The sequence below is a fragment of the Triticum aestivum genome, chromosome 5D (genome assembly GCF_018294505.1).
Source record: "Triticum aestivum cultivar Chinese Spring chromosome 5D, IWGSC CS RefSeq v2.1, whole genome shotgun sequence".
Taxonomy (NCBI): Eukaryota; Viridiplantae; Streptophyta; class Magnoliopsida; order Poales; family Poaceae; genus Triticum; species Triticum aestivum.
The window spans coordinates 516,608,505-516,680,593 of NC_057808.1; the positions used below are offsets into that span (position 1 = coordinate 516,608,505).

The 72,089-nt window shown below is 45.9% G+C and overlaps 1 protein-coding gene across 2 annotated transcripts; it reads left to right on the forward strand.

Annotated features, from left to right (window-relative positions):
- Positions 1-17,901: 17,901 nt before the first annotated feature.
- On the forward strand, positions 17,902-20,911 carry LOC123123380 (uncharacterized). Of its 2 annotated transcripts, none has more exons than XM_044543884.1 (2): positions 17,902-19,218; positions 20,563-20,911. In XM_044543884.1, the coding sequence occupies exon 1, from the start codon at positions 18,169-18,171 to the stop codon at positions 19,120-19,122; it is 954 nt and encodes a 317-aa protein (XP_044399819.1). In that variant the 5' UTR covers positions 17,902-18,168; the 3' UTR covers positions 19,123-19,218; positions 20,563-20,911. The 2 variants fall into 2 exon arrangements, with proteins under 2 accessions (XP_044399819.1, XP_044399820.1); XM_044543885.1 differs by having other exon boundaries at positions 20,566-20,911.
- The last annotated feature ends 51,178 nt before the right edge of the window (positions 20,912-72,089 follow it).

Consider the following 72,089-nt stretch of genomic DNA (forward strand, 5'->3'; position numbering starts at 1 on the left):
TGTCGAGATACGATGAATTGTGGGTTTATGATCAAGATTATCTATGAACAATATGTAGGGGAACGCAGCAGAAAACAAAAATTTTCTGACCTACGCACCAGCTCAGGACCACTATGGAGACTGCATACACGGTTTGATCTTTTTCGTTACCGACTCGTAGCGCAGCGGGAAGTAGAGTCGATGACGATCGGCGGTGCAGATCCCCGCAGCTAGGATTTACAACCTCCCAACCGCGAGGATGTATACCCTCATCTGCTCCTCAGACAGCCCTCCAGGAGGCGGTCGAACAGCCCCCCGGACGGTGTCGCGGACAGCCCTTCGGGAGGACCTTCGAAACTCGAACGGTCACTCGGACAGCCCTTCGGGAGGACCTTCGAAACTCGGACGGTCACACGGACAGCCCTTCGGGAGTCACTCATGAACTAAGACCGAAACTACAATCTCTCTACAGAGTTGCACACATACGGTGTCATCTATCCGGCAGGTCTTCGCCATCCAGAACTAGTTCCTGCCGGAACCCAGACAGCCTTACGGCTCTACGAAACTCTTTTCGTGGGAGGGAGAGAAGAAGCCAGATAATGCATGGCATGTGTATGAGAGCAAGGGATGAGTGTGGAGGGCTGCCCCTCCACCTCTATTTATAGGAAATCCCAAGGGGGTAGGGTATTTTCACAAAAAACCCAAAATGCACATGAATGAAGTCCTTCCACAAGGACCTAGGAGTGAAACCAAGGAACAAGAGGGTCCCCAAGGGGGGATACCCCATGTGGCCGGCCACACCCCCATGAGGGGCCCAAAAAATGGCTCCTATCCATCCATGTCATCTCCAAGATCTTTTGGAGCAAAGCCCCAAAAGGTGGCTTTCCATAAAGTAACCATAAAGCTGATTTTCACTATTCACGACGACATTTTTCAGCGTCTGATCGAACTGAAAATATTTATGTGGGCTAAGAACATTTCCAGTACCCACTAAAATGATTTTCAACGCGTTCCGAAACAATTCCGGTTTTAGTGATTTTCATCTGCGAAACGCATCTGAAGTGGCTCCGGCAGCTCCGGAACATTTCCGGTTTTTATCTCCGAAAATTCCAAAAAGCTTCCAGAATGATTCTGGCATCCTCCAAGAATTATCAGGCATGTGCCGAAACCAATTTGACTTAATGGTGTATCCCGAAACAACTTTTCGGTATCATCAAAACTTATCCGATGACCTCTCTCTGCGGTACGATTCCGCTGTCCGAAACTTTTCGGTGTCCGAAACTTTTTCGGTGATTTTCTCTCAGACTCCCCATCTAGTATTCAGCAGATAGATGACCCTTAAGCGTGTGACCCTATAGGTTCGGTGAAGTATAGACATGACCCGGAACCCCTTCCGATCAATGATCAACATCGGAGCCGTGGACACCCATATTGACCCCTATACCCACACGAATAAATATTCGAGTGAACCTCCAGTTGCCATGTGCTATTCCTGTTGCTTCGCGATATGTTACAAATACCCGAGGTGAGACATGTTGGCATTCCCGTGGATCAACAACTTGTCCACTATGCTAGTTACCTCGTTACCGGTATTGTTCTCTTTTCTCGTTATCGTGTTCCGCTATCCCCGTGATCAAATCACAAAGTGTCTGGCCAGACGATGATGGATACCGTAACACCGAGAGGGCCCAGAGATATCTCTCCATCGTCGGAGGAGCAAATCCCAATCTTGAGCTATCAAGTTACTTGACACACTTTTCCATGAACCCGTAAGCCGCCGTAATAGCCACCCATTTACGGATGACATTTAACAAACCCCAAAGTTCATGAAGCAAGCATGAAGAAACTCGATACTCTCATGGTCTAAGGAATCATGCAAACGTTAACCATCTCTGTGTTATGTACCAATAAACTTGTGACGAATGAATCTCATAGCATAACATCATGTCGGGTCGATTCAACACAAATGTTCTCTTAACATTATGCCCTCAAGGTTGCTGACATAGACATGCCCATGATCAGGAAAACATAACCATCATGCAACACTTGAGCTAGTCTTAGAGGCCCGACTAGGAATACATTTTACCGTTTATTATTCCACACGTGCATATGAGTCTTCCTCCGAGCCTCGTGGTTATTGCAGACTCGAGAACCATAGCAGTTATAGCATGGAACATAAACATAATTATGAACTCGGAGATAAATAATATCATTTATTATTGCCTCTAGGGCATATCTCCTACAGACTCCCACTTGCACTAGAGTCAATAATCTAGTTAATGCTAATGCACTTTACACCTGTGGCACACCGGTGTAAATATGCTTCGCTTGTGGTATAGCCTGATGTCCAACGGATCTGACGACTTCAGTTCCGTGTGTATCTTTGCATGTCCTCGCGTTTTCACGTTTTCACAAAACTCATATTTTGTGTGGACTTGGCTTTGTATGTATGTGAATCACAGTTCGAACCTGGATTCCTCAGACTGAGTTATGGAGCAACTACCTGCAGTAGTGTCCCATTGTCAAAAGCCATCTTGGAACTATACTAAGTTCATGAATGAACTATATGATTCAACATCTTCTTTGTCGCTTCTAAAGCGTCAACATACTTAGCCCTTGTTATAGAATTCGCCACCGTAACTAGTTTGAACAAATTCGAACTAACTGTGCCACCACATTGTGTGTTACACAAAACCCTTAACTTAAATCGAAAATCGCACGGTGAAAAGATGAAGACTATCGATGTAACATTTTACAACGAACTCTTCATGATCTCCGCTTGCAAGAAAACATATCATCAGTACTTACTCTAGTACTCAATGACATCTTTCACTGTTGTCCCACGATCAGTACTTTGATCACTTTAGTATCCATACTCGCAACACCTTGGGAGTATCGGACATATCTGGTTGTTTTACATACCATGGAATACATGATTAATCCAAACACAAAAGTGTGTGGAATCTGCATCATGTATTTTACTCATCAGTGTTTTGGGACACCGAGTCTTGCAAAAACTCCTTCCATGTGACTTTGGCAAGAATCACTCCTTGGCGTTTTAAATGCTAAAAGGTTTTAGCATCTTGTCAATATGTATTCATTGCTTAGCCCCATTAGGTAAATCTATCTCCATAGATCATCATGCCTAATATTGAGGCTATTTAGCCTAAGCACTTCATCGAAAAACTATTTTCAAATGAAGTCCTAATTCGTGTCAAGAAATTTATTTCCAATTACCAATGTGCCAAGCACATAAGGTTTTTAGAAATATTATTGCGCTCCCACTTACTTTCTTGAATTACAAGCATCTTCGTTACCCATTGATGAAGTCAAAACCCCTTTGACCATTTCATCAAAACACGAAGATTCCAACTCCATTTTGCTCTCTTCTGTCCATTGCTGGAACTCTGAAGTTTGCATACCTACTAGCATCCTCTGGATCGACAAATTACTTTGGACTGTATCATATACAAGTCCTAGCTTTCATTTCCATCAGATGGAAATCCTTTTATCATCCATGTTTCATATCTCATGATTGAAATATGTATTAATTGCTAGTTCAACCCGAACCGACTTTAAGCATCGCTACGATGAAAACAACCTCATCGTAGTCAACTCTTGAACTTGTTATTTCAACAAGTCGAGCTTTATGGATAAAACATTTTTATCCATATCAGTTTTAAGTTCCATAAATATTCGTTAGACTCTAAGTCTTTCGAAAGGTGTATCAAGGTTTTAATCTTGAATCACTTATATGGAAACTAACTTGGGTTGTATTGGCATTTAGCCAATTCCGGAGTCAGGGCCCATCAACGCTTCCTTGTGTATCGTAGGTATAATGTTGTCTAACAACAATATCTCGTTTGCGCACCTGAGAGGTTTGCACGAGCCTTGCCTACGTGGTTCAGCTGCAAGTTCGACCGAAGTTCATACATTTTATTGTAGAGACTTCCGTATCAGTCGCAGTAGGAAACTCTGGAATTACTTCCAAGGTCTCTTTCCTTTGATCTGATGACTTAGATACTGTTTATCTCATCGAGTTGCACTATTATCCCACTCACCTTTTTGAAAGAACCATTCTCTTTAAAAGCACACCATTTCGCGGCAAAACTATTTGCCTCGGTATAGTGAGGGAGGAATACCCAACATTTTGGTATAACCTACAAAGTAGCACTTGTCTGATTTGGAATAGGTTTGTAACCTTTTACACAAGCCCCATATTCCAAATGTTAAGAAAAGATATAACATGGTTGGGCGTACCATACCATGGCTTCATTTCAACAGACCCGATGTAGCTCTTTTCAGTGTAAAAGCCGCAGTCTCTAAAGCATCACTTTAAAAAGGATAATGGCAAATTTATTTATGTCATCTTTGACCTTACCATGTCATGAATGGTTTGATTACATCTCCACGGACTTTCCACTTGCAGTGGTGTTCCGGGAGGTGCAAGTTATGAAACCCCTTTCACAACTCATCAGACATTCGCTAAACATGTAACTCAAATATTCCTTTGTGCAATCAAATTGCAGAAACATAATTTTCTTGTTACAATAACTTCTACTTCATTTTTGAGAACCTTTCGAATGATTTCAAAAGATCCAGACTTACGTCTCATCAAGTAAATATCCATATATCTACTTGAGTCATTTATGAAGATAAATAAATCCACCACTAACAACACTTATCGGACTACACACATCAAATGTATGATCACTAATAAGTTTGTTGTTCGTTCCTTATGGCCTGTGAACGGTATTTTAGTCACTTCACTTTTCGGAGGAAAGTTGCAAGTGTCAGATGATTCAAAATCAAAAAGACTTCAAAATCCATCATAATGGAATTTTCCATGCGGGTTTCTCCAATGTGACCAAATGTAGTGCCACACTTGTGTGGTATTCTTTTAGTCTTGCGACATTTAGCGTTAGTGTTATGGATGTATCATATTACCCTCAATATTCATAACATACGTCCCATCGATGATGGAAGTATGGCCCTTATGTTATTCATAATACTTAACAACAATTGTTGTTTTTATGAACAACTCTTTTGCAACAAACATTGTGCAATGGGCTAGAGTGTATGAAACTCTAAAATGAATTATGAAAGTAAACCCAGAGGTATTGTATTATTATCAATATTCATAACATACATCTCATTCATAATGAAAGTATGGCCCTTGTGTTATTCATAACATCGAACATAAAAAGTTCTCTTATGAACAACCTTCTTGCAAGATACCTTATGCAATGGGATAGAGTTTGTAAAACTCTAAATGAATTATGAAAATAAATACAGACGGCAATACACCGATGGAAGGTATAGTAACATTTACTATGTTCCCTGTGTATCCCTTAACCTCATTTCTAGCTAGTCTTTCAGGCCATAGTAGTTCTTACATCGAGTTGCAACAGAATGCAATCGAGCGGGCAATTTTGTGATGAACTCACAATACCCAAGAATTAGTGATTAACATGTTTAACCATAATTCGTAAGAACTATATCTTTGACCAGCCTTCTATACATCAAAAACTTGATGACATTCATACATGAGCTGGATATTCCAGTTTTCTTTCCTTTTGCCTTTATACTGCTAACAGTTTAACTTTTAGTATTTCTCCTACTCTCAGAAGAAGCACCCAACTTAAGAGTGGCATTAGCCCCGGACTTCCTAGGCGTGTAAGTCATACTAACACCCTTTAGACACTTCCTTTCTCTTTAAGTTGTTGTTTTATTCACCTTTCATTATATGACAGGCGTTCTTCTGGATCCCTTTCCCAACAGTCAAATGCATAGTAAACACTTTTACTAATACTTGCAAACAAACATTGCTTTGTTTGTATCTGAAAATAATTTTCAGTTCCATGAATATCATATAACTATCCCAACTTTCGAAGTTTGGGTTTCATGGAAGCAAACATATTCCACTTGACCGTAACAGAATTCTAGCTTTTGGATCGAAGGACGAGAGTCACATGATCCATAGCATTAGCGGGAGGATACGGAAAGCATGCGATAGGACAAAGTCCTTCTCGGCACTTTTGAGGACAATCCTCATATTACGTTACCAATCGTAAAGTTTTAACCAGATATTTAACAGCTATTCAATTTTAATAGGGAAGGTGGAAATGCGAGCCATTATTCTACAACTATTAGGCAAGAAACACTTAGACAGTGTTCATAATTAATTGCACTGAGAATTAAACATGTTAATTCAACAGTGCGCTCCCACTCAAATCAATATCTCTCACAATTAATTTTGAGTGATACAAGATCCAGACTTCAATTCATCGCCATAGAATCATCATCTCATAACGGGAATTTTAATCGGTAGGCCAACTTGCCGATCACATCTCTATGTGACTCTTGCTCATCTTTCGATGCGTGTGTTCCGAGCTCAGGACGATCCTGCCATGAACGTCAAGACAACCAAGTGATCTTGCTGCGAGGTCTGACCTCACCCGCCTCACACTTCTCTAATCGTTCGTACCCATGCATCCATGGCGCACCCCGAAAAGATAGGTGCCGTGACGGTGCTACACTTGGGAGAACACTAACTACTTGATATTTTAAGTGAGAGATCACCCTAATAAAAGCGACTACCGCGCAATCAAGAAGGGTGCATCATAAGGGATAAACATCTCAGGCAATTCATAATAGCATGATATGGTATAGCCCTTTCTGACGGAGAAGTATTTCATTTCTTCGTCTTCGGCATTCGCGTCGGTGGTCACCTTCACGAAGATTGCCACCACCTTGTCGATGCACCAGATAATATTGCTATCTCTATAGCTAACAAAATAATGCATTACAACAACGTTGACACGCAGGTCATTAAAATGCAATCATATGGCTCCAGCCATCATGCCGAATCATGACACGTAGGTCATGTTAATCAAATTACATCATATAGTCATCTCATACATAATCGAATTAGTATGAGCACTGCTATACCACATCACATGCACATCCTGCAAAACCAAGTTAGACGCCTCTAATAGGTTTATGCAAAAATTTATTTTACGTGGCTTCTAAGGTTTTGACTTAAACCGCAGCTACCAACGTTTTATCATCAAGTATGATTATTCAGGTTGCTAGATTAACATCTCGGGGTGTATGAAACACGGGATAATTAAATCTCGAGCCCCATACTAAACTTCGTCATACGCATGACCCCCGTGCAGATCATATCTGCAATGCCCTTTCATCTGCGAATTTCATCTTTCTTTTGACTACGGCAGAACCCAAAGAACTGATAGCACTTCCATGATCAATCAGGATCACGGATTGCCAGAACTTTGTCAAATTCCACCATGCTGTCTCGAGATTGAGCAAACGCAAATTCTAGGGAAGCAACAAGAACCTCGGGTAACAGATTTCATCTGTCACCCGCATAAATAATTTTCAGCAATAGATCTCATCTACTACCTAATTATATTATGCAATACCCATACATCTCCATGTATTCTAGATCGAAACATGCATCTACGCATAGCACGGCTCTTGATGCCACTGTAGGGACCGCAGCAGAAAACAAAAATTTTCCGACCTACGCACCAGCCCAGGACCACTATGGAGACTGCATACATGGTTTGATCTTTTTCGTTACCGACTCGTAGCGCAGCGGGAAGTAGAGTCGATGACGATCGGCGGTGCAGATCCCCGCAGCTAGGATTTACAACCTCCCAACCGCGAGGATGTATACCCTCATCTGCTCCTCAGACAGCCCTCCAGGAGGCGGTTGAACAGCCCCCCGGACGGTGTCGCGGACAGCCCTTCGGGAGGACCTTCGAAACTCGAACGGTCACTCGGACAGCCCTTCGGGAGGACCTTCGAAACTCGGACGGTCACACGGACAGCCCTTCGGGAGGCACTCACGAACTAAGACCGAAACTACGATCTCTCTACAGAGTTGCACACATACGGTGTCATCTATCCGGCAGGGCTTCGCCGTCCAGAACTAGTTCCTGCCGGAAACCAGACAGCCTTACGGCTCTACGAAACTCTTTTCGTGGGAGGGAGAGAAGAAGCCAGATAATGCATGGCATGTGTATGAGAGCAAGGGATGAGTGTGGAGGGCTGCCCCTCCACCTCTATTTATAGGAAATCCCAAGGGGGTAGGGTAGTTTCACAAAAAACCCAAAATGCACATGAATGAAGTCCTTCCACAAGGACCTAGGAGTGAAACCAAGGAACAAGAGGGTCCCCAAGGGGGGATACCCCATGTGGCCGGCCACACCCCCATGAGGGGCCCAAAAATGGCTCCTATCCATCCATGTCATCCCCAAGATCTTTTGGAGCAAAGCCCCAAAAGGTGGCTTTCCATAAAGTAACCATAAAGCTGATTTTCACTATTCACGACGACATTTTTCAGCGTCCGATCGAACTGAAAATATTTATGTGGGCTAAGAACATTTCCAGTACCCACTAAAATGATTTTCAACGCGTTCCGAAACAATTCCGGTTTTAGTGATTTTCATCTGCGAAACGCATCTGAAGTGGCTCCGGCAGCTCCGGAACATTTCCGGTTTTTATCTCAGAAAATTCCAAAAAGCTTCCAGAATGATTCTGGCATCCTCCAAGAATTATCAGGCATGTGCCGAAACCAATTTGACTTAATGGTGTATCCCGAAACAACTTTTCGGTATCATCGAAACTTATCCGATGACCTCTCTCTGCGGTACGATTCCGCTGTCCGAAACTTTTTTGGTGATTTTCTCTCAGACTCCCTGTCTAGTATTCAGCAGATAGATGACCCTTAAGCGTGTGACCCTATAGGTTCGGTGAAGTATAGACATGACCCGGAACCCCTTCCGATCAATGATCAACATCGGAGCCGTGGACACCCATATTGACCCCTATACCCACACGAATAAATATTCGAGTGAACCTCCAGTTGCCGTGTGCTATTCCTGTTGCTTCGCGATATGTTACAAATACCCGAGGTGAGACATGTTGGCATTCCCGTGGATCAACAACTTGTCCACTATGCTAGTTACCTCGTTACCGGTATTGTTCTCTTTTCTCGTTATCGTGTTCCGGCATCCCCGTGATCAAATCACAAAGTGTCTGGCCAGACGATGATGGATACCGTAACACCGAGAGGGCCCAGAGATATCTCTCAATCGTCGGAGGAGCAAATCCCAATCTTGAGCTATCAAGTTACTTGACACACTTTTCCATGAACCCGTAAGCCGCCGTAATAGCCACCCATTTACGGATGACGTTTAACAAACCCCAAAGTTCATGAAGCAAGCATGAAGAAACTCGATACTCTCATGGTCTAACGAATCATGCAAACGTTAACCATCTCTGTGTTATGTACCAATAAACTTGTGACGAATGAATTTCATAGCATAACATCATGCCGGGTCGATTCAACACAAATGTTCTCTTAACATTATGCCCTCAAGGTTGCTGACATAGACATGCCCATGATCAGGAAAACATAACCATCATGCAACACTTGAGCTAGTCTTAGAGGCCAGACTAGGAATACATTTTACCGTTTATTATTCCACACGTGCATATGAGTCTTCCTCCGAGCCTCGTGGTTATTGCAGACTCGAGAACCATAGCAGTTATAGCATGGAACATAAACATAATTATGAACTCGGAGATAAATAATATCATTTATTATTGCCTCTAGGGCATATCTCCTACACAATATTTGAATCTTCTCTGAATTCTTTTATGTATGATTGGTTATCTTTGCAAGTCTCTTCGAATTATCAGTTTGGTTTGGCCTACTAGATTGATCTTTCTTGTAATGGGAGAAGTGCTTAGCTTTGGGTTCAATCATGCGGTGCTCAATCCCAGTGACAGTAGGGGAAATGACACGTATTGTATTGTTGCCATCGAGGTTAAAAGATGGGGTTTATATCATATTGCTTGAGTTTATCCCTCTACATCATGTCATCTTGCCTAATGTGTTACTCTGTTCTTATGAACTTAATACTCTAGATGCATGCTGAATAGCGGTCGATGTGTGGAGTAATAGTAGTACATGCAGGCAGGAGTCGGTCTACTTGTCACGGACGTGATGCCTATATACATGATCATGCCTAGATATTCTCATAATTATGCACTTTTCTATCAATTGCTCAACAGTAATTTGTTCACCCACCGTAATACTTATGCTATCTTGAGAGAAGCCACTAGTGAAACCTATGGCCCCCGGGTCTATTCTCCGTCATATAAGTTTACATCTATTTTACTTTGCGTTCTTTAGTTTCACTCTTTATCATAAAAATACCAAAAATATTATCTTATCATCTCTATCAGATCTCACTTTTGCAAGTGGCCGTGAAGGGATTGACAACCCCTTTATCGCGTTGGTTGCAAGGTTCTTATTTGTTTGTGTAGGTACGAGGGACTTGCATGTGGCCTCCTACTGGATTGATACCTTGGTTCTCAAAAACTGAGGGAAATACTTACGCTACTTTGCTGCATCACCCTTTCCTCTTCAAGGGAAAAACCAACGCATGCTCAAGAGGTAGCAAGAAGGATTTCTGGCGCCGTTGCCGGGGAGTCTACGCACAAGTCAAGACATACCAAGTACCCATCACAAACTCTTATCCCTCGCATTAGAGCAACTCTAGCAGACCCCGCAAAACGCCCCGGCCCGCAAAATAACCGCCAAATTGTGGGTCAGGGCCGAAAATCTGCACGAGTAGACCCCGCAAAACGCCCCGGCCCGCAAAAATTTTTGCGGGGCGCGGCAAATCTTCTCCCCCAACCTCTATCTTCACGGGCTGGGAGGCCGACCCGAGCTCAACCCCCATCCGGCGCGAGATTTGGCGGGAGGGACATTTCCGCGCCCCCTTTCCCGCTTCCCGCACCCTCCGCCACCATTGCCCCCCCTCCGAAAGCTCTGGCTGCTCCTCCCCGGCCGTCCCTCGCCGCCATGGACGACCCCATGCTGCCCCCGTCACCGTCGAAGTCACGCATGCCCCTTCCCCTCGGGCGGATCTCGTCGTCGGCTATCTAGGCCCCGCCGGCGTCGCCCAAGCACACGCTACGCCTGCCCACAAGCGGCAGGGCAATGTGCTTGTGCAAGGCGGGAATCCGGCTGCCCCCGCCGCGATGGCCCGCGCTCTGGGCGGCAATGCCGCTGTGCGATCCCGGCGGGCGGCGGAGAAGGCCGGCAAGGCCGCGGGCGCAAAGCAGAGGAAGGTTCCGACTTCAAGGAACAAATCTTCTTCAACCTCTCACTCCATCCCCCCGCAAGGAGGTGCTTTGGCGATGCCATTCAACGGTGTCGCTCCGCCCACGAGCGAGGTGTTCGACGAAATGGCCGGAAGGTATATCTCTTCGGATTTTGGTGATTCTCTTTCATTTCGAAGGTATATCTCTTCGAAATGGCCGGAAGGTTCCGACTTTAACGAACGCGGTTGACATTGATCAAGCCCCCTTCGAACCTTTCGACTACAATGAAACAGAGTGCGGCATGGACGATCATGGTTGTGCGGACGACTTGGCGGAGATCGAAGCGGAAGCGTTTGAGAATTCACAAGCAAAAGCTGGGAAAAGCCAAAGATCGAAGAACTACACCATCTTGGAAGATCAAGCTTTGATCAAAGCATGGAGTGCGGTGTGTCTTGATGCATGCACGGGTACTAATCAAACCGCCAAGAGATATTGGTAAAGGATCGAAGATCAATACTTCTGCATTATGAAAAACTACCCCAACAAGACTCCACGCACATTTCGGTCGCTTCATTGGGAGAACATCAAGCCTATGTGCAGCTTGCTTGGAGCAAGTACGCAGTGCACCTCCAAGTGGCACCGTGGAGTCCGACTATGTGAGTTTGCTTTGCCTTTGTTCAAGTTGTGCATCATCATTATGTATCATGAAAAATGATTGCAACATCTTGTTCGCATTGTGTAGGACAAGATTTCTCAACATAGATACAAGGACATGGAAGCTTCAGAAGGCAGATTCTTCAAATTAGAGCATTGTTGGGAGTTGCTCCAAAAGTGCGACAAGTGGAAGTTGATCGACAAAGAGTCCCCACCAAAGAGAGGCTCACTTACAAACATGGATGAAGATGAGGATGACGATGGCCCAAGAAATTTGAACAAGCCCGATGGCGACAAGAAGACTAGAGAGAAGATAAAGAGAGAGCAAGAAGCATCAAGCTTGAGGGAGAAGATTGATGCCATGGTGCAATCAAACGAGTTAATGTTGTTGAAGTCGTTGGAGATCAAGAAAGAGTTGGACGAAAAGAAGGCAAAAGAGAAGCAAGAAAAATGGCAAATGCTCAAGGAAGAGGGGCTGTGCAGAGCTGCCATTGAGGAGAGAAAAGTACGCGCCTCTGAAAACAAATCGCTGTCATTGTTGCTCGCCGAAGAGAACAAGATCATGTCAATGAACCGCAATGACATGGATGACGTCACCAAAACATGGCATGATATGGCAAGGAAAGAGATCTTGAAGAGGAGAATGGTTGCCTTGGCCGATCCGTCTGCCAGTTCCGATGGTGTTTTCTCTGCTCCATACGGTGGCAATGTGGATGATTTCGGTGCGGGAGTTGGAACAAGCGACGGAGGTGGCTACGGTGGCGCCGATGAACTTCAAGATGGACTCCATGGTGCCGAGTGAAGATCGACCCCCAAGATGATGCCGGACATGGGCGCATACCTTTGCATGCCCTCTTTTGTGTAATGAACTTCGCTTTTATTCGCGAGCAAACTGTTTATGTCATTTGAATTTGAACTTGTTTGTGAAGCCCTATGACAAATTTCAGATTTGCAGTTTTTCTGTTTGCGGGTCGTTGCGCTGTTGCGTGAAGGTTGAAAAAAATTTGAGATTACTAAAGTATGAAACAATTGCTTGGCTTGTCATCGGGGTTGTGCATGATGAGAGCATTCTTGTGTGACGAAAATGGATCATGACTAAACTATATGATTTTGTAGGGATGAACTTTCTTTGGCCATGTTATTTTGAGAGGACATAATTGCTTAGTTAGTATGCTTGAAGTATTATTACTTTTATGTCAACATGAACTTTTATCTTGAATCTTTCGGATCTGAATATTCATACAACAATTAAGAAGAATTACATTGAAATTATGCCAAGTAGCATTCCACATCAAAAAATTTGTTTTTATCATTTACCTACTCGAGGACGAGCATGAATTAAGCTTGGGGATGCTGATACGTCTCCAACGTATCTATAATTTTTGATTGTTCCATGCTATTATATTATCCATCTTGGATGGTTTATGGGCTTTATTAAACACTTTTATATTATTTTTGGGACTAACCTATTGACCCAGAGCCCAGTGCCAATTCCTGTTTTTTCCCTTGTTTCAGTGTTTCGAAGAAAAGGAATATCAAACGGAGTCGAAACGGAATGAAACCTTCTGGAGAAGTTATTTTTGGAAAGAAAGCAACCCGGGAGACTTGGAGTCCACGTCAAGAAAGCAACGAGGAAGGCACGAGGCAGGGGGCGCGCCCACCCCCCTGGGCGTGCCCTCCACCCTCATGGGCCCCTCGTGGCTCCCCTGACGTATTTCTTCCTCCTATATATACCAATATACCCTAAAACCTTCGGGGAACAGAATAGATCGGGAGTTCCGCCGCCGCAAGCCTCTATAGCCACCAAAAACCAATCGGGACCCTGTTCCGGCACCCTGCCGGAGAGGGGAACCCTCACCGGTGGCCATCTTCACCATCCCGGCGCTCTCCATGACGAGGAGGGAGTAGTTCACCCTCGGGGCTGAGGGTATGTACCAGTAGCTATGTGTTTGATCTCTCTCTCTCGTGTTCTTGATTTGGCACGATCTTGATGTATCGCGAGCTTTGCTATTATAGTTGGATCTTATGATGTTTCTCCCTCTCTACTCTCTTGTAATGGATTGATTTTTCCCTTTGAAGTTATCTTATCGGATTGAGTCTTTAATGATTTGAGAACACTTGATGTATGTCTTGCGTGGGATAACCGTGGTGACAATGGGTTATTCTATTGATTCACTTGATGTATGTTTTGGTGATCAACTTGCTGGTTCCGCCCATGAACCTATGCATAGGGGTTGGCACACGTTTTCGTCTTGACTCTCCGGTAGAACCTGGCGAATATAATCTATGGTAAGGTCCCCCGGTAGGAGTTCAAAATAATTTCTGAGAGATGCAGATCTAGGCATTCGATGTGATTGTTATATTGTATCACATATTTTCCACCACCGGGCCTAATCTTATCTGCAAAAGAAGAAAACATGTTAGTACCTACATGCAGTTTTAAACACTACTGCAGACCTATTTAGTTCGCAGGATTTGTAAAATGCACTAATGTGCCATCTTCGATCCGACATTATTAACATGGGCATTTGATTACAATTTAAAAAAATGTAGTCTTCTTCACAAGAGGTTGCAGTGGATGAAAAGTTATCTCAGAAAACTAATACAGATGAATCCAAAGGAGAAATGCTTATGGATTGTAACCATATGGATCAAGCAACCAATATGGGGGGGGCATGTATGTACTAAAATCCTCAAAAAATCCTTCAGAAATCGTAGTACATTATCATTGTAAACTTGAAAAAAGGTGTCAAAAATTAAACTCCCTTATAGTTAACATTTAACAGGAAAGGAACATCACCTCGATATATAGCTTCTCCAGGCACAAAAAGCATCTCAGGAAACTGACAACTTGGTCCAGGTTGGGCCCGATAGATTCTAGTGCCAAGACCTTCACCGTGCGCAGTTTTGGGGTCAAGCTTGTCAGAATCATTTTCTGGATGACAGACGAACATACATCTTCAAAATTAGAAATAATGTTAATTTCTAGAAGGAGAGATAGAAGGCGACTATTGTACCTGAACGAGTGTGGATCCAGTAACAAGTTCGGAGTATTTGTCAAACGAGTAGCCACCACTATCAATTTCGGCGCAGAAATGACATTGATTCTTGTTGGAACTTCTTGATCAACTACAAGTAATCTCTCAAGTGAAGGTGTGCCCTCAATGACCATACCATGGTACACATTTTGTGATGTCTTCTTGCAGCACCAGCAACACACATAAATAGTCTAGAGAGTCATGGAGATGATGTGGAACCTACTCAACCCATTGATCGCCTGAAGACGAAGGTACCTGAGTGCAGTACAGCCACGGAGCAGGCGCTCCATGTCACCGTTTGGGAGGCAGACAGTGATGAGCTCGAGGTGCTTCAGTCGTGGTAGAATTAGAGCGGGCGTGTCATTAAGGGGGGTGGCAGTTCATGAACTTGGGGACGCGCAGCGTGGGCGCGAGGCGGAGCGCGGACATTGGCAGTGAGCGCATGTGCCCATCATCAAAAGTGAGCTCCTCGAGCTGATCTAGGGCGGGGGATCGGAACCAGTCGTCAAGCTTGGCTCGATCCTTGCCGTTGGAACGGAACTTGCCCATGCTAAGGCCTCTGGTTGGGCCATGGTGACTGCCGAGGGTCTTGGAGAATGCATCCAAGCTTTTGCGATAGCCATGGCAAAGCTCGTGGGTGTCGATGAAGTCAAGAGGGGTGGAGTGCCATAGGGGGCGCCACCGCCGGGAAAGGACGGTTGTCCGCGCCCCATATTTGATTGGGAGAAGGGAGATGATGACTATCAACATATCATCGGGGAGGCTGCTGATGAAGTCTAGGCCTGCTGGAGTCGCTTGCAGTTCTTGCTCGACCCGCCTCCGCTTGTTGGCAGCCCTATTCTCCGCCTTCAGACACAGTGTAGTAACCTCTACAAAGTGTATAACCTATCGATAGCCGTGTCCTCGGTTATGGACACAGTTTGTAGTAGGTCACACTATGGGTCAATAGAAATAATTAACTTGCACACTTAAGAACACTGAGTCTGTGCATGCAGAAGTTGGTGATCGTGTGAGGAAAACTACAGTTGATGTTGGTGTGATCGAGTGATGATCACGATGGTAAGATGCCAATGGTGGTTATGAGGTAACCCCGAGATGGGTAAGTTAGTCGAAGAGGATCGTGATGGTAATCCACGTGCACATTAAGAATGAAATCATCAGGTTCATGCTCATGATTTAATCTGTTAAATGCCTTGTTATTGTTTGTCGTGTTTGCTTTGTTTGCTGTGAGCTTGCGAGTACATTCAAAATACTCACCTCGCGTGTCATGCTTGATGCAGGAGGAGCCGTGCAAGGAGTTGGCGTCGACCGGTACTTCGCGTTCTAGGCCGTGTCCTAGCAGTGTCCTTGTGGAGTGGAGTTCCTGTACCTCGTCCTTCCGCTGTCGAGTAGATGTTCCCCTTACCGCCGAGGCCCCTGACTTGTCTATTAAATAATGTACATAAGTGCAGTCGCACCGTGTGTGCCGCTTGGCCTCGCTTTCTTATGTAATCATTGAACCTATGTATTCGCAAGAGATTAATAAAACGGTTATTTCTGTATCAAGTTTTTGTGTGTTGCTAGACGAGTTGATCTCCGGGCTGGCAATGCAAGGTAAACCGCTCTAAGCCGGGGTGCCACCAAAAAAGACTTGGAGCATGGATGACGATGAAGATTTAGACTGGGTTTACTTCCGGGCATTTTTATTTAATGAAATATGTCGAAAATGTCATGAATATGATCCGGTTTAAGTGAAAAATATTAGATTTGCATGAAAATCACCTAGTATGTCAAGTTCCATTTTGAATGTGTGTGGACATACCTCCCGTATCCATATCCATGGACGTGTTCCTACTCAATCATGAACGGATATTTTATCTGTTTTAGAGGTCCACGATTGAAGATGCGCCTTGGAGCATCTACAACCGAAAGTACCAAAATTCGTCCCTCAAACGCCCGCGGACGCACCCGGGCGCGTCCACGGATATTGATCAGGCAACACATAAAAATCATCTACCACATTCGTGAACCTTGAACTTCATACCTCAAATTCATACTGGCCATGCAGATAAAAAACCTACGTACTATGTACATATTTAAAACTACTCATTCTTGGAGATGTGAACGATCTTTGTGCCCGGCTTCAGGTAGACAGGCAACAACGGAACTCTGCCTCGTGATCGCCTGAAATAGAGGTGACGAGCTCGTCGCTCTCCGCCCTCTACTGCAGGATGAAGCGTCTGTCCTCTCCTTGGATGGACTCGAGGATGGCGGACTGCTACGCCATCTCTGCCACTTGCGCGACCTCGCACTCTGCCATGGCGAAGCCCGCAGCCGGCTCTGCCTCCTCCTCTGACTCCACCGCCTCCTCCTCCATGGGCTGGGGCTCTGTTTTCGGCGACTGCTTTGCCTGGTGTTGTTCCCCCTCATCATCATCTCCCGCCTGCTGCTTGTCATCCTCTTCCTCCTCCTCCCGCTCCGGCGAATCCAGAGGCAGGCCAACAGCGAAACGAGCCGCGTGCCTGGCCCGGATCTCCTCCAGGAGTTGCAACCGGCGTTCCGCTGTCAGCATCAAGTACATGGTGATCGACACCTCGACATGGCAAGTGGGCGACAGATTGGAACTGGCGGCGACGTAGAGAAGAAATGTAACGGATAGGGTTCGGCTAAGGACGTCCGGCTTAAATAGACGGAGTTGCTCCCTCGGGCAGCACGTGAAGTGGGGCCATATGGCATGGAGAGAAGGAGGCGCCCGTCAGAATAGTGGTTCCTCTGTGTTCCAGTGTGGGTTGTATCGGTCAATCTGACGTGGCGCCCGTATCCTGGCGCATCCGAATATCCCTATATCCATTTCAGACATGAGCTACGAATAGGAAGTGTCGGTTAGTCCGAAAGTTTGGGTCTGCTATGAAGAGCGCGATTGGTGGTGTTTTCTCGTTCGTCGGGCAAACCTGCCCGGTTGCACTTGCTCTTGCTCTTATAAGATTTCTTTCAACGAAAATATCCGAAGGCGTTGTTAAAAAACAATAAAATCAAATCGAGAAAGGCACGAAGCCGAGGCAGGCGGGCACGTGACGCGCCCTGGATTTTGTGGCTGAAAACATCCGCCGGGGCTATCCACTCCCCTTCCCAATCCCCAAGAGCTCTCTCCCCTCGCCCGTCTCTGCTGTGCTGTGCTGTGACTCTCCATAGCTCGCCGCCGCCGCAGATCTGCTCTGCCATGGAGATGGAGGCTGATCTTCCCCGATGTCGCCCCATCCGCTGGCTTCCTCCGCATACCCCGCACCACGGCGAACACCTACTGTCGGAGTCCGCCCTCGTTGACACGCTGGTCTACGTCGACGGCCGCACCAGCGCCTCAACCAGCTAGTGCATGTGCACCACCGAGAGCGGCGACGTCCTCTGCCTCACCTTCTGGGCCGCGCGCCCGCCGCTCCTCTCCTACTTCACCGTCCACCTCCCCGGCCTCCTCCCTGCCACCCCGCTCGACCGTCTGCCCCGCGTCCTCCGCACCCACGGCGATGTCGCCCTCCTCCGCATCCCCGTCGGCCCGAAAGGCAACGACTACTTTCTCTACAGCGCCAGCGCCCGCTTCAGCATGGTCATGCCCCTCCCCACCTGCCCGCTCACGGACGGTTCTATCGGCCTTCTGCGCTGCCCGGGCCAAGACAGGCTCTTTGTCGCCGTTCTCCACAAGACCTTGGCCCGGGGGTACTACGCCGTCGACCTGTTGGAGTTCGACCACGGGTCGTGGACCTGGAGCACTCGTCTGATGCATGCCGAGTCGCCTCAGGAATGTGACTTTGGCATCCCGACCAAGTCCTTCGCCCTCCCGGGCTCGATCTGCTGGGTCGACCATGTGAAAGGCATCCTTATCTGTGATCTGCTAGATGGTGATGATGAAGTCCATCGTTTCATACGGTTCCCTGTGCTGGCGCCGCCCAAGAAGAAGAGAATTGCAGGCTATGATCGGGATGTTGCTGTCGGCTCGGATGGCTGCATCAGATACATGGAGGTGTGGGCTCATCCCGTGCCTGGATCAGACAATGGCGTCACCTACACTCTGCAGGACTGGGGCGCCGCCATAGAAAGATGGCTGGAGCCCGATAAGAAGTGGATAATCAGCCATGAGCTCAAGGCATCACAGATTGCGGTGGACGACAGCCACTCTGGGTTGCTTCCTCGTGTCGAGGCTGCAATGGAGAGTCCAATCTTGAGTAGACTCCACGCAGGGCATCCTTCTCTCAGCTTGCATGACGATGATGTTGTTTACATCATGGCCAAGGTTGACCACAGGGACGAACAGTCGTGGATGCTCTTGACATGAGGAGCAAGACTCTGAAGGGGGTAGCTGCTCTAAGAACGGGAAGATCCTTTGGTTACATCTTCTTCCCAAGTGAAATCTTCAAGCTCCTCGAAAAAGGTAATTCTGAATAATGTTGCACATGAATGACAGTATATATAGAAATTAAAATACTATAGCTGGTTCCTCTTTTGGTCAGTTAGTACTATTGTGTTACTGGTTCCCTGGATCATTAATATCTATCATGCAATTATATGATTGGCCTGATGTAGTTTCAAGGTTACAAGCAGTACTTGCTTCGTGCCCAAAAGGGGATTTTAATATGATGATGATGGTGTAGTTTATTCTAATTAGTTACAACTTCACTTCTCTCATCATGTCCTTGAATCACTACATTAATTAAACACATGAAAAAGATAGATTCCACAAAGGTGTTTGTTTTGTGGTTTACTTTACCTCCTAACACGATTGATTGGCTGTTTAGATAATCTACTTTGTTGTGCTATGGGCTTGCTTAGAAATTCACTTGGTGTAGCGTTGAATGCGAGTAGACAAGGATGTGTCAAACTCTAATTCCTTGAACATACTTCTGCCACCTGGAGTTCGTCCAATTCCAGTCCGCACGCCGCGCCAGACGGGAGGCCTGGGCGAGCCCATTGTTGGCTAAATTGCAGGTTATTCTGCTGGTGCTTGTAAACCATGTCCTTTTAGGCCACAGCTAAATGCACTCCAGCAGATGACTTGATTCATCATGGAGATAGAAAAATAAGTTAGCATGGATGGCAAAAGTTTGAAGGATTGCAGAAATAGAATGGTCTAGTCTGTTTCATCGGTGGAATAATGAAATGTCTTGCCAAGGAGAAAACATAGCCAAACAGAATAGGGAAAGATGGTGGCCAAACAACAGAAGCAGCTAGTTCCGATTTAAACAAAATGGGCACCACTGCAATCCAAAGAGCATATTGGTTCAAAGGAGCACACAAACTTAAACTACTTAGTTTAACGGACATGGAAACATGCCGATCGGTTCACATCTACAACGATTTAACCAAAAGGACACCACTGCCACTTGAACAACGTATTTTTCTAAAGAAGCACACAAACATAGGCTACCTAGTTTAACGAACATGCACACATGCCCACAAGACGGTTCATGTTTACAGGACAAAGAGAAACTTTCACGACTATTGGGTAACAACACGTCTGAAATGTAGTCTAGTTGTCTTGAACAACAGCTTCCTCTGTTTTTGCAGGGAGCGATTCTTTTGCGGCATATTATATTGGCTGCCCGTGTTTTCTTGCCATCTGAACTTATTATCTCATTCAATGGCTGGAAAACAATTAGCATACTGTATTAGTAAACGGGAGCATTGATGAATTTAATCTATAGAAATTTAAATCTGTTTTGCATACCTCAGTTTTGTTTTGCTTCTGATGATGAATTCTTCTGTTGGTCATGTTCAGAAGAAGATGGAGCTGCAAGAGGATCCTCGGTTGCTGTGTGACCTTCTGCTGACATAGAAGACGAAGAGCCTAAACGTCTAAAACAACTGTTGTATTAATCACTGGGAGCGATTCAAGTGGCGCTTCATTTTCTAGATGCTCCGTTGCTTGCACTTTAAAATAGAAGAACTCAGCATTTAAGGTCTGGTCATTTCGGTAACTGACAATGAATTTCTTGCCATGAAGCCTCTCTATGGCGGGTAATTTGCTCTTACCTTTGCATGAGCTGTAGTGCAGTCTGCATCAGCGGATGTTGGGTTTGTTTGATCCTCTGCTTCTATGTCTATTGGAAGGAATGAAATTTTGAATCTATCAAAGCAAATCTATATGTGTGCACACCATATGGGCAGAAAATCACACATGATGCATCTACAGAATACCTTGGCCATGGTTCAGTGTCAACACAGGTGGGACAACTATATATGCCATCTCAGTAATTTTTACTATACATGTGCAACTGTGCATCAGTTTATCTATTTTTACTGAATAATTGTTCGAATTAACATAAATTTAAAGTTATATAAATAAGTTGGATTATGTTTTTTATGCGGGAAGGCCTTCACTCGGTGTAAACATGGAAACTCAAGCGTGGGTCGTTGGATTTGAAACTTGGGTTGTTGACCAAACATTTTTCATACAAGCGCCCACATGACTGGTTATTACTTCGCACAAAGATCCTAGGCCTTTTTTTGGTAAAGTGCATGGAGTGAGGTTGGTGGGAGAAGAAGCCCTTGGATCATAGATGCAATGGCTCACGTCTTGGTTTCCATGTTCCCACTGAAACACAGGTTTCTAAGAGATACTTCCTCCATGAGCAATTACTCCCTCCGTTTCTTTTTAGTCCGCATATAAGGTTTGGTCAAAGTCAAGTTTTGTAAAGTTTGACTAACTTTATATTAAAAAATATAAACATTCACAATATGAAATCAATATTATTAGATGCATCATGAAACGTATTTTCATACTATAAAATTTTAGTATTGTAGATGCTTATATTTTTTATATAATTTTGGTCAAATTTTGTGTAGTTTGACTTTGACCAAATTTTATATGCGGAGTAAAAAGAAACGGAGGGAGTACATTTGACTCTATTATAATGCTCAATAGTAACCTTATACGCAATTAACTCCAACAAGTGCCAGACACTTGACTAAACAGATTCTGGCCAACAAGGCAGAGAGCCCCACACATAGTACAAACAAGCAAAACATCGGCTTGTTTAGTGCTGAACTGAAAGCAACAAATTATCTCTGAATCTGAGGTGGTAGTAATGAATCACTTAGTTGCGTTCATGAAAATGCTCCGGATACGCGGCACACACCAAAGCTCCCTGCCACTGTGGCCATCAACAACCTACCATACAAATTACCAAGAAAAAAAAGATCACAAATGTCAGGCTCTATCGCAGCGACTCCGAAACGGATGCAACATCGGAGGAACCTACATTGTGCAAAAGAAGCGAAAAACAATGCCCTTGCCGTTTAACCCGCGTTTAACCCGCGACTCACGCAGAGGGACATGAAAGAGTGAAAGCCGAAGAAGACTGCTAATTCCTCTTGCTGCCACCTACATACATACAGGAGTTTAGAGTTGTGCTTAGTTGGCATCAGCAGGGAAAAAATTCAGACGTTGTAGTGAGATGAAATCTTCTGAGTTTGTCAGGGAGGGATAGACCTAGGGGTGTGGCATTCAGGAAAGCCTCGTCTGATCATTATGCCCATCATCAGTGTTGCATTTAATTCTTTCCAGAAGATCCCATTTGAATTTAATAGTTTTCTTCATAAAGGAACCAGTTGAAGAAGAATCGAGCATGGTCTGATCATTATGAGAAAGCCGAGCATAAAAATTCTATAAGATAATTCCTCTTGAGAGCTCATGATTGGGGCATGTGTACATCATGTGCTTAAGCCTCCCCCAAGCTTGAGCGATGCTTTCTCCTTCACGAGGCCAAATTTTTTATATATAATTTCGATCATGATGAACCAGATGCACAGGATAAAACTTTTGATGAAATTCAATCTCAATCGGTTCCAATCTCAAGCTCCAATATCATCACATAGCCTATACCATGTCAATGCCTTTCCCTTCAAAGATAAAGTGAAAACCTTCTTCTTAACTTCATCTCCGGGTAAACATGAAAGCTTAAATAATCCAAAAACTTCATCCACATAAATTAAGTGCATATCAGGATGTATCGTTCCATTTCCTGCATAAGGATTAGCTAGCAGTTGCTCTATCATACCCGAAGGAATCTCATAATAAATATTTTCAGTAGGTGCAGTAGGTTGAGGAGCAACTCTTTGTGCTTCCGGTCGAGGTGAAGATACCCCGACCAAACAACTCAGAGGATTGTTTTCCATAGTAACAAGTGATAATAAATTTCAGCACATAATATAAAATGTTTCCTTACCAAATTCCACTCACCAAAGGCGCTTCACTCCCCGACAACGGCGCCAGAAAAGAACCTTGATGAACCACAAGTATAGGGGGTCAATTGTAGTCCTTTCGATAAGTAAGAGTGTCGAACCCAACGAGGAGTAGAAGAAAATGACAAGCAATTTCCAGCAAGGTATTTTCTACAGGCACTGAAATTTTTGGTAACAGATAGTTTGATAGCAAGGTAATTTGTAATGAGAAAATAATAGTAATGGTAACAAAGGTGCAGCAAGGTAGCCCAATCCTTTTTGTAGCAAAGGACATGCCGGAACAACCTCTTATAATAAGCAAAGTGTTCTTGAGGACACGCGGGAATTTCATCTAGCCACTTTCATCATGTTTATTTGATTCACGTTCGTTACTTTGATAATTTGATATGTGGGTGGACCGGTGCTTGTGTGCTATTCTTACTTGAACAAGCCTCCCACTTATGATTAGCCCCTCTCGCAAGCATCCGCAACTACGGAAGAAGAATTAAGATAAATCTAACCATAGTATGAAACATATGGATCCAAATCAGCCCCTTGCGGAATAGAGCATAAACTAGGGTTTAAGCTTCTGTCACTCTAGCAACCCATCATCTAATAACTACTCCACAATGCTTTCCCTTAGGCACAAAGATGGTGAAGTGTCGTGTAGTCGACGTTCACATAACACCACTAAGGGAAACAACAACATACATATCATCAAATTATCGAACGAATATCAAATTCACATGATTACTTATGACAAGATTTCTCTCATGTACTCAAGAACAAACGTAACTACTCGCAAAACATATTCATGCTCAAGATCAGAGGGGTATTGAATAGCATTAATGATCTGAACATATGATCTTCCCGAAGGAAATATGCCCTAGAAGCAATAATAAAATGGTAATTATTAGATTTCCTTAATCATGATAAAGGTTTATTATTCATGCTAGAATTGCATTGATCGGAAACTTAAATACATGTGTGAATACATAAACAAATACCGTGTCCCTAGTAAGCCTCTACTAGACTAGCTTGTTGATCAAAGATGGTTAAGGTTTCCTAACCATAGACATGTGTTGTCATTTGATAACGAGATCATATCATTAGGAGAATGATGTGATGGACAAGACCCATCCATTAGCTTAGCATATCTATCATTCAGTTTATTGCTATTGCTTTCTTCATGTCAAATTCATATTCCTTTGACTATGAGATTATGCAACTCCTGGATACCGGAGGAATACCTTGTGTGCTATCAAACGCCACAGCATAAATGGGTGATCACAAAGATGCTCTACAGGTATCTCCCAAGGTGTTTGTTGAGTTGGCATAGATCGAGATTATGATTTGTCACTCCGAGTATCGGAGAGGTATCTTTGGGCCCTCTCGGTAATACACATCATAAGCTTGCAAGCAAATGACTAAGGATTTAGTTACGAGGTGATGTATTACGGAACAAGTAAAGAGACTTGCCGGTAACGAGATTGAACTAGGTATGAACATTGGAGCTAATTAGTTAACCAATTAAATTTTCCTTAAGACACTAATCAAACCATAAAACTCTCAATATAAGTCCACTAATTACTTAAATTAGCATAAGGGTTTAAAAAAATCTCACCTATTGACTCCGGCACACGTTGGAAACGCGGAAAGATCAACACACTTGTTGGGTAGATCGATCTTGCCGCAGTTGGTCCACTAAGAAAACCATAATGCTGCACTTGGTGTAAACTGCAGGGGGGGATATTTCAGCTAGAACCAATATTTTTGACCTGATGCACTGATAAGAGAACACGCAGGAAGCCGTTTAAGAAAAACTAAACCACATGCATTTTATACAGACCGTGCACACACTATTGATACAGAGCCGACCCATCCGTCTTGAATATTTCTGAACTTACAATCTAGTTAAATATATAAAACCTAGTATGGTACTACATATCCAACTATGTGGATTTCTCTACAAACAATCTCAACTTGGAACCAGCACTAGTACAAAACAGGGCTTTCGTCACAGGGCAATATTGACATTAGTCCCGGTTCAGTCACGAACCGGGACAGATGTGAGCATTGGTCCCGGTTCGTGCGGCTAAGGCATTAGTCCCGGTTCACCTGGGCCCTTTAGTCCCGGTTGGTGCCACTAACCGGGACTAAAGGGTGCGATGCCCATTAGTACCAGTTGGTGGCACCAACCGGGACTAAAGGTTAGTCCTTTGGTCCCGGTTGGTGCCACCAACATGGGCTTTGAGGCATTAGTACCGGTTCATGGCACGAACCGGTACTAAAGGCCCCATCAAACTCTACCCCCCCCCCCCCCCCGTGGACCGCCTTTTCAGTTTTAGAAAAAACAAAAGAAAATGATGGAAATGTCAATAAAATAAAATAAAATAAGTTTCCCATGTGATATGTGGTCTAGTTGTTGGGAAAATTAACAAATATGAATTTCGACTTTATTTGCAAAATCTCTCTGGAATTTCTTAAAATGGGCATAACTTTTGCATACGAACTCGGATGAAATAGTTTTTTATATGAAAAATCATCTAATCGAAAAGTTACATCAGCCCAGGCAAGAGACAACAACTTGTTTCACCAGTTAATTAACATAAATTCCTACAGGCACTAAGGTGGCTACATGATCCAATGCTTTCACTGGACCTCAAAATGTCATTTCGTGGACTGCTGTGAAAGACGGGTTCATTCAGAATGTCGATCATCCAATTGTGGAACCAACTTGGAAGTTCATGCAGCAGCAACCTATCAATGGTCGTCTTCTTCCTCTGCTTCCCTAGTGAGGCCAACCAGCGCCAGCATATTTTGCACGTCCATATTCGAGAGCTCAAACCCACTGTTCTTGTACAATTGCCAGACAGCCTTCAGCCTGTAAAACATCAACCATCAAACGGAGTTAGTACAACAGAGCATAAATTGATTTCAATAAGGTACAAACAGAAGTACACCGGTACCTACTTTCCAGTCATAGCAGATTGATCAAGCAGCTCAGAGATCATCAGAGGCATGATCTCCTCTGAAACAGACACAACCATAAGCTCCATGACCTCGAATGTGTCCAGCTTCTGTTTTCTCGGCCTATTGCTGTCCCACTGGTTACCCTCCACCTTCCAATATTGAACCCCATCATTATCTGCTGCCTCTTTGTAGTCCTTATCCTCCTTTGAATAGTCTGGGTCGTGGACAATAAGATGCCTCTCGGTGTCAATATAGGATAGACAGTTATTTGCAGTAACATTCACATTATCCGTCAGCAGGTAGCGCCTGAAGGCAGCTTTGTTCTCCCAAATCCAAAACGTGCCATCTGGGCGAAGTATTCTGACCTGACGCGCTCCATCTTTATCAGCATTTCTGGATGCCTGCCACTTCTGGTAATCAAGAACCTCTTGGAGAATATCTATCCCAGAGTTGGCTATCGGATCTACCAGGTTGAAACCAGGGATTGCTAACCTTTTGAGGACCTGCTTGTACCCTGCGTCAGGGTCATAGATGTCGTGCGCCCTGCACGCTTGCTGACCACCACATATAAATATGGCACGCACTAGAGGGTGCTTAATTGCTGCATGATGCAGAAACTTATCATACAGATCTGAGGCAAAGGCTTGAAGGAATGTGTCATCTGTTGTGTTCATCAGAGCTCCTCTAAACTGGACAAAATATACAGGTAGGTGGCCATTCGTGCGGCTAAGGCATTAGTGCCGGTTCACCTGGGCCCTTTAGTCCCGGTTGGTGCCACGAACCGGGACTAAAGGGTGCGATGCCCATTAGTACCGGTTGGTGGCACCAACCGGGACTAAAGGTTAGTCCTTTGGTCCCGGTTGGTGCCACCAACCGGTACTAATGGGCTTTGAGGCATTAGTACCGGTTCATGGCACGAACCGGTACTAAAGGGCCCATCAAACTCTACCCCCCTGGTGGACCGCCTTTTCAGTTTTAGAAAAAACAAAAGAAAATGATGGAAATGTCAAAAAAAATAAGTTTCCCATGTGATATGTGGTCTAGTTGTTGGGACAATTAACAAATATGAATTTTGACTTTATTTGCAAAATCTCTCTGGAATTTCTTAAAATGGGCATAACTTTTGCATACGAACTCGGATGAAAAAAAAATTATATGAAAAATCATCTACTCGAAAAGTTACATCAGCCCAGGCAAGAGACAACAGCTTGTTTCACCAGTTAATTAACATAAATTCCTACAGGCACTAAGGTGGCTACATGATCCAATGCTTTCACTGGACCTCAAAATGTCATTTCGTGGACTGCTGTGAAAGACGGGTTCATTCAGAATGTCGATCATCCAATTGTGGAACCAACTTGGAAGTTCATGTAGCAGCAACCTATCAATGGTCGTCTTCTTCCTCTGCTTCCCTACTGAGGCCAACCAGCGCCAGCATATTTTGCACGTCCATATTCGAGAGCTCAAACCCACTGTTCTTGTACAATTGCCAGACAGCCTTCAGCCTGTAAAACATCAACCATCATACGGAGTTAGTACAACAGAGCATAAATTGATTTCAATAAGGTACAAACAGAAGTACACCGGTACCTACTTTCCAGTCATAGCAGATTGATCAAGCAGCTCAGAGATCATCAGAGGCATGATCTCCTCTAAAACAGACTCAATCATAAGCTCCATGACCTCGAATGTGTCCAGCTTCTGTTTTCTCGGCCTATTGCTGTCCCACTTGTTACCCTCCACCTTCCAGTATTGAACCCCATCATTATCTGACACCCCTTTGTAGTCCTTATCCTCCTTTGAATAGTTTGGGCCGTGGACAATAAGATGCCTCTCGGTGTCAATATAGGATAGACAGTTATTTGCAGTAACATTCACATTATCTGTCAGCAGGTAGCGCCTGAAGGCAGCTTTATTCTCCCAAATCCAAAACGTGCCATCTGGGCGAAGTATTCTGACCTGACGCGCTCCATCTTTATCAGCATTTCTGGATGCCTGCCGCTTCTGGTAATCAAGAACCTCTTGGAGAATATCTATCCCAGAGTTGGCTATCGCATCTACCAGGTTCAAACCAGGGATTGCTAACCTTTTGAGGACCTGCTTGTACCCTGCGTCAGGGTCATAGATGTCGTGCGCCCTGCACGCTTGCTGAACACCGCATATAAATATGGCACGCACTAGAGGGTGCTTAATTGCTGCATGATGCAGAAACTTATCATACAGATCTGAGGCAAAGGCTTGAAGGAATGTGTCATCTGTTGTGTTCATCAGAGCTCTTCTAAACTGGACAAAATATACAGGTAGGTGGCCATACAGGTAGGTGGCCATTCGTGCGGCTAAGGCATTAGTCCCGGTTCACCTGGGCCCTTTAGTCCCGGTTGGTGCCACGAACCGGGACTAAAGGGTGCGATGCCCATTAGTACCGGTTGGTGGCACCAACCGGGACTAAAGGTTAGTCCTTTGGTCCCGGTTGGTGCCACCAACCGGTACTACTGGGCTTTGAGCCATTAGTACCGGTTCATGGCACGAACCGGTACTAAAGGGCCCATCAAACTCTACCCCCCCCTCCCCGTGGACCGCCTTTTCGGTTTTAGAAAAAACAAACGAAAATGATGGAAATGTCAAAAAAATAAAATAAAATAAGTTTCCCATGTGATATGTGGTCTAGTTGTTGGGAAAATTAACAAATATGAATTTCGACTTTATTTGCAAAATCTCTCTGGAATTTCTTAAAATGGGCATAACTTTTGCATACGAACTCGGATGAAAAAGTTTTTTATATGAAAAATTATCTACTCGAAAAGTTACATCAGCCCAGGCAAGAGACAACAGCTTGTTTCACCAGTTAGTTAACATAAATTCCTATAGGCACTAAGGTGGCTACATGATCCAATGCTTTCACTGGACCTCAAAATGTCATTTCGTGGACTGCTGTGAAAGACGGGTTCATTCAGAATGTCGATCATCCAATTGTGGAACCAACTTGGAAGTTCATGCAGCAGCAACCTATCAATGGTCGTCTTTTTCCTCTGCTTCCCTACTGAGGCCAACCAGCGCCAGCATATTTTGCACGTCCATATTTGAGAGCTCAAACCCACTGTTCTTGTACAATTCCCAGACAGCCTTCAGCCTGTAAAGCATCAACCATCAAACGTAGTTAGTACAACAGAGCATAAATTGATTTCAATAAGGTACAAACAGAAGTACACCGGTAACTACTTTCCAGTCATAGCAGATTGATCAAGCAGCTCAGAGATCATCAGAGGCATGATCTCCTCTGAAACAGACGCAACCATAAGCTCCATGACCTCGAATGTGTCCAGCTTCTGTTTTCTCGGCCTATTGCTGTCCCACCGGTTACCCTCCACCTTCCAATGTTGAACCCCATCATTATCTGTCGCCTCTTTGTAGTCCTTATCCTTCTTTGAATCGTCTGGGCCGTGGACAATAAGATGCCTCTCGGTGTCAATATAGGATATACAGTTATTTGCAGTAACATTCACGTTATCCGTCAGTAGGTAGCGCCTGAAGGCAGCTTTGTTCTCCCAAATCCGAAACGTGCCATCTGGGCAAAGTATTCTGACCTGACGCGCTCCATCTTTATCAGCATTTCTGGATGCCTGCCGCTTCTGGTAATCAAGAACCTCTTGGAGAATATCTATCCCAGAGTTGGCTATCGCATCTACCAGGTTGAACACCAACCGGGACTAAAGGTGGAGCTCCAGGCTGCGTCCACGTGGACGGCCTTTAGTCCCGGTTCGTGTAAGAACCGGGACTAAAGGGGGGAGGCATTGGTAACGACCCTTTAGTCCCGGTTCAAAAACCGGGACTAATGGCCCTTACCAACCGGGACAAAAGCCCCCTTTTCTACTAGTGCAGTATAGTCTGAAAACATTCCTGGTAGGATTGAGGAAACAGTGGTACCTTGATCACATGGATTTTGCTCTGCCGCGTTTGCTGGAAATCCCTAATTACCGGCTAGAAAATTCTCACCCACTCCAAGCCGCACAAACTGTTCTTCTCACCCTCAGTCCTTCTTCAGATGCACACATTCGTCATTTGGTTAAATGATAGAAAAAAATTGCATGAACAATCAATGTATATACCTGAATTAAGCAGTAGCTACAATGGTCACGCACTTCATGTTCTTTTCTATTCGAGTGGACACCAGATCAAGCTAGTTGATGGTGCTCTGAAAGTCAATGTAGGAGTACATCTGATACACCATGTTGATAATTTTTTGCTGTTTCATGGGCCACACTATTGCTATCTCATGCGAATCTCCCGCAGATTTCCTCTGAACCGACCTAAATCTGATACACCACGCAGCCTAACAAAGCAAGAAAATGCACCAAACTGAAATCATGTTTTGCATAAGCAGGTTATAAGATAATTTTGAAGGGTTCTGTGTAATAAACAATTTAAAGAAGCACATGCATGTCGGAGGACCATATACTAACGAATACAATACATAACACTGTACTCTGAAAGTCAATGTCGTTGTACTCACTTATTTCCTCTTACAGCAAATACATAGTGACGAATTAATGCAGGCGATCTTTACTTTAATCCATATGTTGTTTTATTAACTACATGAACATGAGAAACTGAGACTCAAATATTTCGTTTGTACCATTGCAAACCTAGTTACGTCTCTTCTCTCCAATAATCAAAAGAGAATACATGCATCCAAAGAAAGCACATAGATACCTCCAGTTAAAACCATCTAAACCATTTGGGCAAAAATATGCATAGTCATTGATCAGCTATACATGCCTGATGCAACCGCATGGCTTTGTTTCTTGTGTTCTCCTCCAGCCGACCATCATCACCACTCCCCACCATTGCATGTGCCAAGTTCGTCCTCGTCACACACACTTGCAGTATGTTCGCTGACACAGGAATAGTGATCTCCATGCCCGCCCTTACCTACCCGTCGGGCCCCTACTAAACCCGTCTCCGCGTGCGCCCTCGCCATCAAGTGCCTTTCAGCGACACAGAGAGACTACGCCAGCGCACGTGCTTGCTTAATGACAGAAAATTATGAAGGAGATGAGGGCCCACGAGCCTCGGTAGCGTATTATGCCTCCGGTGGAAAATTTCGCGTGCCCAAGGTAACTGCTACGGGCACGCTCGACATCCAGTTAGATTCATCCGAGTCATTAGATTTAATTAAGTGAGATAATATGACGGTAGTAATTTGACTGGGTACCCTTGACGGTGGTCTTAGAAAAGAAATATGTTTGCTTTTTAAAAAGTAGTATAGATAAAAAAAGAAACCGGACAGACAAACCATCCGGACCAGGGCCTTTATCATTTTTGTTTTAGTAACAGGGCCTTTATCACTTGCCATGTCGCGCATGGGCTGGGCCTGCTGCCTGCTGGCCAGGCTACCTATACCTGGCACGAACCCATTTACCCGGTAGACACGCAACTAAATCCTCTGCAGTGTACCCTCTCGTTTAGGGTTTCTCGTCCTCCGACGGCGATCTCATCGCCGTTGCGAGTTTTTACCCGGCTGCCGATCCTCCTCCTGCTAGCGCACACCTCCCTGGTCTGCTGCTGGGAGTTTAGGATCGGTGGATTTTCTTTTTTCCCACATGGGGCTCCTACCCTGGTCTAACCCTAGATGGCGATTCCGGAAGGATTCTCATCGACGGCCGGCTGGACCAGCAAGAACTTGGAGGAGATGCTGCAGCACCTCGATCTGAAGGACGAGGAGTTGGATGACGTGGTCGTAGGCGAGGAGGAGTTGAGGAATTTTGAGGCAGAGGCACGTTGGATGGCAATCGGGAAGCTGAACACGACGCGCCGTTTTAGTTCCACCGCTATGTTCGAGACTCTGAAAGCGATCTGGGGGCTAGCGCAGGTGCCGAAGTTCAGAGAGGCAGGCGACAATCTGTTCGTGTTCCAGATGTTCTGCTTGAGAGACTGGAAGAAGGTCGTCCATGGCGGCCCATGGCTGTTCAAGGAGATGGGCCTTTTCATCGAGGACTACGATGGCAAGACAGATCCGGAATCAGTGGTCTTTGATGGTCTGTATGTTTGGGCACAAATCCATAATATCCCTGAGCTATATCGTAAAACAGAAATTGTGGATCAACTTGCTCGTCGCATTGGCAGAGTCAAGGAGGTGGTACTTGCTCCAAAGCTCTACTATGAGGGAGATTATGTCAGAGTTCGCGCAAGGGTGCTGGTTAATAAGCCCCTGACCAGAGTTACGCCATTGAATGTCACGGGCGAGGGGCGTCGCTTCGTCCCAGTCAAATATGAGAAGATCCCTTACTTTTGTCAGGTATGCGGTTTCATGGGGCACAACCATGAAGAATGCGGAGATGGGGTGTGGGAACCAAAACAGCGGCAGTTTGGAAGCCGGATGCTCGCCCAACGCAAGGAGGTGGCCCCTGATCAGCAGCAGTATGGGCGTTCCACTCGAGAGGGCTGGTCCTGGGGCCGAGGCAGAGCCGGGAGGGGGCGTGGTAGAGCCCCACCAAGTAATCAGGAAGGCCCGCGCAAAAGGTCATCCCAGGAGGCTGGCTTTGAAGATGGAGAGGATATAGATGCTGAGGTGACTAGCCCCCTGAAACCTACTGCTGGCGCTAGCCCGCCTAGTGAGGAGCCAGCAGCACGGCGTAACCTGAATGATGTCCTTACTGCTAGTAGCAACATTCCTGAAGAGAGAAGTAACACGGGGACAAACTCAATCATCACTGATCAAAACCAAGCGCTAGTGCTGGCACAGAAGGGAGCTGCAAGTGCTATACCTGCCAGTGAGTCTGATATACCACCGCCTCCACCGGCGTATGTGTCTCCAAGGGAATCGAAGAAAGCTAAGAAAGGCTCCTCACCGATGAAGGATAATAAGATGGCGTTATTGGCGGGCTCCGAGCCAGGGCGCCGCCAGGCCCAATGAAAACATTATGCTGGAACTGTCGCGGGATTGGCGACCCTGCGACGGTCAGAGAACTCCGTGATCTCGTGGAGAGGAGTTCGCCGTTGATTCTTTGTTTATTTGAAACTCAACTGCCGAAGAATCGTGTTGAAGGTCTACGTTTTTCGTTAGGTTTTGATTTCAGTTTTGGAGTTGGTAGTTCTGGCCGCAGTGGCGGCATATGTATCTTTTGGAAAAATTCTCTGGATGTTTCAATAAAAAACTTTTCTCGGTATCATGTGGATGCATGGGTTAAGGAACCATTGAAGGAACAATGGCGGCTCTCGTGTTTCTATGGTGAAGCAAATAGAAGCCTCCGCTATAAAACGTGGGATATGATGAAGCCTTTGAGAGGCGAAAGCACTCTGCCGTGGCTGTGTATTGGGGACTTTAATGAAATTCTCAGGAAAGAAGAGCAGATGGGAGTAAATGAGAGAGATAGTGCGCAGATGGAGGCTTTCCGTGAGGCAACTGATTTATGTGCCCTAGCGGACTTGGGCTATAGGGGGCTGGACTGGACATGGGAGAAGAAGGTTTCTGGTGGTCATTACTGTCGAGTTCGCCTCGACAGGGCACTTGGGTCAGCTTCTTGCTCCACCCTATTTCTGTTTGCCAGTGTAGAGCATCTCACGGCGGTCAAGTCGGACCACTCCCCAATTCTATTGGCGACTGACTTAGTCAGTGAGAGTGTTCGGGCAGCCCAGCGGCCCTTCCGGTATGAATGCATGTGGGAACGAGATGGTCGGTTTGGGGCTGTTCTGGAGAATGTATGGAAAGCCAAAGACAGGGCTCAGTCAGTTTCTAAATTTTCAGAAAAGCTAGCTAGTTTGGCGACAGACCTACAGAAGTGGGGGCGATTCACTTTTGGTTCAGTTCGATCTGAACTCAGACAACTCCGCAAGAGGCTTGAGGAATTGCGAGCGGCACCTATGCGAGTCGGACCAAGCACGGAAGAGGACGAAGTTGAAGCTCGGATGGTCGAGTTGTGCTGTCGGGAAGAGATCATGTGGCGTCAAAGGGCCCGTATACAATGGCTCGCTGAAGGGGACAGTAATACAAAAAAATTTCACAAAAAAGCTAGTGCAAGGAAAGCCAAGAATCACATTTTGGAGCTCCAGAGAGCTGATGGCTCTATGACGTCCGATCCGGAGGAGATGGCAGCGATGGCAACTAGTTTCTACGAGAACTTATATGCTTCGGAAAATACCATTGGAATGGAAGAAGTTCTCTCTCACATACCGGTTAAAGTGAATGGCCAAATGAATAGTATGTTGAACGCCCCTTATACCAAGGAAGAGGTGAAGTCTGCACTCTTCCAAATGTTCCCGACAAAGGCCCCGGGGCCCGATGGCTTTCCCGCTCACTTTTTTCAGCGTCACTAGGAGTTATGTGGTGACGAGGTAACCGATATGGTGCTGCGTGTTCTGAGTGGTGATGATTCACCGGAGGAGATAAACAAAACTTTCATCGTTCTCATTCCCAAGATTGCTAGTCCAAAAAATTTAGCACAATTCCAACCGATAAGCCTATGCAATGTGATCTTCAAGATTGCTTCAAAGGTATTGGCTAACCGGCTCAAACTCATTCTCCCCGAGATCATTTCAGAGGAACAATCTGCATTTGTACCTTGTCGTCTAATCACCGACAATTTCATCTCTGCTTATGAGTGCCTACACTATATGAAAACAAGGAAGTTGAAGGGAAACAGATTCTGTGCTCTAAAACTCGATATGATGAAGGCCTATGACAGACTCGAGTGGCCATATTTGAAGGCAGTAATGTTGAAACTAGGTTTCAGTCCTCGGTTCACCGAAACTATCATGAGGTGTGTTACTTTTGTTTCTTTTTCAGTCATGTTTAATGGAGGCAAGTTAGAGGAATTCAAGCCAACCTGTTGAGGATATAGACCTTAGAGTCACCCGCCAGGAGGGGCCGGGTTACTCGCGTAGTCATTGCCAGAAGCCCGGAGCCAAGTTTGAAGACGATTGGCCAGAGATGGGCTGAGACCCGGATATGGCTTAAGGCCCGTAGTTACAATCATTATTATAGTAGAACTTGTAGTGTAAGGCAAGTATAATTGAGAGTCCGAGCCAGACACTCTTATGAGCCGGCCGGGACTCTAAGGGCTGTTGGGCGTCAGCCTCCCTATATAAAGGGACGACCTGGCGGCGGTTTGAGGGCGACAACAATCTCATCGAGAGCCGGGCATAGCTGTCTAGCTCCCTGGTGATCGTAACCCTAATCAATATCACCTCAAACTGGACGTAGGCTTTTACCTTCACCGTAAGGGGCCGAACCAGTATAAACCCTCGTGTTCCTTGTCCCGCATAACCCCTTCAAGCTTCCTAGCTGCGATGGCTCCATGACTAAGTCCTAGCTCGAGGACATCTGCCGACGCCGGCTCAATTGAGTACGGGTACCGGGTCCCCTTCGGCGGAATTCACGTCTTCATTGGCAAGATTGGTGAGCCGGGCCCTGAGCCGGGTCTCTGCGCTGATCCCATCGAGACGGCTCAGCTTGCGCGTCCCGTCCGGGCCCGGCCCGCCTTAAGGCGCGCTTTTGTGGGATGTGTCCATGGAGGGCCCTCTGATCCATCTGGGTCGGGTGATGAGGCGGCCGCCGGCTCTGACGGCGAGTTGGCCACCGATGAGTCAAACTCGTTGTACCAACTTCAAGATGGCAGGCTCATGGGTTGTTCCGATGGTGACAGTGTTCCGGACCTTTTTGAGCCGCCGAGTCAGGTTAGAGTTTTTATGACTGGTACGCAGCCTGTTCAAAACCCCACTACTGGAGCGGGAAACCCGGTGCCTTCTCCGGCTCAGGTGCTAATGGATCTCACGGACAAGATGACGGCCCTGTTAACCGCCACGGTTAACCCGGCGGATCAAGCTCAGCATGATGCGGAGGTGGCACAGTTAAAATTGGATCTGATAAAAGCTAAAGAGGATCTTGCAGCGGAAGGGATCAGGCTGGCTGCGGAGCGGGCGGCTCTCGATGCTCAGACTCAGCTGATTCAGGCGCAGTCCTTCCAACTCACGATGGATCAGAACGCGGCCAATGAGGTCATGAGAAGGAGGCATCAAAAGGCCCAGTCTCGACTCCCACCGGTTTACGATCCACGCAACCTCTTCAACACGCCAGGTGCAGGGTCTAGTAACCCGCCAGGGGTCATAGCGCCCGGGTCTGGACCACTTATTCAGCCGCGAGTGATGGGGCCTCCCCAGGTGCCCCCTGCCCTGCCTCAGTATGTGCCAATACCCCCGGGTCATTATAATAACCCGCTGGAGAACATGGTAGCTGCGGCAGCACAACTGGCGGCTCTCCCCGTTGACGGCGACTCTCCGACGGCCATTGAAACCCACCGGGTCAGGGAACTCCTGCAGACGGCACTGGCACAGCAAGAGGCGTACTCCTACAGCCGGGATAGGATCCACTCGACCCCTTGTCCGGGTCAGAGCCCGAGTTACAGCCGGCACATGGTCTCAGCAACCGGCTCAAGCAATGTTCGACGCCATGACCCGCCCCCTAGCCATAACCCGGCTCATAATGGAGCCTTTTACGCAGCAGACCAGGACAAAGCGCGCCAAGAGGCGGGGCAAGTGCCTCAATTGACGGCTTACCAGACCCCCCCGGCTTATCCGACGACTTCCGTGGATGTGGGTATCCCTACCAGGACCGGGGGTGTCCCTTGTTTGGTGCCAGCTATCCATAATGAACGTCTACCTAAGGACTTCAAAGGCCCTAGGAAGGTGCCTAACTACACAGCTGACTTACAGCCTGCAGCCTGGATTGAGAGTTATGAGATGGCTATGGAATTACTGGAGGTCAGTGAGGCGGCCATGGCCAAGTATTTCACCATGATGTTAGATGGAACTGCCCGCACGTGGTTAAAAGGGCTACCGCCGAATTCCATTGGGTCTTGGGCTGAGCTGAAAGCCCGGTTCATCCAAAACTTCAAAGATACCTGTAGGCAGTCTATGTCAATTGTGGATTTGACTAATTGTAAGCAACAGGAGGGTGAATCCACGACCCATTGGGTTCGCCGGGTCAAGGAGATCATACATTCATCAGATAAGATGGATGCCGGCTCTGCACTCTTAATGTTGGAACAGAACTGTCGCTTTGTGCCCCTAAAGATGAAACTCGGGCGGCTTAAACGCGATTGCACCGATATGGGTACACTAATGGCGGCTCTTGTCAAGTATGCCGATTCCGATGGTACCAAGGATCCCCCTTCAGATGCTGAAAGGACAGGGAAGGGAAAGAAGAACGGCAATGGCAAGGGTCCTCAATTTAACCCGGGGAACCAAGGAGGAGGAAAGCGCAAGGCCGATGGCAGCCTAGAGTTTGTAGCCAACACCAACTCCCAAGGTAATAACCAGCGGCGCAAGGGGAGGCCCCCTCCCCGAGGCGGCGGGTCAGGTCCAACGCTGGAGCAGCTGTTGAATGAACCTTGTCCAAGGCATGGCTCTAGAGAGAAGCCAGCGACTCATCTGTGGAAGGATTGCGCGATCATGAAGGCCTTTAAGAATTACAATGGCCCGGGCGGCGGTTCAGGTGCTGGCGGCTTTCATGGCCCGGGCGGCGGTTCAAATTCCGGTCCTCAGAACGGTCAAGGGGGCTTTAATCAACAATCTGGCCAGGGTCATCAACAGCAGCAGGGGGTTATCAGACCAATCCAAAGCAGCTTAGCGGTGGACAGTATCATGTGTTTACCACTATTCTGTGCAAGCGAGATCAGAAGCTTCACAAGAGGGCTGTGAATGCTGTTGAGCCGGCGGTCCCACGCTACTTGCGGTGGTCTGAGCAGCCTATAGTGTGGAGTAGGGAGGATCACCCTCCCCGGGTGGATAACCCAGGCCACTTGGCCTTAGTGGTGGCTCCTCAGGTGGGAGGATATAAGTTCACAAAGGTGCTCATGGATGGAGGCAGCAGCATTAACATCCTCTATTATGAGACTTTTCGCCGTATGGGGTTGGTGGATAAGAACCTCAGCCAGTCAAACACTATCTTCCATGGTGTGGTACCTCGTAAGTCGGCGTATCCAGTCGGCAAGATCGAATTGGAAGTGGCTTTTGGGGATGAGAACAACTACAGGGTGGAGAAGTTGACCTTTGAGGTGGTCAAGATAAGAAGTCCATACCATGCTATATTTGGACGGCCGGCTTACGCCAAGTTCATGGCACGACCGTGTTATGTGTACTTACAGCTCAAGATGCCGGGTCACAGTGGGACCATTACGGTTCACGGCAGCCGGAAAGTGGCTCTAGAGTGTGAGGAAGGCGACGCGGCTTATGCAGAGTCTATTTGTGCTACAGAGGAGTTGAAGTTTTACAAAGACAATGTTGACCCAACAGATATGACCTCTCTGAAAAAGCCGACTACGGAGAATGAGCCGGCGATGAAGTTTAAATCTGCGGATGAAACTAAACTTGTCGATTTTGTTCCAGGTGACTCATCCCAGCAGTTTAGCATCAGTGCAAGTCTGGATCCAAAATAGGAAAGCGCGCTCATCGAGTTCATCCGTGAGAATAGGGACATCTTCGCATGGAAACCCTCTGACATGCCAGGTGTACCTAGAGAACTCGCTGAGCACACTCTCAATGTTGATCCGAAATTTAAGCTGGTCAGACAGTTCCTTCGGCGGTTTAATGAAGTGAGGCGGAAAGCTATTGGTGAAGAAGTGGCCCGGCTCTTGGCGGCCGGGTTTATCGTTGAAGTCTTTCACCCAGAGTGGTTGGCTAACCCGGTGCTCGTGCTCAAGAAGAACGGCACCTGGCGGATGTGTGTGGACTACACGGACTTGAACAAAGCGTGTCCGGCTGATCCTTTTGCCCTCCCCCGTATTGATCAAATCATTGATGCTACGGCAGGTTGCGCACGCTTAAGTTTCTTGGATGCTTATTCCGGATATCATCAGATTAAGATGGCAGTTAAGGACCAGGAGAAGACGGCGTTCATCACTCCCTTTGGAGCCTTCTGCTATGTGTCTATGCCCTTTGGACTCAAGTGTGCACAGGCGACTTACCAGCGTTGTGTACAAAACTGTCTTCATAAGTAGATCGGGCGCAATGTTCACGCATACGTGGACGATATTGTGGTTAAATCCATCTAAGAGGAAACCCTGATAGATGATTTAAGGGAAACCTTTGATAATCTCCGGGTCTATAAGATGATGCTTAACCCGTCCAAGTGTGTCTTTGGTGTTCCTGCAGGCAAGCTCTTGGGTTTCTTGGTTTCTGACAGAGGCATTGAGGCTAACCCGGAGAAGATCAAGGCCATCACCTCCCTGGCTAAGCCGGCGTGTATAAATGACGTTCAGCGCTTGGCGGGTCGCATCGCTGCTTTAAGCCGGTTTATAAGCCGTTTGGGTGAGAAGGCCATGCCCTTATATCAGTTGATGAAGAAAACTGATAACTTTGTCTGGAATGATGCAGCTAATACCGCTTTTGAGGATTTGAAGAAACAGCTGGCAGAGCCCCCAGTCCTTGCTGCTCCGGTTGATAAGGAGCCCTTACTACTGTATGTGGCGGCAAACGCACGAGCCGTCAGCGTGGCTATTGTGGTGGAGCGCAAGGAGGTGGGTAAGGAGCATCCGGTTCAGCGGCCGGTTTATTATGTCAGCGAAGTGCTCATTGAGTCCAAGCAGCGGTACCCGCATTGGCAGAAGCTTGTGTATGGTGTGTTCATGGCGAGCCGGAAACTTAAGCATTATTTTCAGGGTCATCCCATCACTGTGGTCAGTTCTGCCCCTCTTGGTGATATCATTCAAAACAGAGAGGCCACAGGGAGAATTGCTAACTGGGCTATAGAACTTGGACCTCATGGTCGCAAATATGTGCCACGCACTGCTGTTAAATCTCAGGCCTTGGTGGATTTCATCAACGATTGGACAGAGTCACAAGTGCCCGAGCAGAAGCCGGATAACACATATTGGACTATTCACTTTGACGGGTCCAGGCAGTTGGAGGGCTCGGGGGCTGGCGTTGTATTGGCTTCCCCTAAAGGTGACAAGTTCCATTATGTGCTACAGTTGATGTTTCCTTGCACTAACAATGCGGCTGAGTACGAGGCCTTGCTCCACGGTCTTCGGATGGCTAAGGAGATGAGCTTGAGCCGGGTAAGGTGCTTCGGTGACTCAGACTTGGTGGCTCAACAAGTATCAGGCAAGTGGGACTCTAAGGACCCTCTAATGGCGGCTTATCGCCGCGAAGTTGATGCCATTGCTGGGCACTTTTAGGGCTACCAAGTAGAGCACATTGATTGCAGGAAGAACGAGGCGGCTGATGCTCTAAGCCGGCTAGGCTCTCAGCGAAAGCCGGTGCCGCCTAACACTTTCCTGGACGTCCTGTATAGCCCTTCGGTTAAGGTGCCTATGGAGGAAGACTTGGCCATCCCTGACCCGGAGGCACGACTGGTGGCGGCTCTCCATATCATACCAGACTGGACAACGCCATATCTGGCTTACATGACCCGGGGCGAGTTGCCTGAGGATGAAACTTTGGCCAGGCAAAAAACCCGGTGGGCCAAGTCAATGATTGTTATCGATGGCGAGTTGCATCATCGCAGTGTTACAGGGGCATTTCAGCGTTGTGTCTCCCCTGAGGAAGGTCAAGAGATCTTGCGTGAGATCCATGAAGGGGATTGTGGCCATCATGCCGGCTCAAAATCCCTTGTGGCCAAGGCTTTCCGTCATGGTTTTTATTGGTTGACGGCTCATGCTGATGCAGAGGACTTGGTCAGTAAATGTGATGGTTGCGAAAGGTTCTCACGACGGGCTCACGTGCCGGCTCAGGAGTTGAGGATGATCCCAATCACTTGGCCCTTTGCGGTCTGGGGGCTTGATATGGTGGGGCCTTTTAAACGGTCCAAGGATAAGAAGACCCACCTCTTGGTGGCAGTTGACAAATTCACAAAGTGGGTGGAAGCTGAGCCAGTTAGCAAGTGCGATGCAGCCACGGCGGTTCAATTTATGAAAAAGGTGATTTTCCGCTTTGGCTTTCCGCACAGCATTATAACTGACAATGGCACCAATCTTTCCAAAGGCGCCATGGAAGAGTTTTGTCAACGAGAGCATATCCGACTTGATGTTTCTTTAGTGGCTCATCCTCAATCCAATGGTCAAGCTGAGAGAGCTAATCAGGAGATTCTGAAGGGCATCAAGCCCCGGCTTTTGGTCCCTTTGCAACGGACGCCGGGTTGTTGGGTGGAGGAGTTGCCCTCCGTCTTATGGAGCATCAATACTACTCCTAACAGATCTACAGGCTTCACGCCTTTCTTTATGGTTTATGGAGCAGAAGCAGTCCTCCCCAGCGACATCCGTCACGACTCACCTCGCGTGGCGGCTTATGTTGAGACGGATAATGAACAGGCGCGCCAAGATGCTCTTGACTTGTTGGATGAACAGCGTGATGTGGCAGTAGCCCGTTCAGCGATTTACCAACAAGACCTGCGCCGTTATCATAGCCGCCGGGTCAAATCCCGGGTCTTCCAGGAAGGCGACCTTGTGCTCCGACTCATCCAGGATCAAACAGATGCACACAAGTTATCCCCACCTTGGGAAGGGCCCTTTGTGGTCAGCAAGAACTTGCACAACGGGTCATATTACCTCGTTGATATTCGGGAGCACAAAGATTCACGTAAGTCTGAGGAAGAGACCCGTCGGCCTTGGAACATAGCTCAGCTTCGGCCTTACTACACTTGAGCCACCGGCTCTCGTGGTGTACATATTTCTCTCAGCCATGTATATATTATGATAAGCAATAAAGCAGGACCTCTGTCCTTTTTTCTCCTCCAAAAATGCACGTGTTGTTTTTATTACAAGATTACATGATGACTTAAAGGAGGATCCGGCTTATGATCGTATTCGAATCTAGTCGTAAGCAGTAAAGTCACTTGGGGGCTTCCTGTTCAAACATGGGTCGTATTCGAACCAAAGAGAACATAGCTGTCGATACCCATTTGATTGGCAAAGTGCCGAGCTCATTGGGAGGTTACCTTTGGTCATATTTGAATCATAGTTTAACCCCTCTGAGAACCGACGTGGATCGTATTCGAATCAGCGTCGTTAAACAATTTTAAAAATCACTTGGGGGCTTCCTGTTCAAACATGGGTCGTATTCGAACCAAAGAGAACATAGCTGTCGGTACCCTCTTGATTGGCATCGCCACACCCACTGGGGGCTATATGATCGTATCCGAATCTTGGCTTAACCCCTTTGGGCTGGGTCTCTGGTTGTATTCGAACCGGAAGCCCCTAAGTTCTTCTGCTTTATCACAAGTTTACTCTGATTATGACAAGGTGTGCATGGCCGGGTCTCACTTTGCCGGTTTAACTTTGGTTTACAAGTGTTAGTTGAACATCATGGGTGTCATCAAGGCAAGTAAATCAGAGTTAAGGTACCAACCATGCTACCCGGGTTATCTAAACCGGAAGTATGCTACAGGCCGTTAAGTGTGTTATTACGGCTATGTTAAGGGTATAATTAAGGACCAGTCTTCTTTGATTTATATTCCGGGTGATCTATCTCAAACACCTGATTCTCAGGGCGGTAAGCCGCCTTGAGACTTGTGATTTGCCTTTCTATGCAGGATACTTAAAGGTACTTCTTTGAGGTTGAGAAAAACAAAGGGATGATTATGACCCGGAGAAACATTAAAGAAACAACTTCAACAAGACCTTGGCATTCAATACGTGCACGATGGCACGGCAGAGATAGACTGTTGCACCTAATTTATTACAAAATTCATCAAATCTAACAAGGGTGGAGCATTGTTTGGTAAACCGACAGCCGAGTTACGATGCCCGCTGAGTGGAAGTCTCCGGCTCGTTCCTGTCCTCTCCTCCGGCTGATCCCAAGACTTGGAAGGTTGATGACTTCCAATCGATGCCGCTGAGAGCCTCAAACTGGGCTTCTTCGTCAATTAACCCGGCCGGGTCAATCTCCAGGGCGAAGGTGTGCTGACGAGCCGGCGGGATCAGGTTGAGGGCTTCATAGCGAGCGGTTGGAATCCTCTGATTCTCCGCGTCATAACTCGGCTGGTATTTGGTCAGATCTGTGTCATTCCCGATGAGGGTGGCCACCGGGCGTACAGCCTTCACGCACGTCGCGAAATCCTTCTGATCGAAAGCTGAGCCGTCTTCCTTCAGGCTCGGATAACCCAGGGCGATGTCTGCCGGGTCTAGCTCCGGCAGGAATGCCTTGGCCCGGCTCAGCGCGGCGATTGCTCTGGCTCTTGCGGAGGCCCGTCGCAGCTCTTGGATCCGCTGAGGCAGAACGGCGAGCCGGCGCAGGACTTCGGCCAGATGAGTTGGCACCTTGTTGGATAGGGCCACCACAGCTAAGGCACGCTGTGACCCGGTGTAGAGCTGTTCCACCAGGGTATACACGGCCTTTAGCTTGGTGACCACGCTCTGGTTGAGGTTGGCGCTTCTGGGACCTGTTTAATAGAATCAGATAAGCCGGCGGCAAGGATGAACAATGAGATATAAACATTCCAACATTGATGAAAGCCGGTGACGCGACTTACCGAAGATGGCGGCCACCATTTGGGAAACCTGGCGCTTTAGGCCGGAGAGCTCGGCGGTCTTCTCAGAGAGAGCCTTCTCCGCCTGTTCTGCCCAGGTCATCAGTGCGGCCTTCTCTTCGGCCCAGGCTTTTCTCTCAGCATCAAACTCGGTCTTCAACTTCTCTTGAGTGGCGATGCTGGATACAAACTTGGCGTTTGCCTTTCGGGTCTCCATCTCTTGCATCTTCAGCCGGCTCTTGAGATCCGCAAGGTCCGCCTCTAGCTTCTTGCCCACCGCCTGTATAAATTTCCGGGTTATGAGCAGTTATTATATAAGTCCCAAGCACTTTCCAAGCAAAGACACTTGGCACTTGGGGGCTAATGCATATTGAATGTATCTATCTACATACAGGCGGCTCAATTGAGTAAGCCGGAACTTAAGTCTACAACATATTCAAGCATAAGTCGTCGACTTGGGGGCTAGCATGGCAAAGGTAACTATGCAGTAATTAAGAAGACAACAGAAGGATACCTTCGATTTTTGTTGGATCTGGTTTACCATGGCGACCTCCGCGTCCCGGCTCTTGTGCACCTGGCTGATGTAGCCAGAGACGAGCTCTCCAATGCTCAAGTTGGTGTAGTCGGAGAGGTCCAGGTTCACCCGGTGGGGCTGCAGCAACTCCCCCTTCGCGGAGCACTTGGCCAACACGGTCGGTCTCCCCGGCTCAACAAACTCCGTCCGGGTGATTACCACGTCCGGGTCGTCTGCTGGCAGAGCTGAGCCGGAGGCCTCCGGGTTAACCGAAGCTTCGGTCGTTGCCTTGGTAGTCGGGGCAATGGCCTCAGGTGCCGTGTCCATTGGAGTGGTGGCTTCGGGGGCGGAGGCAGCTGGCGGCTCTTGAGCCGTCACCTCCGGTTCAGGTAAGTCCGGCACTCCGGCTGACCTGGTCTTCTTCGCTCTTTTGGTGAGCTTTGCCTGGGCGCTGAAAGGACAGAAACATTCAGCACAAAGAGAGTAAGTACAGACAAGTATAATGAGAGATGGTTGTCATTACCCGGGCGCGGTCTTGAAAGTCGGAAGACTAGACTGCATAGAGTCGCCCGAAGAAGGGGAGGTCTCCTGATAATTGGAGTCAGAAGAATTGAGTGGCTGACGGATAACACCCGCCAACGGATGAAAAGGGTACAAGTGAGAAAAAAACCTCAGTTCGATGCTTCCTTGTTGTGTCGGGTAACCCGGCGGAGAGATCGGTGTCCTTGTTGGTCCGGGTGTGACGCCGGCTTTCATGAACCTGTCGCTTCAAAATAAATTGAGGGTCTTGGTAAGCTAAAGGATGAGAAAAGCTTACTTTCCGGGTTACCCTTCGGACTTTCAGCTGTGGCAAGGCCTCCGAGTCGGAGGAAAGTGACATTACCTCTTCAACCACCGGGTTACTGGCGTCGGTGTCATCCTGTCAATGAGCAAGTGTTGATAAGGCGGATAGCAACAAACAACAAATACAGCAAGAATTTAAAGGCTTAGGGGTTACCTCTGACTCGGAGCTGTCGCTTAATTGCATTAGCTCCGAATCAGTAGGTCTGCTTCCTTTTTTGTGAGTGGCGGCTTTCTTCGCCTTCCTGGCCTTCTTGGCCGCCTCATGGTCATATTTGACCCGCCAGAACTTATCATCATCCTGAAAAATACAATGATGGATTCTTAAAACGGTTCAGATGAAGGTTATATGCAGACAAAGATAAAAAGTTAAGGTCAGCGGCTTACCGCTGGGGCTGGATTGGTCTTGCAGAAGGGGGCTAACCCGGTCCTTCCGCAGTCTGCCAGGCTCTCGTTTAAAAGAGCCTTGGTTTCCTCCTCGGCAACGTCTTCTGGAAGATCATTGCGGCTGTGTCTCTGCGGGTCATCCTTTCGCCCTGTGTACTCACACATTAAGCCGGGGCGGCGGCTCAATGGGATCACCCGCCATGAGATCCAGACCCGGACCAGGTCGGTTCCGTTCAGACCGTTGCCCAGGAGGGCCATGATTTTGTTGATAGTAGGAAGCAGAGGCTGGCGCTCTGCTGGAGTCAGCTTGTCCGACAGTGGGTGAGTCGGCTCTAGACGTGTTGGGCAAAAGCCGGGCAGCGGGCTTTCATCAGCCGGGGATGTATCTTGGCAGTAGAACCAAGTCATGTTCCAGTCCTTGGGGTGGCTCGGCGGCTCTGCGTAAGGGAAAAGACAGTCCCTACGCCGTTGGATGGAAATGCCACCTAACTGCAGACTTGGCTCGTTGGCGCACTCATTCTGGCGGTTTAAGTAAAAAAGCTCTCTGAAGAGCAGCAGACTGGGTTCTTCTCCAAGGTAAACCTCGCAGAAGACTTGAAATTTGCAGATGTTGGATACGGAGTTGGGTCCTATATCTTGAGGCCGCAAGTCGAAGAAGTTGAGCACATCCCTAAAAAACTTTGAGCCGGGCGGTGCGAAGCCCGGCTCATATGATCTGCGAAAATCACTACCTCCCCGTCCTTTGGCTGTGGTCTCTCTTCTGACGGGTCAGGGGCACGGTAGGACATGATTTCCTTCTTAGGCAGATATCCGGACTTAACAAAGTTGGCTAGGGTCTCGTTGGTGACGTTGGACCTCATCCAGTTGCAAGTGATGGGAGCCTTGGGAGGCATGGTGAAAGTTGGCAGTCTATGACAAAAAGGAAAAATGTCCGGGTTAATTATAAGCCGTAGATCTACAGTTCAAAACTAAGGTGGCGGCTTATGAAGGGGACTAATGATATATACTCTGGTACAGTGGGTTATTTAAGCCACAGGGGCATTCAGAGTAAATTGGTTATCTACGGCCTTACCACAGTTAAGCCGGAGGATTCTACGAAGCATGGTTTTCTTTAAAGCCGGAGGATTCTACGAAGCTTGGTTTTCTTTAAAGCCGGAGGATTCTACGGCGCGTGGTTTCTTTAAACCGGAATTATAAGCCGCCAAGTTTCAATGGTTACAGTTTTTACTAAGTGTGGTAAAACAGGTTTCACGTATTGCAGTAATTTTTTTGGATCAAAATAGTCGGGTGAAATGAAAATTTTCTAGACCTAGAAACAGACGAGCGGATGTTCTTGAGCTCGAATGAAGCATTTATGCAGTAGAAAGAGATCTACGGGCATTTGAAATGAGTCCTAAACAACTGCTGCACTGGTTCTATACAAGATTAAAGATCAAACAAGGGCAGTGACTAGGAGAACCACCGAAGCTTGTGGCAATGGCGATGAACACGAAGAACGTGGATGAACTCTACTGCAGATCTACTCTACGGGATGGTGAGAACTTACCGGAGCTGAAGAGGTGCGGGAGTCGCCGCCGTTTATCTGGTCCGAGTCAGGGTGATGCAGCGGCCGAGGTTGACGAAGACCGGAGGTGAGACGACGGCGGCGGAGTGCGAGCTCAGTGAGAAAGGCAGTGGCGCGAGGAGGAAGAAGGGAGCGTGAGAAGAGCCAGTCGGGCCGGCCTATTTATAAGGCAAGGTCATAAGTGGGCGCGTGATTCGAGGAGACCATGGAGTGGTTATCTCCCCCCACGACGCCTCGATTTTCGGAATGACAGTAAAAGCAAAGATCCGTTGCGGATCTGGCGGAGTAAAAAACGGACTTAATGGAGGATGACGTCACGGCAGATTATCCGGAGTCCAGAGGATGACGTCACTCTGGGTTATGGCCTTCACATGAATGGTAAGCCGGAGATTTTTCTGTCAGAAGAGTTGAAGATTGACATGAGCCGGCTCAAATCAATCTGGGGCCTAATGTTGAGGATATAGACCTTAGAGTCACCCGCCAGGAGGGGCCGGGTTACTCGCGTAGTCATTGCCAGAAGCCCGGAGCCAAGTTTGAAGACGATGGGCCAGAGATGGGCTGAGACCCGGATATGGCTTAAGGCCCGTAGTTACAATCATTATTATAGTAGAACTTGTAGTGTAAGGCAAGTATAGTTGAGAGTCCGAGCCGGACACTCTTATGAGCCGGCCGGGACTCTAAGGGCTGCTGGGCGTCAGCCTCCCTATATAAAGGGACGACCTGGCGGCGGTTTGAGGGCGACAACAATCTCATCGAGAGCCGGGCATAGTTGTCTAGCTCCCTGGTGATCGTAACCCTAATCAATATCACCTCAAACTGGACGTAGGCTTTTACCTTCACCGTAAGGGGCCGAACCAGTATAAACCCTCGTGTTCCTTGTCCCGCATAACCCCTTCAAGCTTCCTAGCTGCGATGGCTCCACGACTAAGTCCTAGCTCGAGGACATCTGCCGTGACAATTCCACGACACAACCCGAGGCTTACGACAGGGTGACCCCAATTCGCCCTATCTCTTTCTGTTGGCGGCAGAAGGCCTCTCATCTTTGTTGAAATCTTCGATCCCATGGGAGAGTATCCATGGCATTCAGGTAGCTCCAGATGCTCCAATTGTTAATCATCTCCTTTTTGCTGATGACAGTTTGCTCTTTTTTGACGCTACACCCGAGATGGCAACAAGGGTCAATGTTTTGCTTCAGAGATATTGTGATGCGTCGGGACAACGCATTAATAAAGACAAGTCATCAATCTTTTTCAGCAAGGGGTGTTCTGAGGACTTGAGGAAAGAAGTTATGCGAGTCTTGGATGTTAATAATGAACAATTATCAGAGAAGTACTTGGGGCTCCCTTCGGATGTCGGAAGAGCAAAAGAGGGATCCTTCAAGTACCTAAAGGACAGGATTTGGAAACATGTCCAAGGGTGGATGGAAAAGGCCCTTTCGGTGGGTGGCAAAGAAGTTCTTATAAAATCTGTGGCGCAAGCGATACCTACATATTCAATGGCGTGTTTCAAGCTACCGAGGGGCCTATGCCTTCATATTAACGGCTTGCTTCGGAAGTTTTGGTGGGGATCTAAGAAGGGAGAAAGGAAAACTGCATGGGTCTCGTGGGAAGTCATGACGCAACCGAAATTTATGGGAGGTATGGGCTTTCGTGACATCGAGCTTTTTAACTTAGCCTTACTTGCCCGTCAAGCCTGGCGCCTCTTGCAAGAACCTGATTCGTTAAGTGCACGCATATTAAAGGCTATTTATTATCCTACTTGCACCGTTCTGGAAGCTGAGCTGGGAAGCAATCCGTCTCAAGTCTGGCGCTCCATACATGAGGGGTGTGACACCCTGAAATTGGGAATCATCAAAAGGATTGGGACGGGAAGCGAGATGAGCATTTGGCATGACAACTGGATACCGCGAGACCATAAGCTACGGCCGGTGTGCCCAAAGACCCCAAACCCGCCGCAACTTGTGTCAGAGTTGCTTGACCACACTACTGCGGGCTGGAATATTGATGTTCTCGATGAGCACTTTTATACAATGGACAAGGAAGCAATACTGAATATCCCTTTGAGTACACGAGTTCAATCTGATTTTTGGGCCTGGCACTATGACAGAAGAGGCACTTTTTCAGTACGGTCTGCATACCGTTTACTGGCGACTACAAAGCAACAGAGAACGGACTGGTTGGAGCATGTTCCGGGGCATTCAGATTCGGATGCAGATAAGAAGTCTTGGGGTAAACTCTGGAATTTGAGCATCCCATCCAAAATCAAAATTTTTGCTTGGCGGCTAGCCAAGACATCGATCCCCACCGGCGAGGTTAGGAAGCACAGGAAGATGACAGACTCGCCGGCTTGCCCGCTCTACCAAGCGGCAGTGGATACGTGGAGACATTCTTTGTTTGATTGCCATATGTCACATTGTGTCTGGGCTCTGGCTGATGAGGAACTGACAGAAGTAACGATCTCAAACCGAACAAAGGATGCTCGACTGTGGATGTTCTGGTTACTGGATACTCTAAAAGAGCAGGAAGTTGTTCATATTTTGATCACAATGTGGGCCATATGGTGGGCGCGACGCCGTGCTATCCATGATGAGCAGTACCAAAGCCCCCTGAGCACTTCGGTTTTCATCAAGAAATTTCTGGTGGATCTTGATTGTATGGCTGTGCACAAGTCACGCCTGAGGGACTTGCATGCAAAGCCAAAGGACCTGCATGTATCAGCAGGAAACTCGAGGACTAGAGCGACATCATCTGGTTGGCTTCCTCCAACCGATGAAGAAGCGAAGCTAAACGTTGATGGAGGCGTGTCCAGATCTGGTAGAAGGGGCGCAACAGCTGTGGTCTGCCGTGACAGAGCGGGAGCTTTTCTTGGAGCTTCAGCCAGAGTTTTTGAGGGTCTCACGGATCCGCCCTCGTTGGAAGCACAATCATGCAATGAAGCCCTTGCTTTGGCGATGGATCTCAATCTCGACTCTATATGCGTGGCTTCGGACTGTGCTGCTGTTATTTCCATGATAGGCTCGGATGTTCCTTGCCAGTTTGCCTCGGTTTTGAGTGAGATAAATCATAGGGCTAGATTTTTCCTAATATCCGTTTTATTCATGAGAAAATGAAGCATAATTTCGAAGCGCATGCTCTTGCAAAAGATGTGGTTTCTTTGTCTCCCGGGCGCCACCTGTGGCTTGCTAATACACCCAACATCATCTCTATACCTATGAACATCCAGATTTAATAAAGGTTACAGATGCTAAAAAAACCCATTTACCCGGTAGATATACCGAGAGAACTGCCCGATCCATCAAAGTGTGTCCTTCTTCTCCTCCTCGGCGGCGGAAGGCGAACAGCGAGGAACCCTAACCCTAACAACCAGTAGATCCAATCTGCAAGGCAGGTTCCGACCCCTAACCCTAATCAGTAGTTCCGACCCGCAAGTTTGGTTCCAACCCGGCCTGATTTCTTGAGTCTTCGGTGATCGATTCCTGCTTGTTTGCAGGCCTGCGATGATGGCGGCTTCCCTCCGCACGACGGCGACGAGGATCCTGCGTCTGGCGGGGCAGGGGCTTCGCCGGCTCGTCCACACCCAGCAGGTATCTTGACCTCCGTTCCATCTCCGGCTCGCCATTTTCCTAGACCTATGGCCTCACGTCTGATTCTGGCTCTGATCGGTGGAGGCCCTCCTTTCTACTCGGCGTAGCATTCTATTATATTACATCATCATAGGGATGAATCGCTATCCTTAAAACATGCATCTTTTTCATCTCCATCTAGATTTAGATTGTTGTTTTGCTGTGCTGCTTGACGTGCTGGTAAATTTGGCATCGTTATTTCATTTCCATTAAAAGAGACTGCCTAGAAGAATTTATATGAAATGAACACAGTAAACCCGAATTACCTTTTGCTTAAGATTAGATTAATATACGCTGCACTCAGACATCTCTTGTCTAAGATTACTTGGTCATCAATTCTCAATGCTGCTTCGTTGTTTTCAGCAATCTAGATCCACCCCTTCGTTGGAGGACCGTGCAGCGCAAATCCAGCAGAAGAGGGAGGAGCTGTATGATCTCATCGCCCGTGCTCAGTCCAAGAAGGTTGGTCTATTTTCCACGGCTTCCCAGGAAGACAGACATATGCTCAGGATTCTCTGCACACAAATCAAGCCAAGACCAAATGACCCTCAATGGTACAATATCTATCAACCATATTTCCTGTGTTTTCCCTCTGCTACAGGACTTGACCCTCGATGGTACAATATTGACCATATGTTTCCATATGTAGACAGCTATTTGCTCTGATTTTCCTCTGCTACAGGAGTTGACCCTTGATGGTACAATATCGACCATATGTACATAGATATTTGCCCTGTTTTTCCTCTGCTACGTGAGTTACCCTTAATGGTACAATATCTAGCATATGTAGACATAGATATTTGCTCTGTTTTTCCTCTGCTACACGAGTTACCCTTGATGGTACAGTATCTAGCATATGTAGACATAGATATTTGCTCTGTTTTTTCCTCTGCTACATGATATATGTAGCATAGTTCTTACTGTCTCATCCCACCTACGTACCTGCAGGCGCTAGATAACTACAGCCAAGAAGGTGACCATGTTGGGTTCGGCTTCAATTGTTCTTGGTATTGGTGTGTTCACTCTTCCTGACTTAGCTACTCGTCCTAAATACAAGCCAATGAAGTGAAAGATGAAAGGTATCTTGTTTGATGGGGAAGCAAGATGATGTATATCAGTTCTATTCCTGCACTATTATCTGTGACTCTTAAAATACATGACTATGATCTGTCACCTATGAATTGAGTATTATTATATCTGGATGATTTGTGATCGCATTGTAAGATAATTTGTGATGTTGCTGACATGGTATCTTGTCCTTTCTGCTTGAGTAATTTGTATGAAAATGAGCATCATGCATTGTTGTTGGCGAGAGCAGTGGCAGAGACCCCCATTGGGTGCTTCTTAATACTATGTCAACTAGATTTCTTTCTTTAGTTGTAAGCCCGTCGCTCAAATGGTTAGTGCTAGATACATCTGTTTGAACAACAAGCTTTTTAGGAAGGAGTATTATACTTGTGCTCAATCTCTCTTATAAAAGTTTACAGAGGGAGTACTTGGTACCTCATACCAAACAGTGCTCTAAGAACAAAGGAGAGCCACTCGCACAGACAAATTATGCTTGGATTGTATGAAAATGAGTCAATATCTATTTGGCGCGGTGATCCTTAACAATGGTTGAGGTGGACTTGGGGAACTTGTAGGGAGACCTTCTCGGGTCCCAGGAGGAAGAGTCTGTGTCAAGGTGGTGCCTGATAACACCAACTAAAATACTGGCAATATTTTGCCTGGCGCCACACTTTCCTCCCTGATGGGACAAAAGTTTATATGTAAGAGAAGAAGTAGATTAAATCCCCTTTTGAGATTGTTTTCTCCATGTGTTGGTGTTGTAAACCCGGGTCATCCTTGTTGGTGTTGAACAAAGCTGTTTGTTTCCTCTTCTATCGATGTATTGAGATCACAGGGCTTTCTCGTTTTCTCAAAAAAGATAGAAGAGAAAACACCTTGTCTGCTGTCAGAGCACAGCTGACACTGCATCAGCAAACTCAAACAAACTTGACCCCAAGTTTTCCCAGCAGACACGGATTATGATCAAGGTCCGTTTGTTATTTGTTCCTGACAGCTTGTTCAGTTTTTGGCGAAAACTCACATGGTCCTGTATTTTAAAGATAAGAGGCATTGCCCACCAGCAAATGGCTGCGCACATGGCCAAAGAACAAAGTGAGCAAGAGGATCAGTTTGAACATGATCAATCAATCGTCTCATTTCTGCAACTACAAAACAAACACCTGGCTCCTCGATTGAACTATTCAATGAAAACTAATGCAATAATTCAGTAAACCAAAGTGCACCGACTGAATGGAGCTAGTCGTTTTACCCACATTCCAAGCAACAGTCATCAGCAGCCTGGTACCAAGTACGCAGGATTTGAAAAGGTGGTCATGAATTCGCTTAAACTAAACCAACAACTGTGCATGCATGCATCATTCATCTCAGATACCAAATACTAAATGGAAGGGAAATTAACCAGAGACATCATAACTAACCAGTAGTCCAGTACCAGTTCTAACATCCTCATAAGTCTCAAGACACTTGACAGATTCTGGCCAACAAGGCAGAGAGCCCCACACATAGTACAAACAAGCAAAACATCGGCTTGTTTAGTGCTGAACTGAAAGCAACAAATTGTCTCTTGACTCCGAGACGGTAGTAATGAAGCACTTAGTTGCGTTCATGAAAATGCTCCGGATACGCGGAACACAACCAAGCTCCCTGCCATTGTGGCCATCAACAACCTACTATACCAATTAACAAGAGAAAAAAGATCACAAATGTCAGGCTCTATCGCACAAAGGATGCAACACCGGAGGAACCTACATTGTGCAAAAGAAGCGAAAAACAATGCCCTTCCCGTTTAACCCGCGACTCACGCAGAGGAACATGGAAGAGCGAAAGCCGAAGAAGACCGCTAATGCTTCTTGCTGCCACCTGCACACATACAGGAGTTCAGAGTTGTGCTTAGTTAGCATCAGCAGGGGGGAAATTCAGACGTGCTGTAGTGAGATGAACTCTCCGAGTTTGTGAGGGAGGGACAGACCTAGTGATGCAGCGTTCAGGAACGCCTCGTCTTCAGGGAACACCTGCAGATTCTTCGACTTCAGCAGGTACTTCACAGCATCGTCCTGGAAGTCCACCAGGCTGCCGACCTTCACGAGTTCAGCAAGCGAAGGGATGCGGTCTGGCGTCTCAAACAGCAGCCCTCGGGCTATCTCGTCAGCAAAGTTTGTCGCAAACTCAATCTTCTCTTTGTAACCAGCTGCAGCACCAGCACCAGCACCATCGCCTCGCTGCACGTACAGCTTCGAGTTCTCCCTCTCCCACCTGATCATCCGGCTGGCCTCCACGTCCATAGCCTCTCCGGAAGACAGCTTCACGCGGTACCCCACCGTGATCGGCTCCTTGGTCTCCAGGACGCTCACATTCAGCAGGCAAGAGACCATAGTGTGCCGTTCTTTGGAAGCAATGTCAAGAGCTGGATCAGCAAGGAAAGCAAGGACTATCTGGAGCAGACCAACACTGATCACCTCACGCTGGCCAGCAGCCGTTTTGCAACTGCCATCCTGGCCCAAGACGACAAAAGAATCGCTCTTCTCGGCGGCTTTGGATACTGCCTGAACACCGATGCTGCCATACACGTTGTTGAGCCTTGCTCGAGAGACAGAAGGAGGGTACCAGATAATAATGGATTGTCGAGGAAGCTTGTCGAACAGACCCTTAAGCAGTAGATCGTCAGGAATAAACACATCCTCCTTCCGCGATAAAATGATCTTCCCATCAGTACAAGCCGGGACCTTGACACAACCAGAGATAAGCTTCTCCATGCTCTTGCTCCAGTTCCTTGCAATGAACTGCCAGAAAGCAGAGCAATTGGTTACAGATATCTCACCGCCGGAGCTCTCCCATGCGCTCCAGAGCTTGCAATGGTCTTCGGCACCAGGGTCATGCCTCACGCTGAAAACTGATGAGAAGAAGTCCAGCAGCTTCCTGTCATCATAGTATCTGTCTAGGACATGCAGTTGCTGGCTGAAGAGGTTGTTCTGATCATGAAGAACACAGCTCAGCGGGCTCACCCATTCTCCACCTCCTTTTTCATTTGGTATCCAGATCCATTCACTACCCTCTTTGTTCTTCTTAGGCCCCCAGCTGCACTCCTTGAGGTACAAGTAGATCCTGGAAATGGTAGCAGTTTCTTTGTGGCTCCTCAGATGCTGAGCAACAAGGCCATGCCCACATCGAACATCGACAGTTACCCGATTGCCGCAAGTGCACCCTTGAATGAGGCGATGTCTGAACCATAGAAAGATTCATCGATGAAAGGGCCATCTATTACGCACATGGAAGACTGCTTTGGATCAAAGAGTATGCATCCATCAGGAGATTGGTATCCAAATGTTGTCTTCAACCACTTGCAGCTAGTCATTTCCTCCATAAATTCCTTGGGAAATGTTGCTACACAGGCCAGCCAGCTCTTGACACACCCAAGCAATGACAACACGGTAGCGGCAGATATGGCTGCAGGGTCTGCAGGAATCTTGAGACCATTGATGACAAACCTAGCTGCAGGAATGTCTACAGGGTTATCACAAATGTTGAGACCAGTGACGGTAGGCCTAGCACCATGAGCTTTCACTTCTGTTGTGACACCTAAATCTTTCAGCTCAGCTTTGTAACCAGGCATCTCTTTGCCTAAACCACCATTAGAGTCACCATCATTGATGAAGGGTAAGCTTGCTATTGGCGACAGAGACTGCCAACCTTCATCAAATAAGATTGCCTCCGACGGTAACCTGAATCCCAGTGATGTGCATACCATTTCTCACTCCGCATGCAGTTGAAAAGATCAACAGGAATTGGGTCGTGCGTTCTCAGCTTCCGATAACAAGCTAGAAGAGCCAGGACACTTGCCTTTGTAAGCGATGACTTCAGGACCATCTGCTTGAAAATATTTGCTATAGCCTTCGATGCCTGGTCAAATCCTGCAATCAACCCTGTCTTCTTCAACTCTTCTTTGTACGGGCTGATCTTACTAAAATCCAGAATCAACTACAGGAACTCCGTTGAACACCTTTACCAGGCACTCCCATTCTGGGTCTAGAAGAAAAGATTCACTAGGAGCACGGAATCCCACATTGGTCTTCAACCATTTCAAACCTCTGAGCTTCCTCAAGAAATCATCACATGGGCTAGCATACCGGATACACTTGAGGATTAGTGCAGTAGCATCAGAAGTGATAGATGAAGAACTGAACTTGAAATTATCAATTATAAGCTTGTAAGTCTTTTCACTGTTTTCAAACCCAACTTGAACACCAAGCAACTTCAGCTCTTGTTTGTAGTCAAGGATGGACTCGCCATAGAATCCAACATCAAGGAATGGCTGGGTACTGATACAAGATGCAACTGCCCAGTCTGAATCATATATGATACAGCAAGAAGGAGACATGTAGCCCAGAATACTCTTCATCCATCGTCCATCTTTCACGCTGTTGACTAGTTCACTTGGTGACAGAACCTTCTGTTGAAGAAACCGAATCAGCCGAAGCAGCTCATATACATGCTGTCTGGTCAGCATATTGCTTGCAGCCATCGACATGAGTCGTCTGCCGATGTAAGCTGATGCCTCCCCAAATTCAAATCTTACCCCGATCACCTTGAGTTCCTCCCTATATGCATTCATTTTGTATTGATAGAACTGTTGATCGATCATTGCTATATCAACACAGGAAGATCCATTTTGCAAGAGATTACCCCACTCAGAACTGGACATAAATGATTCAGCCGGGGGCTTGTATCCGACTGATGTCTTCAGCCAACTTCCTTCTTTCACACAAGCCAAGAAACTAGCTGGTAGTTGTACACCTTTTGACTTTAAATTTCTTATCCATTGCAGTAGCAAGATTGCATTGTCCACAGTCAGAGGTGATGAGGCTGTCGGGAAACTTGCATTTGGAGGGTGTATGAATGGCACATCCGAGGCCTGCATCTTTGTCTTGAGAAAATCCAAGATCTGATCTGCAGGTGTGTAGTTCTCGGCGAAATGACCTGCTGACTTGTAATCTGCTGACAGTTCAATGTATTTATCATTCCTCCATGAGTTTGTGCCCATCAGTCCAACCCATTTGCTACCATTTGCAGGAACTAGAATGCTTTGCCTTTTCGTGACAACATTGCCATAGTTGTCAATTACCGGCATGGTACGACACAGGTCTGCTAACTGATAGCTCTCCATGTAATTCTTATTGGATGAATGATACAGAAAGTGAGAAAAGGCGATGGCAGGCCTTCGATCACAGTTCAAGGACGACCACAATATTTCCGTAACTGTATACAGATACAATCTCCACTTTTGCATGGCTCTGAAGCCAGTATGTCACTTTTTCCTTCTGCTCGAAACCTTGCAGAGCTGTTTGTGTATTGGGAGGCACAAAAAGGCGGTTAGAAGATGGAAACTCCTGGTTCCAGCTGATAAGCCATGACATCCACTTCCCATCAGATGCAATGCATAGTCTATCACTCCACTGACTAGCTCTAGATATGCTCCAGACAGATACATTTTTGTTCCTGTCAACATACTTCAGCAGAGGAATTTGCATCATCTTTGTACTGGAAAAGTTTTGCCAACCGTCTGCGACAAAAGATAGAAGTTCAAGATAAAGTTGTTCATCTACATTTCTGACAAGGTTAGACCCCTCGATGCATTTTGCATACCATTCATGGCTCACGCTTTTGACATCCAGAAATGTAAGAACACTGTTGTATGCACTCTTGTCGAAATGAGAGCTGAGAATGTAGGTTCCATGGGTTGACAGGTTCTTAAGGTCCACTCCAGACTCTCTCGCCTTGACAAGGATATCCCAAAATGCTGGTTTGAGCCGTGCAACCTCACAAGGCTTGCAAAACATCTTCTGTGGAGTGTGAGACTCACATGGAACTATATCCTCGACGAGAACCTTGTATTTGATGCCAGACCTAACAGGCTCAAGTAAAGGGATCAGCGAAGGACTGACTGGCAGGTAATGGAACATCGATGGAATAGTCATTGCTGGTGCATCTGTTCTGGACTTGACAAGTGCTACAAAGGCATTCGTGAATGCACTTGGGATACACTCCAGAATTCCCTTGTTCCATGGACTATCGAACAGTATCGCCTCTCTTGAAGATGCAAGGAGGAAGTCAGCCTGAATGATGATGGGGAAGTTGGTCACCATCTCCGTGGGAAGGAAAGCATATACGCCAGGGGATAGCTGCTTCCCACGGGATAGTCGCTCCTTAAGAGGGAAGGCTAGGGTGATGACCCACTCATCGATTTCAGTACGCTTGTCCACCCTGTTCTCTGCCTTGACAGGGAACCTCTGCCTCCACATATGGTACCCGCACTCTGCTTCACTCTCATTCTCTTGAGCAGATAAAAAGACCGTGTAAGACTCCGTGTGCATGTTCTTCCTCACTTCAAAGTTCTTCTCACTCGATATTGCAATCTCACTAACAGTGCTGCCTCTAGCGTTGCCGTTATCTTCACGGACAGAAAGCCGCCTGATCTTTGACAGAAACAGTAGCATTTCTGGATGCAAGCTCGAAAGCTGCTGCTTCACTGCAGTGACCTTCTCATCCTTCAAAGGCAGGACGATACAGGTTGTTGGAAGGTCTCTGGTAGACCCATATATCTGTTTGATATCTGAAAGGCTAGGCCTGGATTGAACCCACTCTGGGACAATGTATCCAATATTGCATTCTGGACACGGCTTCTCATTAAACTTGATTTGATACCCATTACTGAATATATGGGGCTGGCTTGATATCAGGAACACACTTTTGAATCCAATACCTATATAAAAAGAGACATTGATATTACAAATTTTGAGTTTCAATATAAGGGGAACATATACGTTAAGCATGTACATAACCACAGACTAACTCTTCAAATGAAATGGCTAAAATTGTTATATCCATATGGGCCTATGTATCTTTTGCACATCTTATCTTTTCTACGAATGGAAACAATTGCCCAGCATGCCTTAAAAACAAAAGTGAAGCGATGCATGCTTAATATTATTTATACCAAGTCTGTATTTGATGGATCTGCTTTAGTAAGCTATTGATGAAGAGTAATGTTTTTCAATCAGAAACATACTACAGGAGGGGAAAAATTGTTAATAAAGTCGATGTGCCATGTGCATGAATTTGCCATGCAAAGGCCGATTTCTAGGAGCCTGCCAAAAACTAAAGTTGGCCTAGCAAGGCTATGAAAGAAATAGATCCACACACTTTCGAGACAATAGTGAAATGCACAAATCACAACTTAACATCAAGAAGATTTGATGTGGTAATATATATGATAAATAATGAGTCTTACTTCTAGATACAATGGGCCTTAAAAGGCCAGTGGTAATATTTTGTGGTCGGTACTATTTTCTTACACTAATATTTCAAAACATGCACACATCTCTGTTTCTGAGTGTCAGGAAATGAACGCATGATATCTTGCACCACAAATCATCTCAAGCAATACTGTGCATGCTGCACCCAATTTGTTTTGCAAAATACATATACATTATGAGAATATTTGCTCCACCACCATTCTAACTAAGCACTAGATTAAGTGCTAAATAGAATTCTGCCCATCTTATATGTCATTTGATATATAGCAGCTATCATAACGTTTGACAGGGAAAGTTCCAACCGGTGACGCGCTAACAAAATTGAAGTTCTAACATTAAAAGGTAAAATGCTTCAAATTGGCCGAGTGAACACAAAAGGATTCATGAGCTGCATAGATTCACCTTTCTCTCCAATGTAGCCCTTGTCCCTGTTTCCCTTTTTGGTCGACTTCCCCATGCCACAAATAGATTGAATATTGGATGGAGAGAAGCCCTTCTCGTTGTTGAAAATGAGTAAAGTTGACGGTGCACCAGATCCAGTGATGTCAGTTGATGTTACTAGAAACTCCAATGACGGTGCTACTCCATCAGGGTACTCATTGTCTTCAGCGTTCTAGTTATTCAGGAATAAAATGTTAACATGAATGTGATATTGAGCAAATACAGCTGAATAAAGTGCATTAATCTGAAATGCAATATATATATACCGAAACGTTAATGAGATTTGAGAAAAACAAGCCCATGTAGCAACACACAAGTTTGTCAGAGTCACAGTTATTTCAACAGTCTTGACGGCAAAATTGTATCAAGTTTTCAAATCAAACAGGTTGCAAAATAGCGTGGAGGCAACAGGCAAACTGAAAATGTTCTCAAGGCTAAAGCTACAATGGTTACATCGGATCTGCAATAGTTTCTTAATGTGGAAAAGAAATAAAGGAGATCTCTGTTTTCCGTAAAGCAGAAAATGGTTACACTAGATCTGAATTTGGTCTTTTATTTTTTCTTTTCTTTACCGTAGTAGTGTTCCTAAAACAGTTACTTTATAAATACAAATAAGAGATCATTTAGCCCTCCATTTTTTGGAGAACATGGCCACCAGCCACAATAAATCCAAATACGAGTCCCCCCGCCAAAAAAGAAGAAGCCAAATGCTTGTTGAATAAATGTACTGTGGTGTGAAAACTGAAAATGCAAAGTAAACACAGAAAATGCGAGTTTATATGTTCGGAGTTAATGTGACTTTTGTGCTGCCACAGTGCCTAATCCCAAGGAAAACATCTTTATCAATTGATCCTAGCTATACTATGCAACTGAAGGGTAGGCCCTACTTGACATCAAATGAGCTCACAGGAAATTGCGGTGAGCAGAAAAACCAACAGTCACTTTACTAAACAGTGCTTAGAAAAGTAAAGGAAATTACCCTGCATTAATAAAATATTGCTGCCTTTTCGAACTAAAAAAAAAAGAATTTGTTGCTTCGTATTTTTTTGCAAGAAAAATTAACCGGGTTTCTGCGCAAATAATAAAACATAAAGTTATAAATGAAAAAAGGCCAGAAAGTTCAGTTTGGGGGTGGGGGTGGGGGGTATGTATAATAACGAAATTAATTAGAACTGTAGATTTTTGTAGGCACAAGATGAACCAAATGCACATAAAAATAATTTGTGAAAGCATTTTCAGGAAAAATAAATAAATCCGTACGCTTTCTTGAGAATGCATAGAAATAAAATCCACACTAATCTGAGTGCACATAATAGAATCCACACTCTGAATTTTTTTTTGTACTAGTAGTATAGTAAGTAGCATTGTACATAACCACAGAATTTTTTTGTACAGTAGTAAAAAACAGAGTGCCGAAGGAAGAAGAAAGCAAGAAAGCAGGGTCACCTGGACGAGCTCCATGAGGAAGTGGACGTCCTTGGAGTAGAGCTCCTGGCTCAGGTAGTTCACCGCCTGGTGCATGTCCTCCGCTAGCGGGTTCTGCTCGCCGCGCCCGATGTAGTACCGCTCCCGCCGGAGCCTCTCCACGTGCGCCCGTGCAGCCGCCATCGTTGCCGGAGATGACGACGACCAGCTTTTGCGCCGTTACCGGAGCTCGTCGATCGGGCTCCGAAGGGGAGGAAGATGGTTGGGTGGTTTCGGAGGTGGGAAGTGGGAAGTGGAGGAGTGGGCGGCTGTTCCTGGGCTTCCTCGCCGGCTTTAAAGGAGTTGGGTGTGCGTCTATTGGGTACCCCTTGCGGTCGCAGAGGACGCTTTATTTTCCCAATGGATCTTTTTCTTGATGCTCTTTTCCTTTCTCTTTCTTTCTTTTTTGGCATTTGAGAGGAGTGTTAGATGATGGTTTTCTGGTTGAAGTGGTTTAGTAATTTCTAAGGCCATTTGCAGGAATTTGACAAGATTCATGTAGAATTATATATACTAATTTTCTTATAATTTTTACAAGTAATAGTTTTTGGGTAAAAAGAATGGGCGCCACCCAAATCACTACACGTCGGTTTGTTGCATGCCTTGCATATATAAGGATCCAATATTTAGTACTCACTCTCTAAACAAATATAAGACGTTTTAGGTAACTGTACTAAACAAATATAAGACATTTAAGGTCTCTATTATTTTTGTGTCTCTCAATTCTGCGGTTCACTGGGATCACTGTCTTGTTTGAGTGTAATAAAGCTACTTTTTATTCGTAATTTTAGTTTTTAAACACAAATAATTATCATTTCAGCACTCCTACAAAAGGAGCTATATGTCTCGGATAGGTCCATGCTAGGAAAAACCGTCTCGGATAGGTCCTACCCGAGGCGGGTTATTTCAGCAGACATCCGAAGCATGCCTCTTTTTTACCGCCCCGAATATCCAAGCATCTGACACATGTCTTTTTTTTAACTCCACCAATATACAAACATCTGAGACATTCCATAATTAAAAACGTTTGAGATGGGCCTTATCTTATAATTGCCTCGTAGCTAATATGGCCCACTAGGCTCAACAGCATTCTCAAATATATATCTCTTCTCCATGCACTAATTTTCTGACTCCTCCACTCCTCTCGCTTCTACTCCGCCTTACACTCCTTTATCCCACATCCCGTTTTCAAGTGCCGCCATTCACCCATCCTTGCCACCACCCTATTTCGTGGCCCTCTCTTTCTCCGACCAACCCACATCGTCGTGTGTGACCGCCCGTCCCTCGGATCATGACATGGTGACGCTAGATCCATCGCATTCTATTGCCACAACCACCTTCATCTTCATCTCACCAGCCAACCCAACTTGCTTGTTCAACCGCCACTCGTATTTGGGCATGTTAGAGCTAGCCAGATGGAACTGATAATGGTTTCTTGCGTAGAAATATAGAATCTCGACCCAATAGAGGAAGATGAACCCTTTTTTAGTTAATTCACACTCTTTTTTTTGTATAATAAGAAACATTTATAAACGAAAAATATATATGAAATCTTTTATCTTGATTATGCCGCCCCACATTTTCATGTTTAACTGATATGTCTAACAAATTACTCCCTCCATCCCACATATAAGATCGTTTTTCAAGCTATGTCTTGATACTTGACCATAATATAGTAAAAATTTAACCTGTTTCCGCGAACATAGAAAAAAAATCATGGAAAGGTGGGCTAAGAGAAAATGCATGCCATTCTAGTACGAGTACGGTGGACATGTTCAAATTTCGATCGATAGCCGTTGGAGCATCGCTCACTCGTGGTAGTCTACTCGCTAGTAGTGTGGTAGTACGTACAACAAATTAATTCATTTTAGCCTTTCTGGGTTTTAGTGACAAGTAGGAGAATGCTTGTGTGAATGATTCTGACGGTACCAAACTTTCGATAGAAGAAATGGCTTGGAAAGGAGCACGAGTGGCTTGGAAAAGAACACAGTACTACAACGATGGCTTTGGAATCTGCAGTACGATGACCGAATCTATGCAGACGGAAAAGAAGTCTTCCGCTAGTGCTGTCGCTACCACAAAAGGGGCATTGCCTCTCATGCTAAGCAAAGGGTTCCACAGCGTGCAGTAGCATTTTTTTTCTCATGTCGCATTCACAATATACACCACTACAGTACTTATGAAACAACAAATATTTTTGTCACACGGTTCTTTTTTTAGAACGAAGACGCTAGGAGCGTCCGGCTTTAAATTAAGGGTTTTTATCAGTTTTGCCATCGGCTGTATAACGCTACTCAGTTTTGCCACTAAACATTTTCACTACTCAAAAATGCCACTGTTTCGTTAGACACAAGCTCCAAAAAACCATTTTTCACTGTTACCGTTTGGTCAATACACGTTGACTGAAGTTAGATGACAAAACTACCCCTATCCCCGTTCGTGAACCCCCCCTCTCTGTGTTGACTTGTGGGACCATTTGTAAGGGGCGCATGAAAAGAGAATAAAAATGACGTCAAGGAGTTTCGAACCCAAAACCACGAACTCCAGCAAGGAGCAAGCTAACCAACTGAGCTAAGGAGATGTTCTGATGCAAATGGAGATATATCCCTTATATGTTGATATGGAATAATATTCCAACACAACAACGTCTCATATATTTTCTTGTTGCTAGCTAATTGGACTTGGGTTTGAAAGTTAGTATGGACAACACATCTGCATGAGCGGCTGGCCGGCTGGAAGAATATGTCTGGTACTAGTAGACATAAACAAATGATGCAGACCGTCACGCCCAAATTTTTTTGACGGTCACACACTAATTGACAGAAACAACACATATGACAGTAGGATCATATGGTATTGTAAATTTCTCTGAAAATTTCAGCATGGTGGCTGCCCATTTTCCTGAAAACGACACAAACACAAAGTTCAGTTTAGTTAGGTTCAGACATCGTGGCTGCCCATGATTAGATAAGGTTCTGTTTAGTTAGGTTCAGATGTCGGTATATAAGGACTGTATCTCCTCACAAAACAAAGTGTTTCCATGGTTCAGTTGGTTAGCTCATGCCCTTGTGTACCCCTTGGTCTTGGGTTCGAACCCCCACCCTCCCAAACTTTGTTCTCTTTTTCTCATGCGCCCCTTACAAATGGGATAGGGGTAGTTTCGTCATCTAACTTCAGTCAACGTGTATTGACCAAACGGTAACGGTGAAAAATGATCTTTTTGAGCTTGATCTAATAGAACAGTGGCATTTTTGAGTAGTGAAAATGTTTAGTGGCAAAACTGAGTAGCGTTATACAGCCGATGGCAAAACTGATAAAAACCCTTAAATTAATAAAGCCCACAACATAGGCAGCGTACCAACCAAGGCACCTTACATGACATCGAAATGCTCAAGCCAAACAGACGCGGAAAGTTTAGGGTTTAGCGGCCAAAAGAGCGCGAGCCGAGAGTTACATGGCGCGTAGGCCAGACCACTGAGCACGCAGGCTCACACACGAACAAAAGGGCCACTTCAAGACGAAGAAGTGACGGCTGACTCCCTAGCCAAAACATACACCTGGCGCAGACAGTCTTGAGCTTGCTTCATCTTCTCAGCATCCTTGCCTCGCCAATGGACTCCACTGCTGCAGGAATAAGTTGCATTTGTAGATTATGTTAGCCGGGTGAGTCGGGAAGATCCCCTCAATCGCTATTTTGTTCCTAGTTAACCACAGTGCCCAGAACAGTGCCCCGACACAGCTCCACAGCACACGCTTGTTGCTCCCCTGGACGGAGTCAAGGATAGACGTAAGATCGTTGGATGACCTTGGGTCCCAGGAAACGCCAGCCGCGGTCCGGACCGCGCTCCAGGCGAACCGGGCCAGCGGGCACCAAAGAAAACGTGGTTCACGTCCTCGGCAACGTTACATATCGCACACGTGCCGGTTGCCGGTCCTTGCCTTTTGGCCACGTTTTTAGAGGTGGGCAATTTGTTCCTGAACAACTGCCAGAAAAACACCTTGATTTTGAGCGGGAGGCGCGCTTTCCATAGCCCCTTTGCCATTGGGAGGGTCGGTCCTTGGTAAAGTTTACGGTATAGGGATTTAACCGAGAACTTGTCGGACGCGGTGAGAGCCCAAGTCACCGAGTCTGCAGTTGTGGACAGCACAACCGGGCTGATTAGCGCAAGCAGCGTCGCTAAGTTCGCTTGTTCATGACCGTTGAGCTCCCGACGGAAGTAGATCGCCGGGGGGGGACAAGGCAAGGGCCGAGGCCACGGACTGGTCCGGGTTGACGGCCAGAGCGTATAAGTCCTGGAATCCCAACCAGAGAGGTTGGGAGCGGACCCAAAAATCGAGCCAGAACCCGGCCGATCTACCGTCTCCGATGTTGAACTTAGCCCCCATGGCAAAGGCCGGACGGATGGCTTGGAGGTCGTTCCAGAAAGGTGAGCCCTAGCTGCACCTTCAAAGAAGTTCCCGTTCGGGAAGTACTTGGCCCGCAGCAGGTCGATCCACAAGCCGGTCGCCCCTTGGGATATCTTCCAAATCCATTTTCACATAAGTGCAATGTTGAGGATTCTAGTGTTTGTGATCCCGAGGCCCCCCAAGTCTTTGGGGCGGCAAACCGCAGCCCATTTTACCATGTGGTATTTGCGCTTCGGCCCCGAACCTTCCCAGAAGAAACGCGAGCGGGGCGTGTCCATTTTGGCGTGAACACCTTCAGCCAGTAGGAAGAGGCCCATCGCAAACTGGGGCAGGGAGGAGAGACTCGAGTTCGTGAGTACCAACCTGGCTGCGGAGGAGAGGAACTTGCCCCTCCACGGACAGACCCGTCCCCCACCTTGGTCCAAAGCGGTGCCCAGCCATCAATCATGATGCGTTTGGCGTCTAATGGCAAACCAAGGTATGTAAATGGAAGCTTGCCAACTTTACAGTTGAGCAAGTCCGCAATGCGCCTGCCTTCTTCCGCTTCTAAGCCCATGGGCAGAACTTCACATTTGTGAAAGTTAATGTTTAGCCCTGACATGATCTCAAAGCTAAGAAGAAGGGCTTTGACCGTGGCCACGGTGTGGAGATCCGGCTGGAACAGCAATAGCGTGTCATCCGCGTACTGCAGGTGGGATATCCCCCCTGGGATGAGGTGTCCCATTACACCTTTGATGTTACCAGCTTCGGTGGCTCTCCGCAGCATTGCAGCCAACGCATCAACAACGAAATTGAACAAGATCGGGGACATGGGGTCACCCTGACGTAGTCCACGCTTGTTCCGGAAGAAGTGCCCTACTTCTCCGTCAACCGATATCGCAGTTTGGCCCCCCGAAACCAGCTGCATTACTCGATGAACCCAAACAGGCGAGAAACCTCGGCTGGCGAGAACTTGGCGCAAAAAATCCTAGTTGACACGGTCATACGCTTTTTCGAAATCTAGTTTGAGAAGGATGGCCGGTTCGTTCGTGCGTTTGAGTTCGTGTAGGGTTTCTTGCAGGGCCAGCGGGCCCTCCAGTATGTGGCATCCGCGAATGAAGGCCGATTGCGATTGGCTGATGGTACGATGAGCGATCCGGACAAGGCGTGTGGTACAAGCTTTAACACAGATCTTGAAGGGAACGTTGATTAGCGCAATGGGTCTGTACTGACGATTGTTGTCCGCCCCGGTGCTACCTCTTGAGCACTGCGTTGGTTTTCCCTTGAAGAGGAAAGGGTGATGCAGCAAAGTAGCGTAAGTATTTCCCTTAGTTTTTGAGAACCAAGGTATCAATCCAGTAGGAGGCCACGCAAGAGTCCCTTGCACCTACACAAACAAATAAATCCTCGCAACCAACGCGATAAGGGGTTGTCAATCCCTTCACGGTCACTTACGAGAGTGAGATCTGATAGATATGATAGGATAATATTTTTGGTATTTTCATGATAAAGATGCAAAGTAAAAGTAAACAAAATAAAAATGGCGCCAGAAATAGCTTGTTGTCGGGAGATTAATATGATGGAAAATAGACCCGGGGGCCATAGGTTTCACTAGTGGCTTCTCTCAAGAGCATAAGTATTTACGGTGGGTGAACAAATTACTGTTGAGCAATTGACAGAATTGAGCATAGTTATGAGAATATCTAGGTATGATCATGTATATATGCATCACGTCCGAGACAAGTAGACCGACTCCTGCCTGCATCTACTACTATTACTCCACACATCGACCGCTATCCAGCATGCATCTAGAGTATTAAGTTCATAAGAACAGAGTAACGCTTTAAGCAAGATGACATGATGTAGAGGGATAAACTCATGCAATATGATATAAACCCCATCTTGTTATCCTCGATGGCAACAATACAATACGTGCCTTGCTGCCCCTACTGTCACTGGGAAAGGACACCGCAAGATTGAACCCAAAGCTAAGCACTTCTCCCATTGCAAGAAAGATCAATCTAGTAGGCCAAACCAAACTGATAATTTGAAGAGACTTGCAAAGATAACCAATCATACATAAAAGAATTAAGAGAAGATTCAAATATTGTTCATAGATAAACTTGATCATAAACCCACAATTCATCGGTCTCAACAAACACACCGCAAAAGAAGATTACACCGAATAGATCTCCACGAGAGAGGGGGAGAACATTGTATTGAGATCCAAAATGAGAGAAGAATCCATCTAGCTAATAACTATGGACCCGATGGTCTGAGGTAAACTACTCACACTTCATCGGAGAGGCTATGGTGTTGATGTAGAAGCCCTCCGTGATCGATGCCCCTTCTGGCGGAGCTCCGGAACAGGCCCCAAGATGGGATCTCACGGGTACAGAAGGTTGCGGCGGTGGAATTAGGTTTTTGGCTCCGTATCTGGTAGTTTGGGGGTACGTAGGTATATATAGGAGGAAGAAGTACGTCGGTGGAGTAACAGGGGGCCCACGAGGGTGGAGGGCGCGCCGGGGGGGGGGGGGGGGGTTAGGCGCACCCCTACCTCGTGGCCTCCTGTTTGATGTCTTGACGTAGGGTCCAAGTCCTCTGGATCACGTTCGTTCCGAAAATCATGTTCCCGAAGGTTTCATTCCGTTTGGACTCCGTTTGATATTCTTTTTCTGCGAAACTCTGAAATAGGCAAAAAACATCAATTTTGGGCTGGGCCTCCGGTTAATAGGTTAGTCCCAAAAATAATATAAAAGTGTATAATAAAGCCCAATAATGTCCAAAACAGAATATAATATAGCATGGAACAATAAAAAATTATAGATACGTTGGAGACGTATCAAGCATCCCCAAGCTTAATTCCTGCTCGTCCTCGAGTAGGTAGATGATAAAAACAGAATTTTTGATGTGGAATGCTACTTGGCATAATTTCAATGTAATTCTTCTTAATAGTGGTATGAATATTCAGATCCGAAAGATTCAAGATAAAAGTTCAATATTGACATAAAGGTAATATACTTCAAGCATACTAACTAAGCAATTATGTCCCCTCAAAATAACATGGCCAAAGAAAGTTCATCCCTACAAAATCATATAGTTTAGTCATGCTCCATTTTTGTCACACAAGAATGCTCTCATCATGCACAACCCCGATGACAAGCCAATCAATTGTTTCATACTTTAGTAATCTCAAACTTTTTCAACCTTCACACAATACATGAGCGTGAGCCATGGATATAGCACTATGGGTGGAATAGAATATAATGATGTGGGTTATGTGGAGAAGACAAAAAAGAAGAAAGTCTCACATCAACGAGGCTAATCAATGAGCTATGGAGATGCCCATCGATTGATGTCAATGCAAGGAGTAGGGATTGCCATGCAACGGATGCACTAGAGCTATAAATATATGAAAGCTCAACAAAAGAAACTAAGTGGGTGTGCATCCAACTTGCTTGCTCACGAAGACCTAGGGCACTTGAGGAGGCCCATCGTTGGAATATACAAGCCAAGTTCTATAATGAAAAATTCCCACTAGTATATGAAAGTGACAAAACAAGAGACTCTCTATCATGAAGATTATGGTGCTACTTTGAAGCACAAGTGTGGTAAAAAGGATAGTAACATTGTCCCTTCTCTCTTTTTCTCTCATTTTTTTGGGCCTTCTCTTTTTTATGGCCTTTCTCTTTTTTTTATTCCTCACTTGGGACAATGCTCTAGAAAATGATGATCATCACACTTGTATTTATTTACAACTCAATGATTACAAGTCGATACTAGAACAAAGTATGACTCTATATGAATGCCTCCGGCGGTGTACCGGGATATGCAATAAACCAAGAGTGACATGTATGAAAGAATTATGAACGGTGGCTTTGCCACAAATACTATGTCAACTACATGATCATGCAAAGCAATATGACAATGATGAACGTGTCATGATAAATGGAACGGTGGAAAGTTGCATGGCAATATATCTCGGAATGGCTATGGAAATGCCATAATAGGTAGGTATGGTGGCTGTTTTGAGGAAGATATAAGGAGGTTTATGTGTGAAAGAGCGTATCATATCACGGGGTTTGGATGCACCGGCGAAGTTTGCACCAACTCTCAATGTAAGAAAGGGCAATGCACGGTACCGAAGAGGCTAGCAATGATGGAAAGGTGAGAGTGCGTATAATCCATGGACTCAACATTAGTCATAAAGAACTCACATACTTATTGCAAAAATCTACAAGTCATCAAAAACCAAGCACTACGCGCATGCTCCTAGGGGGACAGATTGGTAGGAAAATACCATCGCTCGTCCCCGACCGCCACTCATGAGGACAATCAAAGAACACCTCATGTTTCAAATTTGTTACATAACGTTTACCATACGTGCATGCTACGGGACTTGTAAACTTCAACACAAGTATTTCTCAAATTCACAACTACTCAACTAGCACAACTTTGATATCACTACCTCCATGTCTCAAAACAATCATCAAGCATCAAACTTCTCTTAGTATTCAACATACTCATAAGAAAGTTGTTACTAATCTTGAATACCTAGCATATTAGGATTATTTAAGCAAATTACCATGCTATTTAAGACTCTCAAAATAATCTAAGTGAAGCATGAGAGATCAATAGTTTCTATAAAACAAATCCACCACCGTGCTCTAAAAAGATATAAGTGAAGTACTAGAGCAAAAACTATATAACTCAAAAGATATAAGTGAAGCACATAGAGTATTCTACCCGAATCATGTGTGTCTCTCTCAAAAGGTGTGTACAGCAAGGATGATTGTGGTAACTAAAAAAACAAAGACTCAAATCATACAAGACGCTCCAAGCAAAACACATATCATGTGGCAAATAAAAATATAGCTCCAAGTAAAGTTACCGATGGAAGTAGACGAAAGAGGGGATGCCTTCCGGGGCATCCCCAAGCTTTAGCTTTTTGGTGTCCTTAGATTATATTGGGGGTGCCATGGGCATCCCCAAGCTTAGGCTCTTGCCACTCCTTGTTCCATAATCCATCAAATCTTTTACCCAAAACTTGAAAACTTCACAACATAAAACTTAACAGAAAATCTCGTGAGCTCCGTTAGCGAAAGAAAACAAAACACCACTTCAAGGTACTGTAATGAACTCATTCTTTATTTATATTGGTGTTAAACCTACTGTATTCCAACTTCTCTATGGTTTATAAACTCTTTTACTAGCCATAGATTCATCAAAATAAGCAAACAACACACGAAAAACAGAATCTGTCAAAAACAGAACAGTCTGTAGTAATCTGTAACTAACGCAAACTTCTGGAACTCCAAAAATTCAGCCAGACGACCTAGACAATTTGTTTATTGATCAGCAGCAATTGGAATCAATATTTTATCACGTTTTGGTGATTTTTAACAATTATTTTTGTGAACAGAAAGTTTCTGGAAATTTCTGCAAGATCAAATAACTATCATCCAAGAAGATCCTATAGGTTTAACTTGGCACAAACACTAATTAAAACATAAAAACACATCTAACCAGAGGCTAGAACAAAGATTTATTCCTAAACAGAAGCAAAAAGCAAAAAACTAAAAAAAATTGGGTTGCCTCCCAACAAGCGCTATCGTTTAACGCCCCTAGCTAGGCATAATAGCATGGATAGATCTAGGTATTGCCATCTTTGGTAGGCAATCCATAAGTGGCTCTCATAATCGATTCATAAGGTAATTTTACTTTGTTTCTAGGGAAGTGTTCCATGCCTTTCTTTAATGGAAATTGGAATCTAATATTCCCTTCCTTCATATCAATAATTGCACCAATCGTTCTAAGGAAAGGTCTACCAAGAATAATAGGACATGAAGGATTGCAATCTATATCAAGAACAATAAAATCTACGGGCACATAGTTCCTATTTGCAATAATACGAACATCATTAATTCTTCCCATAGGTTTCTTAATAGTGGAATCCGCAAGGTGCAAGTTTAAAGAGCAATCATCAAAATCACGGAAACCTAGCAAATCGCACAAAGTTTTTGGAATCATGGAAACACTAGCACCCAAATCACACAAAGCATAGCATTCATGATCTTTAATTTTAATTTTAATAGTAGGTTCCCACTCATCATAGAGTTTTCTAGGAATAGAAACTTCCAACTCAAGTTTTTCTTCATAAGATTGCATCAAAGCATCAACGATATGTTTGGTAAAGGCTTTATTTTGACTATAAGCATGAGGAGAATTTAGCACGGATTGCAACAAGGAAATACAATCTACCAAAGAGCAATTATCATAATTAAATTCCTTGAAATCCAAAATTGTGGGTTCATTAACATCTAATGTTTTGATCTCTTCAATCCCACTTTTATCAATTTTAGCATCAAGATCTAAAAACTCCGAATTCCTGGAACGCCTTCTAGGTAAAGGTGGTTCATATTCAGTCCCATCATTATCAAGATTCATATTGCAAAACAAAGATTTAATAGGGGACACATCAATAAATTTTAGATCTTCATCTCTATTTTCAAAGTTCTCCGGTTTAGCGGCCATCTTATTAACTAAGGTGGCCTGCTTATCCGATATTTCAGCTATCAACTTCTCAAGACGAGCAATTTGGGATCTCAAACCATCAAATTCTTTAGACATATCATCGAGCTCTTTATTCATATAACCCATAAAGCTTTTTTGTTCCTTCAGCTCGTTTCTAAAGAAATTATTATGCTCAAATTGCAAGACCATAAAACTCCTGATGTTGCTTTCGATCTCTTCTAACCTTTTAAGGTGAAGATCACCAAATCTAGGTAGAGCCATCGTTACAAGCAAGCAATCCAACACACGAGCAAACAAGAAGCAAGCGAACAAAAGGCGAACGGGAAAGAGAGGGCGAATAAAACGGCAAGAGTGAAGTGGGGGAGAGGGAAACGAGAGGCAAATGGCAAATAATGTAATGCGGGAGATAAGGGTTTGTGATGGGTACTTGGTATGTTGACTTTTGCGTAGACTCCCCGGCAACGGTGCGAGAAATCCTTCTTGCTACCTCTTGAGCACTGCGTTGGTTTTCCATTGAAGAGG

What these genes read in the sequence shown, in the direction of transcription:
- LOC123123380 (XM_044543884.1), top strand. Translation starts at nt 18,169, where the DNA reads ATGTGCACCACCGAGAGCGGCGACGTCCTCTGCCTCACCTTCTGGGCC.